A 72,089-nucleotide genomic window follows, 5' to 3' on the forward strand; every position below is an offset into this window, starting at 1 on the left:
ACACCAAGTGTTGGCATGTCCTTTGCTTGCCTGTATTCTGTGAGTTTGTATTGTTAAGCTCTTCAAGGCCCTTGGGAGTGACTCAGGTGAGCCGCTCCAAACTTTTAGTGTTGCCTAGGTTTGCCAACTGATTGTTTCCCTCTTGTTAGGAGTTTTATTCACTTTGTCAATTCCCATCAATGCATCTTGGTTCAGAGTTTAGTAACCCTTCATTGTCCTGGGGCTTCCTGACTAGAGTGCTCTGAAGCAATGAGAACTGGAAGGCCTCCCAGCTCTTCATTTGTCTCTTCTTGGGCCCCTTCTTTAGTACCTGAATGTTTCTGAGTGTCTCCCCTTGCTAACCTAGGTTGGTTGAAAGTATTTATTGTATTTTTTCTTTTCTTTTCTTTTCTTTTCTTTTCTTTTCTTTTCTTTTCTTTTCTTTTCTTTTCTTTTCAAACCCTTACCTTCTGTCTTGGAGTCAATACTGTGTATTGGTTCCAAAGCAGAAGAGTGGTAAGGGCTAGGCAATGGGGATTAAGTGACTTGCCCAGGGTCACACAGCTAGGAAGTGTCTGAGGCCAGATTTGAAACCAGGACCTCTGGTCTCTAGGCCTGGCTCTCAATCCACTGAGCTACCCAGCTGTCTCCTGTATTTTTTTTTCTTAATCATTCAGCTTGAAACTCTTTTTATTGTTTCTGGAGCCCAGTGTGGGAATGGGATGATTCTGTTCTCTCCATCATCTTAACCAGAATTATAGGATTATCTTTTTAACAAAGCTATTCTTCCTATATTAAATATTTCTGTTGATTTTATCTTTGCTTTACCAAATCAAATTACTGCTTTTGACGTTATTCTTGGAGGCAGAAAAACTAGAAAACCAGGGAAACACCTAGTGCTTTCTTTACTAACACTTCTTTCATTGGAATGAACTGGATGTAGGGCCATGTGTAAAGTGGTTCTAATTCTTTTTTGTACTTCCTGCCATAATTCGCTATATATCATTTCCAGCATTGTTTATAGAGAGAACACAGAATCAATTTTGCCCTCTAACACCACAAGATCCTATAAGGTAGATAACTCAAGCAACTTATATCTATAGTTTTCAAATTTTTACATTTATTCTTCAAATTTAGTAATTCAGAGTAGATTTCTCCAGAGTAGAAGCCCAATTTTATTGCTAATTCTACCCATGTTTCTTCCATCCAGCTAATGAATATCATTCCTAATTCCTTTTTTCTTTTCTACTTTTCTTTACTTTGTGTCCTCTGGAACTCTTGCTCAATTACCAACAAAATTCCTTCATCTTTATTTCTTCCCCCCCCCACATTCTTTCTCTTTATCCCCATTTTGAGGACTTCTTTTGCTATTTTTTTATACTTCTCAAAGATCACCCCACTAACCTTCTAGAGGTTTTAGACTTATACTTGAAACAAGTACAGTTAAGCTAAACAAATCAACATGTCTAAAACTATATGCCCTATTCTGCACTTATTGCCCATTTTGTTTCTGCCAAGGGGCAGGAAACATGTTTCACCTTTAAGTCTTCTGAATGAATGATTGGTTTTTGAACATAAGAAATCTAAAGTCTTTGAATGTTATTTTTCTTTCCATTATTGCTACACATTCTTTTCATTTTTGGAGGTTCACAGAAACCTGGCACTCTCCAGAAAATGGCATCACTGATGACCCTCTTCATTACTGATTACTTTCTCTTATGTCCCCTGATCCACTGTGGTAGGTGAAGGAATTGACATGCTCTTTGCTTCCTGTGATTACTTCCCAAATCTCTCTCTATTAATACCACTCAACAATATTTCTTCCTGAGGCTAACTTCATTCTTTTTCCTTATCACCATGTTCAAATCTTTAGTCAATTTAGAACATTATTTCTTGGTTACAAGAATCACATTATTTCCCTCCTCCCCTCCACCCACCCTTCCCGCAGCCAAAAAGCAATTTCATTGGGTATTACTTGTGTCCTTGATCAGAACCTATTTCCATGTTGTTGAGTTTACACTAGGATGTTCATTTAGAGTCTTCATCCCCAACTATATCCCTTCAATTCATGTATTCAAGCAGTTGTTTTTCTTTGGTGTTTCTACTCCCAGTGTTTCCGCTGAATGTGGATAGTGGTTTTTCTCATAGATTCCTCCAACTTGTTCAGGGTCATTGCATTGCCATTAATGGAGAAGTCCATTACATTCGATTGTACCACAGTGTATCAGTCTCTGTACAATGTTCTCCTGGTTCTGTTCCTCTCACTCTGCTTCAATTCCTGGAGGTTGTTCCAGTTCCCATGGAATTCTTCCACTTTATTATTCCTTTTAGCACAATAGTATTCCATCACCAACATATACCACAATTTGTTCAGCCATTCCCCAATTTAAGGGCATCCCCATATTTTCCAATTTTTTGCCACCACAAAGAGTGCAGCTATGAATATTCTTATACAAGTCTTTTTCCTTATTATCTCTTTGGGGTACAAACCCAGGAGTGCTATGGCTGGATCAAAGGGCAGACAATCTTTTAGCACCCTTTGGGCATAGTTCCAAATTGCCCTCCAGAATGGCTGAATCAATTCACAACTCCACCAGCAAGCATTATATTTTCTTAAGCTGGCAGTTTGTGAAACTTTTTTAGCATATATTAACTTTTAGTTTCTGCTTTAGTTTTTTTTATCTATATCTTTCTCTTATACATAAAATGAAAGGGTTAATATTACCTCTACTTACCATAATAATTGTGTCCTCCCCCCAATTTTCCTATTTTATCATTGTTATCTACTCTAAGTTCATTTCAATTAACATTTATTTTTCTTGTATCATCTTGCCTTGTAAATTTCCTGAATTATGTAAATAATATATTTGTACACATCCTTTCTGTTATAAATCTTTCTGAGCAAAAAGGATTTTCCAACGTAAACAGCTGACTCTCTCTTTTAATTTGCTGCAGTTTTTTCAGTGGATGTATAAACAGAAAAAACTTGTTCAGTAAGATAACCAGCACTGTATACACAGCCAAATGAAGTGGTGTGTTCTTTGTAAATATAAACTGGAAACTTTCACAGATTTGCAGGATACAAAATAAACCCACATAGTCATCAGCATTTCTATATATTTCCAACAAAATCCAGCTGTAAGAGTCAGAAAGAAATTTCATTTAAAATCACTCTAGACAATATAAAATACTTGGGAATTTATTTGCCAATACTAACATAGGAATTTTATGAACACAATTACAAAACTCAGAGTTTTCTCTGAGGTATTATCTCATACCTGTAAGATTGGCCAATATGACAGTAAAGAAGAGTGATAAATATTGGAGGGAATATGGCAAAATTGGGACACAAATACATTGCTGGTGGAATTGTGAACTGATCCAACCATTCTGGTGGGCAAGCTGAAACTATGTCCAAAGGGCTATAAAACAATACATACTATTTGATTCAGTAATATCACTACTAGGTCTGTGTCCTAAAGGGGAAAAAAAGGCAAAAGGACCTACTTATACAAAAATAATTATAGCTGTTCTTTTTATGGTGGCAAAAAATTGGGAGTTGAAGGAATGTCCCTCAATTGGGAATGGCTGAGTAGATTGTGGTATACGATGGTGATGGAATACTATTGTGCTATAAGAAATGATAAACATAATGATTTTGGAAAGAGCTAGAAAGACCCATATAAACTGATGCAGAGCAGAACCAGGAGAACATTGTACATAGTAACAACAATGACCAATTGTAAAAAACTTAGCTACTCTTAGCAATACAATGTTCTAGGACAATTCTGAAGGACATATGACAAAAGATGCTATTATCCATCTCCAGAGAAAGAACTGTTGCAGTAGCAATGCAAATCAAAGCATGCGATTTTTTCTACCTGTTTATTTGGGGTTTTGATTTTATATGATTATTCTCCTACAAAAAATGAACAATATGGAAATATATTTTGCATGATAATACATGTATAGCCCAGGTTGCATTCCTGGCCAGATCTGATAGAAGTGAGAGAAGGGATGGAGAGAGATAATTTGGATCATACAACTTTGGAAAACTTAGGTGGAAATTACATGTAATTGGTAAAATAAAATATCTTTATAATAAAAAAATACACCTTGATGAAGATGACAATTTCTAGTAAAATTTGATGATGGACAACAACAAACAAGAGTGACATGAGCTCTTTTTTGCCTATTTTTCAGGTTAGCTGAATGATGGCTGTGAGAGTTGAATTGACATAATAATTTGAATAAGACCCTCATGATAGGACAAATTTTTATTTCCTTTCCCCAAAAGAGGGAAATTTACAGTATTTCAGTAATGATAAGCTGGAATATTTGAGATGATTGTGTGGAAATCTCCCTTTTCCACATGTGTACACACACATACTTTAGAAGATTAACCTTTGGTTACTTCATTGGCTAATGGCTGACTAATGAGACATTCTGCTTGTTCCTTCCAGAATATTGCCTTCCAGAATAGGAATTTCACTTGCTGTGTGACCTGGGTAAGTCACTTAACCCTAATTGCTTAGTCCTTACTACTCTTCTGCCTTAGAATCAATACTTGAAATTGCTTCTAAAATAGAAGGTAAGGTTTTTGTTTGTTTTTTGTTAAGGAAGGATTTCAGGACTGAGTTTTAATTTGAAGTGGTAGAGGAAGGGAAGAGAAGAGGAGAAAAGGAGAGAGTAAGAGAGAAAATGAGTAGAGCTGCAACCATCATGGGAATTTGGAGTATTGCTCCAAGAGACTGAAATTTAGAGTTTACATAAAGTGCTTGTACTCCTTCTGCAGGCAGAAATAGCTGAAAATCTGTATACCATCTAGTTACAAAGGATAGTTAAAGGGGAATTTGCCAAAAAGGAACTTTCCATCTGCTATTTCTATAACCACTACCTCAGATGAGCTTCTCCTCTGACCAGACCCATCACCACTTCCCTGACAGCTTTCTTTCTAGTAGCCTCAAATATATTCCATTCATAGGGAACACAGTACTGCTTTTTTTCATTGTTTCTTCTGTATCAGAGCTAGAGCAGTGATGGCGAATGTATGGCAGAGGTGTCAAAGATGGCATGCAGAGCACTCTCTGTGGGCAAGTCCCCCCCCCCCCCCCCAGTTTGTTACTAGGAAGGCAGAGGGACTTAGGCAGAGCTGCTCCCCTCCCCCTCTCCACTGGGCCTGAGGAAATTTTTTCACATCACTTGCCCCTCTGCCCAGCAACCCAATGGGAGCACACAAGGGGTAAGCTGGGTAGCTCACTAGTGGCAGAGCAGGAGGAGAGTGGAGTGCTAGGGCAGCTCCTCTTCCACTCTCTATATTTGCTGAGGACATTCCTCACTTCACCTGCCCCTCCACCTAGCAGCCCAATGGGAGCACTTTTTCCCTGTGTGGGGTAAGGGGGAGTGGGTGGCATGCCTGGCACTAATATAGGGGAGAGGCACAGCACTTGGTCTCTGGTGGGGTCAGGCATGACCTTTCATCTGGAGGGTGTGGTGAGGGCAGAGCCTCATATTTAGTTTCTGAAAGGTTTGTCATCATTGTGCTAGAGTCTGTTCCCTTTTGACTTTGTGTCCATAGACAATCCCCACAGTCTTTCTTCCATTATTCATTTAATTTACTACTTGACCAAAGAGATGGTATTGCTAGTTATAAAGCTGGTATGGGTAGTTAATTTGGATGTAGCTTATAGACTCTCTATGTTTTTTTTAGGGTTTACTAGCTGGTTTGTTTGTCCTTATTATGATTGAATCAGGGGCATCCATTCTCATAAAAGGGGAAGGGAAAGGGGAAACAACATGAAGTGAAGGAAAAGAGAGGGAAGATAAGGGAGAAACTATTCTATCTCTAGTGCAGAGTGATAAGGTAGCTATTGTAGCCAATGAAAATAATATTTGGTTGAGAGTTAGGGGGATTTATGTTCAAAGAACTTTAAAATACCAAAGGATTTTAGAGGTGATTTAATCAGACTCCCACATATTATTTACTAAATGTTTAACTTTTTGTTATTCTGAACTTGACAACCAGCAATAAACATAAGCATTTTCATGTAAAAAAAAAACAGAAAAAGAGGATTGTATATGAAATCATGGATCTTATATCAAAAGAGTCTTGGTTTTTTTTAAAGTATATACTCAATTCAACATGGGATCTCCAAGATTATCTTGCTTTTTTAGCCTACACTCTGAAATGCCTTCTCATCTCTTCTGTATATTTTAAAAAATGCTTCATTGGCACTTTTCTTTTTTCCTTTTATTGGCATCACCATCATCAACCCTGGGCAGGGGTGGGAGGTTAAGTGACTTGCCCTGGGCCATACATTTAATAATTATCTGAGATCATATTTCAACCCAGGACCTCCTGACTCCAGGCCTTGCTCTCTTCCTACTGAGCTACTTAGCTTCCCCGCAGAGTTCTTTTAAAGTTGTTCTTTCTTTTACAATGTTGTTATTATTATATACATTGTTCTGATTCTACTTACCTCATTCTGCATTGGTTTGTACAAATGTTCCCAGATTTCTCTGAATCTTGTCCTTTTTGTTATTTATTATGGAACAATTATATTTTATTTTTATACATATATATTATACAGTCATATACTGTAATTTATCTTTAGTCATTCCTTAATTGATAGGCAACCTCTTATATTTCAGTTGTTTGCTTTAACAAGAAGTGCTGTGATGAATATTTTTGTACTTATAGGTCTTTCCCACTCCTTTATTTATCCTTTTGCAGTATATATTTGGTAGAGGTATTGCTAGATCACAAGTTAGCCACAATTTCCAATTTGCTTTTTTGAATGCCTGTGTCAATTCACAGTTCCAAGATGAGTGCAGTAAGTACTGTCTTCCCACAGCCCTTCCAGTGCAAGGGGGCCGACAGACCCCCTACCGGCTGACATGGTCATGGTGGGAAATCGGCAACTGCAAAGCAGCCCCCTGAAAAGGAGGTGCCCCCAGCAAACCCCCTTTCTGTGACTTCTCTCCCCAACTTCCCCCACTAATGAACTTGCTATGATTACTAATCTTTCCCTAATACAGGAGAAATAATATGAGAGCAAATACTTATAGGATCAACAAATATATACCCCACTTTAATCCCTCTAGATTAGTACCCCAAAAAGATTGCAATTATAGAATGAAAGCCCAAAGATTATTGCATAGAACCCCTCCTTTCTCAAGCACAAGACATGCTTCAAGGTTCTGCAATAAACACTGGCCAAATGCTTGAGTACCATAATAAATCTTTCTCTACAGTTATTACACTCCAATGAATTTGGTGATAAATAGAAACCAGGCAGCATTGCTAGGCACTTCAAAGTAACACAAGAAAAACAGAACTTATAAATTGAGGAAAACCCCAAAACTGGTCTGCTTTAAGTCACTTCTTAACCTCACACCTAGATATGAAGATGTTTTGTTATTCATCTCCCAAGCAATTGTGATTGATAGTACAAGCTGATCAAAAGCACAATGATCCTCTCAGCAGGCCAAGGGGCACTAAGCTACAAATGACTTTATTCACATTATTCATATCTACTACAGAGTGCTGTAGAAATGTAGTAAGTGATCATAGAACTCTTTGTTGTAGTAACATCACAAGAGTGTTGTTTAGGTGATTTGATAATATTCAATCAAAATGTAGAGTGTCATATATGTAGAAAATTGACTGTGTGTCAAAGTTGCATGTACCTGAAAAACCTATATAATAAATGAACCACAGCACCATGGCAGAGCACTGTGTGTGATGCTTGCATGTGTGGGTCTGAATAGACGATGTTTCTCATCTCCTTTATCCAACCAGGTCATCACATCTAGACAGAGATAACCCTGGATCCTCAGAAAGACTGCTGGATGGATCTCTATATTCTAGTGACTGCTATTTTCCTTTATGTCACCATTGCCAATTTAATAGGAATGAATTAAATCTTCAGAGTTGTTTTAATTTTTATTTCTCATATCCTGGTGATTTGGAGCAGTGATGGCAAATAGAAACAGGGGGAGGGTTGTGTGTGTATGTGTGCGTGTGTGCACATGTGCATGTGTTTTTTAATAATTAAAATTGGTTTTGCCAATAGATGTAAGGGTAAAAATAGGTTTGACAAATATAAGAGTTAAAAAATGAGATTGTGGTTGCCATTTATAAAATAACTAACCCTTAAGTCAAAATAGCTGTTAGTAGCTTTTAACAATTTAATATAATATAAATATAGCAAAAGAGAAATATAGGAAAGAAGTAGAAAATATTGCCTAGCTAGATACTTTATAATTGCTGTCCAAAGAAGTCTATCTTACCACCCAGCAAGGGCTCCCTCAAGTCGCAATCTCCACATGGAGTTATGGTAGTCTTTTCAGCAAGAAGTCCCAATGTTGTCTTGAACAAGGGTTCCACCAACACAAGCTTCTTCCTTCAGCTCCAGTGACTCATTCAGCAAGCCTCTCCAGTGTTGCAATCTTTAACCCAGAATGAACCTACAAGAAAGAAAGGTCTCTCAAGAAAGGTCTCTCCCTAAAAGCCCAGAAATCCATTTGCAAAAAAAGTTCTCTCCCAAAAGACCAGGAATGAATGAATCTTCTTTTGAGTCTCTTATAATCCTTTTTTCTACATCACTTCCTGTCTCTTCCCCTCTTTCTGGATCCAATCACAGCCTTTCAATGGTGCTTGTGGCTTTTAGGGTTAAGAACTGTTTCTATTAGTGATTTACTCAGTGTTTAGTAGGGGTACTTTAAGTTCTTGATTGATTAAATTAAAGGTTGCTGATTGATTACATTAAAAATAAGCAATGAGAGTTTCATTCTGTCTTCACAGTATTAGTAACCAAAGATACTCTGTAGGCTGCATATTGACTTAGAAAACCACATATTAACATTATTATGTTCTAGTTCATTTTTATTTGTTTTGATAAATATTTCCCAATTATATTGTGGTCCACACACATTTTTTTTTCTGATAGCTTCAATTTGTTCTTTTGATAATTCCTGTTCATATCTTTTGACACAGCTCTTGTTCATATATACATGCATAAATATTTAAATCAGTTCCCTATATATATCTTGGATATTAGACAGTTCTTTATCAGAGAAACTTGCTCCAAAGATTTTTTTCCCAATGAAGCATTTCCTTTCTAGTTTAACTGTAATGATTTTGTACAAAATTTTTTAAGTTTTATGTAATCAAAATTGTCTATTTTAATTCCTGTAATCTTCTCTATTCCTTGTTTGGATAATAACTCTTACACATAACATTTTTCATTTCTACTGCCCAGTACAATCCTTTATCACCGTATACCTGGATTAATGGAAATCTCTTAAATGACCTCCTCTTCCCCAGATTCTTCCCTTTGCATATCTTACATGGGTACTTGGTTGTTTCCTAATGCACAAACCTAGTCATGTTATACTTTTAATTAATGTAGTATTTTATAAAGAGTTGTGTGTTTGAGCTTAGATGACCTGGGTTTCAATCTAGGTTCTTTACTACTTTCTTGACAAAGTCATCTCACTGTTTCTCTCCACATTCTCATAAAACTACTTCTTTCTTTTTATCAGTCTGACTTCTCAGTTTCCTTTTCCTGGTCTTTGTCCATGTCATTCAGTATGGGGGGGGTCTCCCTGGGTTTTGTCCTAGGTCTTCTCTTATCCATTTATACAATTTTATTTGGTGATCTTGTCACCTCCCATGGATTTTACTATGCATTTTGGCTATTTATCCAGCCCTAACCTCTTTCTTCATCTCCAGTCTCATATCTCCAGTTGCCTATTAGGCATCTCAAACTAGATGACCCAAATAAGTCTTAAACTCAACATATCAAAAACTAAATTAACTTTCCCTCTAACTTGCTCCTTTTGTGAACTTCTCTCTTTCTTTTGAGGGCATCATCCAATACTCTTCCAATACCCAGCCTCCCAATATAGGCAATTATCCTTGACTACTTATTCTCTTTCACTCCTCATATCCAATCTGTTAAGTTCATTTTTTTTTTCTACCTTTGCAACATTTTTCATCTAAGCCCTCTATCTTCCAACATTGCCATCACCCTGGTTCAGGCCCTCATCATCTCACATCTGGAGTACTGCAGTAGCTTGGTGACTGATATTCCTATCTGAAGTTTCTTTCTGTTTCAGTCTATCCTCCATTCATGGGTCAAAATGATCTTCCTAAAGCACAGATCAGACTATGTCAGTCAAATTCATGGACTCTCTATTAACTTCAATATCAAGTATGAAAATCTATTTGACTTTTAAAGTCCTTCATAATCTGGTTCTTTCCTACCTTTCCAGGCTTTTTACATCTTACTTTCCCTTATGTAATCTAAAATCCTGTTCCTCTAAGAAGACACTCTAATTTCCAACATACTTTTTACTGAATGTGCCCCATGCCTGAAATTTTCTTATTTTTGTGTATGCCTCTTGGCTTCTTTGAAGTCTCAACTAAAATCCTACTTTTTACAAGAAGCCTTTTCCATTAACCTTTAACTCTAGTTTCTTCTCTCTGTTGATTATTTCCAATTTATCCCGGGTATGTTTTATTTGTATTTGTCTGTTTGCATATTATCTATTGTAAGCCCCTTGAAAGTAGAGACTTTTTTTGCCTCTCTTTGCAGATCTTTCCCATCTTTTGTTTATTTTCCTTCTAGTTTTATTCTTAAATGCCCTTGGAATGATTTTGCTAAGTTGGGTCTCTCACTGTTTCTTTTAGACTTGCTTTTCCTTCTACTTCTTTTTCTTAGTTTTTTTTTTAGGTGCGATAAACTGATGTAGCTCATTCATTAGTATAATCGATTGTGGTTAGACACTGCAACTAGACAGGAGTTGGACCCAGGATTTAATAGAGGGAAGAGGCAGGTGACCTGCACTAGATTTGAGAAGTTACAAAATTGTTTTAAGGACCATTAACTCTTCTGTGAAACCAATTGCCCATATTTTTTTTTTAAACCCTTACCTTCCGTCTTGGAGTCAATACTGTGTATTGGCTCCAAGGCAGAAGAGTGGTAAGGGCTAGGCAATGGGGGTTAAGTGACTTGCCCAGGGTCACACAGCTGGGAAGTGTCTGAGGCCAGATTTGAACCCAGGACCTCTAGTCTCTAGGCCTGGCTTTCAATCCACTGAGCCACCCAGCTGCCCCCTCAATTGCCTATATTTTTAATGTCAACATTATATTAGCGTTGACTATGAGTCATAGAATATCTGAAATTGAATATCACTCAAACATCAGCAGATTGTCACAAATTACAAATAGGAATTTGGAAGAAAAAATGGAGTATTATATATTAACTAACAAATTTTTGAATGGAAACATAATTCAAGATGGTGGGACAGGGAATAATCATTTCCTGTGTGATAGTGAAATCACTTTTAAAGACTGGTGTATATATATTAATTTAAGGTTGCCAAGGAATTCAGCTATGTAATTCTTAAATGAAACACTCAAGTCAGCTGCCAGCTTTTTTTTTATGATGTTTTAATTACAAACAGGAGGAAGAAAGTATTAGCGGGAGAGAGAGGGAGAGAGAGAAGGAAAGGGGAGAGAAGGAAAGAGGTTTAAATACCCACTCTGCTCAGGCTGAGCCAAAGCAGGCTTTAAGGCCCTGGATAGCCAAGGCAAGGAAAGAGATCAGTCCTTATCACTCACTTGACCAATCTGGAGAAAAACAGTCTGTGGGCTCCTCCAACTCCAAGCACCAGCCTCCTACTGCCTCTAGCCCTCCTCACAGGAAGTCACGAGAACTCCAGAGGCTGTTCTCTACCTCACTTCCTGCGTCTCACATGTGCTGATGGTGGCTCTAGCTTGACCTTGGACCGCCTAGAGGTCTGTCCTTTTTGCACATGTCTGTTGAAGGCCATATTCTCAAATAATTAAATCTTGAGTTTTGCTGCAGCCCTTCCTAATCTTGTTACCCTGAGTAGGGTGGAGATTGTAGTTTCCAAGACCTGATTCTGTTATTCCAAGTATCTCTATTGTTCTTGATCAGGAAATAGCTAAATCCCATCTTCTAAAGAATGATCTGAATAGGGTGGAATAGTTTTGAAATTCACACCTGGGAGTGACTGATAACCAATGGACAGCATGTAACATTAGTATCCTTCAGATAGCAAATGACATGGAGGAACACCCTTTGAGTAGACTCTATGATGGTGAATTTATGGTAGCATGTGGAAAATGATTGCAGAGGTTGGTAGGTAACTGATGAGATCAAAAGTTCCCAAGATCCTGAGATCCATTAACTAATTTATATATATATATATATATATTTAAACCTCTTACCTTCAGCCTTAGAATAAATACTATTTATTGGTTCTAAGACACAAGACTGGTAAGGGCTAGGCAATATATATGAAAATAACTCAAATACCCATCAGAAAAGCAGAATAGCAAAAAGATCTAAGACTGACAGAGCTACAGAAGTAGTTTATGACATTGCTAAGATTTTATTCTAAAAATAAAGATTTAATTTTCTGCAAAATATTTGTACCTATCCAAAAACATTCATTTTCTATATCTGTTTCTGATGGAAAAAATTAACAATTGAAGAATGGTAGAAAAAAAATTCATTTTATTTTTTTAAAACCCTTATCTTCCATCTTGGAATCAATACTGTGTATTGGTTCCAAGGAGAAGAGTGGTAAGGGCTAGGCAATGGGGGTCAAGTGACTTGCCCAGGGTCACACAGCTAGGAAGTGTCTGAGGTCACATTTGAACCTAGGACCTCCCATCTCTAGGCTTGGCTCTCTATCCATTGAACTACGGGTACAGCAGCTCCCCATTAATTTATTTTTCAAAATATTTTTATAACTATGCTTCAATGTGATTGATTTGATTTATAATACAATTTCATTTTGTGCATTTAACAACATTCTAGCAAGGAGGTCTATATATTCCCCAGATAGTCAAAGGGGTCCATGACTCAAAAAATTTCCTTGCAATCTCATTAAACATGAAATGTTAATAACTTCAAGGTATGTGCTAGGGCTTGGCAGAAATATAAAAAAGTAATATGACATTTTCTAATGTTTGAGAGGAATAACTCAACTTTATATAGACAATGCATTATAGTTTACAAAGCTTTTTCCTGTCCTGAGAAAGTTATTCCAAATATTCTCATTTATGAATTATAGAAACAGAGGCTCAGGACTTGCCCAGAGCCAGGGTTCCAAGCTTTTGATTCTGAATAATTGCTTTATTTTCTTCGATCTTAAGCTAATTTAAACAAAATGTTTTTTATTCTTGTCACTAACACATTTATATACAGTTTTCAATGAGAGATAGTGATGTACAATGGAAAGAACCCTGGGTCCTCCCCTGGTTCCCAATTTCCTCATCTGAAAATATGGGGGTTTAGTTAGATAATCTCTGAAGTCTCTACAGTTTCCAAAGGACTAGGAGTTCAAAGGTACAATGACTACTACTGTTAGTACTGCATCTACTACTAACTACTATTGACACTACTACTACCACTATTACTATTAATTACACCTTCCACCTTCACCACCACCACTACTCAAAGCTAATATTTACATAGCCCAAAGCGCTTTGGAAATTTTAACACATTTGTTCTCACTTCAACCCAAAAAGGAACATCCCCTTTTAACAGAGGGAAAAGAAATTGAGGTGAAACGATTTGCCACACAATTGGTAATTATATGAAGGGGCCTTTGAATTTCGAACTTGAGAGCCCCGGGCATCCTACTTGGGAGCCTCTTAGGTGAGTACTACAGGAAAGAAGGTCGTGAGAAGCCGTTGGAACACCGGCTATGTTGGATCAGGTCAGACACCGGTCCTACCTCAGGATTGGCAGGCGGAACTGAGGAGGCGGAACGGATGTTGCGGCTGCTCCAGGCGTCCGTCCGGCGGAAGGTAGCAGTTGCAACTCCGGAGAGCCGGAAGGCGCTGACAGAGCAGAGGGATCTGGGGGCGGCCATCGCGCTGTGATTGTTGGTGGTTCCCAGAGGCCGAGGCCAGGAATCGTATTCTCTGCCGTCAGGTGAGGGACCGGGCATGGCTCGCCTGGAAGGGCTGTGTGTCCGTCAACTCTGGCTCTTAGCAGTTCTGAGAGAGAGCCTGGGTCAGGGCCGATACTTAGCTCGACCCCAGCAGGGTCAGACGTGCCTCGGACCCCGAGCCTCACTGTGCTTGGGCCCTCGTGCTCTCATCAAGCCGGCGTCTGCACGTTCGTTGGGGGCAGGTGCGCCTTTCCGAGCTGCGGACAGTGTGTCCTCGGCGGTCGCTGCTTTGTTGGCGATCTCGAATCGCAGTTCGGGGCGCTGTAGTGTCCAGCAGGGTTGGGGGCGGAGGGGGCGGGTGACAGCTCCTGTCAGACAGGTAGGTAGTACTCGTAATTATGGCAAGTTACTTCACTTCTCTGGGCTGTAGTTTACGTGTTTGTAAAATGGGGATAAGATGATAATCCCTGCACTGCTTCTCTAGCAGTATTATGCTGGTAGAAGCTCTTTTTAAACATTTCTGCGCTATAGACATGTTATTTGCATATCTGCCATTTGTATAGGGTTTAAGAAGCTTCTTATTTCATTTTCTCCTTAGTAACACGGAAGTTGCTTTATCTTGATTATATTTCTTTTAGTTGCAGTGTCTAAATTTCATATCAAATGATTTTTACAGCAGGAAATTTGACCTTATTTTACAGAAAGTTAAGGTACAGAAAGATAAAATGTTTAAGGAACAGAGAGGTGCCTGAATGGATAGAGTGCCAGGGATAAGAGACAAACGGTCCTGGATTCAAAATTGGTCTCAAACACTTCCTCGCTGTGTGACTCTGAGCAGATAACTTAAACCCTAGTCCTTATCACTTTTTTGCCTTGGAACCAATATTTTGTGTTGATTCAGAGACAGAAAGTAAGGGTTAAAAAAAAAATACTTGTTTAAGATCACACAGGTGGAGATGAATAGGATTCAAACCTGCACTCATGAAGTTCTCCGCTACAACTTCCATTTTAGTCCAGCTTTTGGGTGTTTTTTGTCTTTTAGGTATTTCAGTTATTGTGAGGATTTGGAGGTGGGGGAGGGAAGGTCAGGATCAGATGTACAGATTAAGTACAAAAGATTTTGTGGCCTCCCTTGACACATTTATGAAACGCTATAAAGGTTTTAAAGCAGCAGAACTTCTCAGAGTGAGCAGTTGGGAAAGTTGTTTTGAAAAATGTGTACCCGGAACTTTGAATGTTTTAAAATTTTAAGGTAGAAAAATTATTTGAGTTGAGAATGAAGACCTTTTTGGGATGCTCCTATAGTAAGGATTTTAGTTCCTATGCTTTCTCCACCTGAGGATAGGCATATTCATTTGGGGAAAAAAAGCCATTTGGCACCACTGAAAAGTAGTAAATTAGTAAGTCTCAGTGAAAAATTGACATGGGATGATGTTATTTGACTTTAAGACTCAGTGTCTTTTTGTAGGTATTCCAGGCTATGTCTGGTAGATCAGTTCTTCATGAATTGAAGTTAGCTTATTTTGTTTTGCACAATTAAAATTTTTTAGATGAATTCATTGATTTTCCCAGTGTCTCAGAATTTTTTGGATGGAACTTCAATGATTATTTACCTGCAACCCCAAAGAATCCCTAGTTTTAGCAAATCCAGCAAATTTTCCCCATTTTGTAGTTTATAATAGCTTAATTTTAATGAAAAAGGCCTGTCTTTTTTAATTAGGAAAATAGAAGAAAACTGACATAAATAATGTTTTCTGAAATTTTATTGTTAAAAATATTACTTTAGTGTTTCTTTGTGAAGTTTTATATTGTAATAGAACTTCAAATATGAAATATGACTCCAAAAGTCAGCCATGGGAAATTCAATTCATCATTTGAAGTAGCAGTGCTGTTTTGAATCTTAATAATCAGAATTTCATAGTATGATTTGATTTTCTTCTTCTTCATCTATATATTGTTGTTCAGTGGTTTCAGTTATGTCTGACTCTTTGTGACCCCATTTGGGATTTTCTTGGCAAAGATACTGTAGTGGTTTGCCATTTCTTTCTGCAGCTCATTTTACAGGTGAGGAAACTGAGGCAAACAAGGTTAAGTGATTGCCTAAAAATCTTTTAAGATTTTCTATGTGTAGAAAAAGTCCCACAGCAAAAAGTTTTAAATAATTTTTAGAGATACTTTTTCTGATTCATCTTTTTCTCTAATATGCTTTTAGGGAAAAAGGTTTTTGACATTGCTTTGTGTAACTTTTTTCCCCTGAGTACTCAGTAACAGTAATAATGATGCTAAACTGGCATTTATGCAGGGCTTTAAAGTTCTCAAAGTTCTTTATATATGGTATTTCATTTGAGTTAGATACCAATACTATGAGGTGGTTATTATTACTTCATGTATTTATAGATAAGGAAACTGAGACAGAAAGTTCCAACTAGTCATACAGCTAGTAAGGATAAGACTCTGTAAGTGAACTGTGATCCCTCGTGACTCCCAAGTCCAACATTCTATCGGTACCACAGTACTGTTTCATAAAGATAGACAAGCAGTTTATTTTCCTTAGTACTCATTTCTGTAAACTGTGATTTGCATTTATCACAGTTTATTAAAATTAATTTATTACACCAACATTTATTGAGCACTTACTTTGTGTATATTGTTATGAACAGATGACAATGAGGACCAAAAAAAGTTTAGCTAAGATAGTCCTTCCTGGATTTTCAAGGCTAGTAAGGGGGATACACAATGTTATAGCTTAATTTGCGTTGGAAGCACAAAACTAAATACTTTTAATTCTAGGAGATAAGTACCTCAAAGAAAAAGTACTTTATATATTGTTTATATATGTAAATACTTTATATATTAGTATTAAAAGTACTTTATATATTGTAATTTATATTGTTAGATTCTTCCATTCTTTTATATGAGAAATAATCTTACTGTCATTTCTCTAAAACTTTTAAATTGTAGAATAGGTACTGATCTACTTTAGTAGATATTCTTTCTCTCTCTGTTTCAGTGAGCTGAGCCAATTTGGTTGCACTCAGTTGTCATTTCTCTTAAGAGTGGAACATAGTTGCTTATAGCAATGTTTTTGGGGCTTTTTATTTAGGAATTATATGTAGGAATTATATTAATTAGATTGAGCTCAATTTTGGAGAAATGTGAGGCAGCAGTGTCTCAAGCCATTTAAAACCCTAACAGTTTGGACATGGTAATCATGCCATTGAAATCTTCAGAATACTGGTCTACTTTACACTTTGATTATTTTTGAATTGTAGTATTTTATCATTATTGTCACATTTCAACAAGTTGTTTATAAGATATTTTTTTCTGATTAGGTCCTTTTGAATTTACTTGCATTTTAAAATGTTATTCAACTATAGTAAATACTTTTTCCTTTGAAAAATTCTATAAAAATATTGATTTATTTGAAGCTTAGAATAGGTCAAAGCCATGTCCACCTCATTAATTAACTAATAATGCATTTTATACATGTAACTTAACATGTATAAACACTTAAGTGATTTTTCCAGGTTAATTCTTGAGTGTGAAATAAGTTGCTTAAATTAGTTAGCTATTGCTTAAATTCTAGTGATATTAAGGTGGTTTTAATCACCTTTACAAAATATGAGTGGAAAACAATACTTATAGCATGCAACTGAAGCATGATTGAACTTAGTTTCATAATCTTATAATGAAATGTTTGTAGTTATACAAAATTTTGACTCTAACTTTAGGCTGAAGGGCAGTTATTCTTATATCTGTGTCTAGATACAGTGTCCCAGAAGTCTTTATGTAGTTTCAAGCTTCAATAGCTTAAGGCTATCTAGGATCTTCTTTATGATGCTTCTGACAAATAGTCATCTAGCTTTTACTCAAATACCTTGAGTAAGGGGAACACTGCTTCTGCAAGGCAACCCATTTCATTTTTGGATATCTCTTTCAGAAATTTTGCCTTAGATCAAACTTAAATCTAACTCTTCGCAACTTCTACCCATTTCTACTAGTTCTGCTATTTGAGACTAAATGGTGGGAGATTAATCCTGGCTATATGACAGCTCTTCCTAAAATTCTCCATTATTCTTCTCTTTTCCACCTTTAACCACTTTAAACCAATCATCATATAGCCTTTCACTTATACTGATTAACTTTTATTTATTATTTATTAATTAAATTATAAATTAATTAAAATCTTATTAATTTAAAAAAATTTAAATCCTTACCTTCTGTCTTAGACTCCATACTGTGTTTTGGTTGCCAGGCAGAAGAGTGATAAGGACTGGGTAGTGGGGTAGGAAGAATCTGAGGTCACATTTCAACCTAGTACCTCCCATCTCTAGACCTGGCTCTTAATCCACTGAGCCATCCCTTGGTTACTTGCTTTTGACACATGCTACCCCAGGAGTTCTTTAAGTCCCATCCCAGAGTAATATCTTAAATGCACAAAACAAAGTACTTAAGTTGACCAAAGAAATTAAATTGAAATAGTTATCAAAATAGAAAAAAAAATGTTAGAACTCCAGATTAAGAATCCTTGCCTTGCCTATCAAAGCCTTTCAGTGGTATCTAGAACTGAATACATTACCCTAGTAGAGAACAGCAGATTGTCATTTCCTGTCATTTCCTTTCTACCTAAGTTGTCTTGGCTGACATATCACATTGTGGATTTATGTTGAATTTATAGTGCACTAAAACCCCCACATATTTTTTTATGTAGTCTACTTTCCAGCCATTCTCTCTTCCCCATATCATATTTGTAAAGTTGATTATTTGAACTGAAGTTTATTTAGGGCTTTACATTTATCCCTCTTAAACTTCATCCTTATAGATTTGGTCTAATGTTCTAATCTGCCAAGATCCTTTTCAAAATTTGACTTAGCCAGATTATTGGCTATCTCTCTTAGCTTTGAATCATCTGTATATTTAGTAAGCATGCCCTCATGTTTTTATCCATATCATTATTAAAAATGTAAATTGTGCTGAGCCAACCACAGATCCCCATGGTACTACATTGAATATCTTCTGCTAAATTTACATGGAACAATTAACAAAACTTCTCTTTTAAGTTCTTTCCTTCAATTAATTTTGACTAATTGTATTAATGTCTTGTTCATGTCTCTTCACCTTCATCAAAAGAATAGTATAAATACTTTATTATATGTTTGAATAAAATCTTAAAAAACTGTATCTATAATATTCCTCTCTTCTACCAGTTTAGTAATTCTATCCAGAAAGAAAATAAAGTTCATTTTGCATGCTCTCTTCTTGCTGAAGTCATGCTGGTTCTTTGTGATTGCTGCTTTCTTTTCTAGGTGTTCATTAACCATGTATTTCATAATTTGTTCTAGAATTTTGCCAGAAAGAAAAGTCCAATTCATTGGCTAGCTTTTTGTAGAATTAATTTTCTTCTCTTTTTTGAAAATTGAAACATTTACCTACTAGTCCTGTGGCATTCCTGTTCTTTAATACTTTTAAAAGAAATTTTTGTTACTGTCTATTAATATATTTCCAAGTATTTCCAAAAATAGTTCCAAATTAAAGAATTTTAGATATTTTTGGTATCTAAATATTTTAGTTCATAAGAATATTTTGGTTTATTTTCCAAAATTATATAATTCCATTCTAGTTGAAATGATTGTATTTTCAGCCCTCCATTTTTTTCATTTAAACCTTTACTTAAAAGTTTAAAGTTGTTACAGTTAAGTTTGAAAAGCTAAAACCTGACTGATAGTTGAAAATTGTATTTTAAAATATTAAAATACTTTAAGATATCCTCCTATTAATGAAATGTTTTTAGTACTTCAGTCCTTGATTTTCCCTTTTTAAAGCAAATAGAATGTGACTTTTAATTTACTGAGGTGTTTTCTAAAACCATTAATGTTTTGACCAAGATGGTCTTTTTAACTACCTAATACAGCATCTCTCTCTAGAAGAGAGATGTCTTTTCTTATTTTCCATTTGTGCATTTTAGAATGTCTATACTTTGCTTAAAAAAATTAAAATGAAATTTCTACAAGAACTTACACAAACCTATATAGTATTAATGGGGAAATTGCCAGTTTTATGTGAGAAGTTTAAGGAAGTTATTTTCACCTTGGTAATTTGAGTTCTTTTTGCATCATACTGTTTGCATTGATTTTCATGTTACTTGAGTTGATAGATTGATTGCTTTTCTAATCTTCATAGAGACTTTCTGTGTAGCATTTTATTAATGTAGTAAATAAATTTTCTAATGTGTATGCTAACTAATTGGGGAAATTAGGTTGTACAGTGGAACAGAGTGTCAGCCAGGCTTGGAGTCTGGAAGACTCATGTTTTTAAGTTCAAATCTGGCCTCAGGTAGACATTTAACACTGTTTGCCTCAGTTTCCTCATCTGTCAAATGAGCTGGAGAGGGAAATGGCAAACCATTCCAGTATCTTTGCCAAGAAAACCCTCAATAGAATCTTTAAGAGTCAGACACAATTGCAAATGATTGAGTAATAGCAATGTTAACTTATTCTTGGCCTTTGTTTTCCAGTTTTTTTAATTATAAGAGTATTCATAATATTATCATGTATCCTGTTCATGTATCCAATTATTAATGTACCATAAAGTGTCTTATTTTGTTTTAAATTCAGTATTACTTGTAAATATTTTTATGCAGTTAATTCTGCTCATAGTAAATTCTCTGCTTGCTTGGAAGATCCCGGAAGTCTGAATTTTTATTTGGCTAAATCTTACCTGGTCCCCTTCTCCCTTTCCATTCTTATGCTTCACTCTCTTCTATGCAGTCTTTAGGCCAGCTATGTTGGCCTGCTTTTGCTTCCTTGACCAGGATGCTTCCATTTCCATAACTTTCTGTTGGTGGCTGGAATACTCTGCCTCCTTACTTCTGTAAGATTTAAATTAATATCCAACACTGAAGAATTATATTTTATAAAGATTTTATAATTTTTATAAAGGTTTTATAATCATTTGAAGTATGAGGAATAAAAGGAAATAGAAGTATAAAAAAACCCAATTACCTAACAAAATTAAGACCACGTGACTAAGTTCTCCTTGCCTGTTTAAAAGACCCACTCCACAAAGCGACAACAGGAAGAGAAAAGAAGGAGAAGTGGGGCTATATCTTATCTTTCCAAAGTTTATATCTTTCCTACTGCAGCACATAATGTGAGAAGGAGAGAGTGAGATGCTGGGAATTGTAGTTTTAGGGTACAGATCCTAATTACACAATCCCCCCTGTGATTCCCATGGGAAATAAGCATATAGAAATCTCCCAGATTTACATTCCTAGTTTCCCCATGGAATCAGTATACATAACTAACTCATCTCTAAAGATCTCCAGACAGAGATATATCTCCAGACATATAATATTGTACTTACTAAGGGGAAATTACAATAATTTGGAGACAAAAGGGAAATAAAAGAGAAAGAGAACAAAACCAATGATTGTTAGGTTCATTGACAAAAAGCCAATTAGGGGGCATTCCCCTTTGGCATCATTCAAAATAAATATTTTCAATCCCCCCAATGTTCAATTTCATTACATCCCAAAGTTCATTCTGGATCCTTTGGTGGAGTGTGAGGTTTCTGTAGGTATCTCCATGGCACCTTCTCCAAACAGTTCACTTTCTTGATTCGGGGAGGTAGCAAGTTTCTTATCCTAAAGTTATTCTCAAACAAGAAATTTTTTATAAGTGTAAAATTATATGGCAATTATACACTTCCATCTTTCAATTGTGTGAAGTAAATTATTTAGGGAATGTTGATCCTGAGTATAGTCTAACTCTGGCCTCCCCTGGCATCAGCTTCACTATCATTGTGAATGTCAATGTGCAACATTGCCACTGAGGGAGGAGCTAATGGGATTTTTAAAATGTGAGGTGGGAAAGGTAAGAGGGACCTTTTTTACTTCTCTTGCACAGACTGACTTCTTGGTCTTGTGTTCTTGGCAAATGACAGTACAGCATGGAGGTGACCATGCTGGGCTGAAATCTGTGACTTGAACTTACCTTAAGATAGAAAGACCGAGACCTCTAGCAAATTCTCTCTTTACTAATAAATGCTTATAACTCTGGTGCTGAGCCTCCAGATCAATTGTTGTGTGTTTTACAATTACTCTAACTTCCTTCAAAATGTAGCTTTCTCCCCAGCTGCTAGTGTCTTTCCCTCTTAGGTCACTTTCCATGTGCTATGTATGTATCTTTTTTGTACTTTATTGTTTACATGTTGTCTTCCCCATTACAGTAGATACTTCTGGAGGGTAAGGTCTGTTTTTTGTCTTTTGTTCTATTTCCTGCTTGCTATCGTACTTGGCAATTAGTAAACACTCACTGAATATGGTACTTATATTACTAACTGAAATTATAGCCATTTCTAGCACAGGTTTCTTCTGTATTTTAATCTATTGCTTTCAGCATAAGGTTTTCCAGTTCTGAAGTAATAATGTTAGTTCATTTCATTAGAGTATGCTATTAAGTCCAAAAGCATGGTTTGGGGCCTATTTTGAGCTGATTTTTTGATATATGAAACAAATTAGGATGCAGATTCAGACCATTAGTCACTTTGTGGATGAGTGACTTGTGTGTATGATTGTAGTTAGATTCATCACAGCTATTTAGTAAAATGTAAATCACTGATGTCGGGTTTGTAGCTTTACCTTTATATTGGTTAAATAACATAGTACTATGACACCCATTAGAATCATGACTGACCTGATTTTAAATCACTAGCCAGGGCCACTTTCATTTAGCTATAATTAAAAACCTTGGAATATATCTTTTATAACACAGAGGATTAATTTTTTAAAGTATGCTATATTTGGTATTTTTCTGATAGTTTACAACTATCATAAAGAATTGGTTATTTTGTTTATTAAAGCTAACAAAAGCATATATTTGTGAAGTGATAGATGAATTATATTCAGCCTCACATATTAATGGTTGATCTTTCAGGGTCATTTTTGCCATATGTATACATGGATGAAAGATATTTAAAGATTCTCAGAAATTTCTAAATTTAATTTGTCCAGGAAACATTTTTTAGCTTTAAAAATAGACTTTTTATAAATGTTCATTTAGGGAAATTTTGGAGCAAAATAGGAACTTTAAATTATTTTTTAATGACAAAAATGACTACATATGTTTTTATTTATAATTTCATATTTAAAATTTTAAACTATTTGAGCCTATCACTCAGAAAATTTCTCATTTACTCTTAACTATGATTTGGAACACTGTTTCAAAGACATACCACATTTGGGTGTTACCTGCATATTTTAGATATTTTTCTTTATCCAATAAACATTCAGCACTTTGTGTAGTACATAGGTTCTTGGGGAACAGATATGAATCAGAAATGATCCTTTTCTCTGAGGAATCTATAATTTAGTAGAGAAAATAAAACAACTATTAATTTAAGGCAGTTTGTGATATGCTTTAAGATTGTTGCAAATAAGAAGGGGAGGAGAGAGAGATTATATCAGGGTATTAAAAAAGGCGTCATGGAGTAGGCATTCATTTGGACTTTGAAGGATAGGATAGGTTTTCAACAAATAGGTGAATACAACAAGATTGGTTGTAATCAGAGGAACAAAGGTAGGGAAGAACAAGTTATGTACAATGTCAGGTAGACTGGTTTGACTATTGCAGTGTTAGGGAAATGGAAAGTGAAGTTGAAATGGTGTGTTGAGGCCATACTGTGAAGAACCTTGAATGTCAGACCAAAGGACCTTAGATTTTATTTTGTAGCAAATTGTTGAAGATTTAAGTGGTCATGTACAAAACACAGAGGAGGTTTTTGCAGAAGTCTTTCAAGTGTTAGTTAATGAATGGGATCCTGAGCACATAAATAAAGGGATAAATTTAAAGATAGTTCAAAGGAATAATCAACAGGCTTTGGTATGATTTAATGGTAGAGCAAGGGAGTCAAATGGCTTTGTTGACTTGTTGAGAGAGGTGGTGGGTTATAAAGAAGTGCATGAAACTTATTTTTATTCATACTTGAAACACATAAATCAAAATAAGAATCAAAATCAACTATGTTTAAGTGCCAGTCTCCTTCATTTGTTTGCTATATGGTAAGTAGTTCATCACTTTACCCTCAGGATTTCTTTTTTCCTCTTCTGAAAGAAAAAATTACTCTAGGACAGTGATGACAAATCTTTTAGAGACCAAGTACCCAAACTGCACCCTCATGTGCATGAACCTCTCTCTTACCCCAGTCAGGGGAGGGAGGAAGTGTTTCTATTAGGCTATTGGGCAGAGGGGCAGGTGAAGTAAAAAAATGTACTTGGGTGCAGTGGAGAGAGGGAGGGGAGCAGTCCCTTCTGGCACATACAAAAGAAAATTTTAAACTGTAGGTTTTGCAAATGTGAAGTATTGTTGTTATCATCATTCCAAGTAAAAATTAAAATTAGACATTTCTGATGAATTAAAGAATTTCAGAGTTAGAATGGGCAAATGTATAAGAACACTCCAACATTGAAAAAAATGGTCATTCTCAACTTTGGGCAATTTTAATAAGGAGAAACTGATTCCATTTTTTGATAGCTCTTGTTGGTTTTTTCCCCCCTTTCTTCAGAAAGTTTGTATTTATACTACATCTATTTATTAAAGATATTTTGTTTTACCAATTACATGTAATAATTATTTTCCACATAAGTTTTCGGAAGGTATAAGATCCAAATTGCCCCCCTTCCTCCCTTCTCTTCTCCATCCCAAAGATGGTAAGCAATTTAATCTGGGATATGCATGTATTATTATGCAGAAGCTATTTTCATATTATTCATTGTTGTAAGAGAATGTTCATATAAAACAAAAAAACCTCCAAATAAACTAAAGTAAAAAATCGTATGCTTTGATCTGCAGTCTGACTTCAACAGTTCTTTCTCTGGAGGTGGATAGCAAGCATTCTTTGTCATAAGTCCTTCAGAATTGTCCCAGATCATTGTATTGTTGATAATAGCTAAGTCTACCACAGTTGATCATTCTGCAGTATTGCTTTTACTTTATATAGTGTTCTTCTGGTTTTGCTTATTTCCGTCTGCATTGGTTCATGTAGGTTTTTCTAGCTCTTTCTGAAATCATCCTGTTTAGCATTCTTCATAGCACTATAGTATTCCATCACTATCATATACCACAATTTGCTGAGTCATTACCCAATTGATTGCTAAATTGATGAACATACCCTCAGTTTCCAGTTGTTTGCCACCACAAAAAAGGATGCTATAAACATTTTTGTATAGGTAGGTCCTCCCTTCCCCCCCTTTAAAAAAATCTCTTTGGGATATAGACCTAATAGTGGTATGATAAAGACTATGCTTTGTTTTATAGCCCTTTTAGCATAGTTCCAAATTGTCCTCCCATAATGGTTGGACCAATTCACAACTCTACTAACAATGCATTGATTCCCAATTTTGCCACATCTCCTCTAACATTTATCACTTTCCTTTCCTGCCCCATTGGCAAATCTGATAGGTGTAAGGTGGTACCTCAGAGTTGTTTTAGTTTGCATTTCTTTAATGAAGAAGGATTTAGAACATTTTTTCAAATGACTATTTGATTTCTTCATCTGAAAACTGCTTGCTCATATCCTTTGATCATTTGTCAATTGGGAATGGGATTGCTCTAATTGTTAAGAAAGTTTTCCTAAATAGGATTCTTTGTAACTTTTACCAAATCTAGGTTTATGGAGTGAGACATGAATGTCATTATTTTTCTCTAGACTTTGGAACATTCATAAGTTTGGACCTCTAATGTAATAAAATAGTACATAACTTTGTGACATAAATTAAAGGAAAAGATTTATGTGAATATATTATTATGAAATATAATTAAAAGCTGTCATCTCTATTCTGTGTAGATGTTCTGTTAGCATCCAGACCAGCAATGACTAAAGCTATACTTCTTTTCCTTCTCTACCCTGACTTCTCTAACTCCATTAATGGCACTTCTATCATTTTTGCTACCTATCCAGTTTTGTAACCTTAGTGAAAATAATAACAGCAAGGGTGGTAACTAACATTTATATAAGCAGTCTACAAAGACTTTATAGGAATCAAAATTCCCAGAAGCCTATGAGGAAAGTGTGGCTGTTATCTCAGTTTTACTAATGAGGACAAGGAGGCTCAGAGAGGCTAAGTGACTTGTCCTGTAGTTCTGCAACTAGTGTCAGAGGCAGGATTTGTGGGCAGGAAGCCTCTGATTCCATCCTGCCCCTACTGCTGATTATGGATTCCATTTATTTTGTAGATGAGTTAGAACAAATCACTTCAGTTCCTTGGGCCTTGATTTCCTGATCTCTAAAATGAGGAGTTGGAGTAGATGATCTATCCATAAGGGCCCTTTCCAGCTCTGAATTTATGATACTACCATTCCTCTTTGTTTTTCACCCTATATGTATACCCTATATATATCCAGTCAGTGCTTAGTTTTCTTAGTTTTCTCTATGATCTTTCTCTCACATCTGGCATCTCTTTTGTAGTCCCACTACAATCACTTCAAATCAGGTGATTCTCAGAGTATATTTCCAGTATCTCTAGAGGTCTGTGAGATTCTTTCAGGAATTCCACAAAGTCAAAACTTTTCATAATAATACTAAGATGTTTTATTTTTAATATGATAAATATGACCAGATATAACTTTTATAAACAGAATCTTTTCGGATTGCCTTTAGCAATTTTTCTTAATACAAAAGGGGTCTGGAGCCCCAAAGTTTGAGAATCACTGATCTAGAGGGATTATTTCAGTGATCCCATGCCATGCCTTACCCACCCCCCCAGACTGTGTGCCAGTGCCTGCCTCCCATTGCATGCCCAGACCCCAACTACAAGTGTCTGGACTCCCTGACTATATGCCATTCACCCCTGCATTTGGGGGTGGGGCCGAGGGAGAGGCTGGGCTTCTAGGGGAGACTCCAATGCCCCAAATCCTTCCCTTGAGTTTGGGGGTGGGTGGGGCCAGGCTATCAGCCCTGGGCCAGCTGCACCACCCCCAGGGGGCCACTGAACTCACTACTTCTACTTGGCTCCTCAGGGCACAAGGGGCGGGGCCACTGCAGCTGCTGGGCTTGGGGAGGCTAGGAGGTAGTCAGAGGGGCATGACCATGCCTGCTATGGTGGAGAGAGGCTAGAATGCCTCACCTCCTGCATCTTTTGTGTGCCCATGTGTGCCATCTTTGGCACATGTGCCATAGGTTCACAATCATGAAATTATTGTAACTGATATCCCAACTGAGCTTTCTGTTTATTTTCCTAATGTACTTCAGTGATTGTTACTCCTTAAAAATCTTTGTTCTCCATTATCTTTTCCATAAACCCCTGATTCTGGCATTAAAGACATACAATGTGGTTCTGACCAACCTTTTCTTTGTACATTCCATAGGTATAGTGACTAAAATTGTAATTTCACTGGTGTCAGGAACTCCTAAGAAACAATGTTTTATGAGTTTTAAGTCACTTATTGTTATACATCTAGGACATTATTCATTCATATGTCTTCTAATTGAATATCTTGTGATAAAATTTGTTATTAGAGATTAAGGTTAAGAATATTCATTGACTACACACTTATGGTTTTGGTCCATTCTTCATAGTTTAAACACTTTACAAAGATCTACAAAATTAGTTTATGTTATATAATGTAGTATACAGATGCACATGGATTAAAAGTAAGGTTATTCTTGTGGCATATTGGCTCTACTAGCTACCACAAGTTGAAGCTCTTACCTGGGTCTCTTATGCAGGTTGACTCTGTGCTTATTACAAGTGTAGACCAATTTCAGTGTGTGTGAGAATGCTCTATGTACTAGAGTTATTAAAATACTATTCTGGTGTGTATTGTGTATGGAACGTAACTATTTGGGAGGATTTTAGCTAATTTTTTTCTAATCTTTCACTTATTACTTGATTCAGCCATTCAGGTATTACCTATTTTATTTAGTTTAAAATCATGGTGAATACTTAGATTTCTTTTTAATATTTCTTTTTAAAAATAGTTAAAAATATTTTTAAAAACAGTTTAAAATAGTTAAAATATTTTTAAAAACAGTTTAAAATAGTTAAAAATATTTTTAAAAACAGTTAAAAATAAAAATAGTCATGTTTTTATAGTATTTTTAACTTTACAAGGAGTGTTATACATTTTCTTATTTGATGTTCAAAACAACCCTGTGAAATAGGTGTTTTCTTATCTTCATTTTACAGATGAGGAAACTGAGACTTAGAGAGGTTGTGCCCAGGATTACATGATTAGTGTCTGTTCAGGATTTGAATCTTCCTGAAATCAAATCCAGCACTGTAGCTTCTACACTATTCTTCCTTTTATTGAATTGTTCTCATGAGTTTGTGGTAGAGAGTAACATCAGAAATTTCAACACTTAGGACAACTCATTACCTTATTGACCCTATGTAGGAAAGAAAGGACATCAACAGAAAACCTTTACAAATTTTTTTAGAGTCTCTAGGTACATTTCACTTGTATGAGGTCACTTCCCTGATGCTCTAAACTTGACTCCATTTTCTACTTGGAGCTAGTTTTGTAGGTTTTTAATTATTATTTTTTTAAAGAATTAGCATTACAGAATTTCAAGTTGAAAGGGACCTCAGAGGTCATCTTATTTTACCCATGTTTGAAAAGAATCCCTTTCTCCCTTTTTTTCTTATTTAAATCTCTACTTTCTATCTTAGTAACAATTCTGAGGCAGAAGGATTTTGGCTACATAAAAAAAAGAAATAAGATATAGTAGTTGTGAGGCTAGGCATATCAAGTGAGGGTTTTATGAGATATGGACATGTTTTTAGGCAGTGGAGAAGCATCCAATAGAGGATAGATTGAAGATGGGTGATATGTTGGGGATCCTGGAGGATCAGCCTTTTTGAAAAGACAGGATAGAACAGACCACTTGAATATAGAGAGGGGGTTGCTTTGGAAGGAAGGGCCATGTCTTCATATGAGACATGAGTGGAGGAGGAGACAGTGGCAGAAGGCTGCAGTATTAGTTGGAGAAGATGGAACAAAACGGAACTCTTAGCCAGTGGCCTCCATTTTTCTAGTTGGAGTTGTTTGCCATTTCCTTCTCCAACTTATTTGATATGAGGAAACTGAGACAAATAGTGAGTTCCCTGGGATCATAGAGCTAGTATGAGGTATATGATATAAGATTCTTAGCTGAGATGGTGGGAAGAGGGGGCAGCCTTGGGAAGTTGTGAAGAGTGATGGAAAAGTTGGGAAGAACTGCTGTAGTGAGTGGGACAGTGAGTAAATTAGGGAGGTATAAAAAGATCATCTTGCCAAAGTGAGGGTACAGTTGAGGCTATTTGGAGGAGTTGTGATTTGTGATTGGTATCCGTAATGGGGAGATCACTAATCTGTCTTGAGTTGTTCTTCTTTTGTTTTCTAAATGACATCACGGGTGTATAATAATTAAAATTATGAGGCTGGTGGCAGCTTAATAAATTTATTAAATCGTAGTAGTAGTAGTAGTAGTAGTAGTAGTAGTAGTAGTAGTAGTAGTAGTAGTAGTAGTAGTAAAGAGAGGGAAAGGTAGGAGAGAGGTAGAGAGATACTTAGCTTTCTAATCTGCAAATGCCATTTGGGCCTCTAGCTAAAACTCCAACAAGGGTTCACTCCTCTCTCTGTGCTCTCGCCAGAAGACCAAGACTGACTTCTGGCTGACCTTGTAAGCTTTTTTCTATTCATACTAACTCTCACATAGCACATCTGAGGAACAAATCATAGTTTCTTAATTTGCCTGGAATGCCCATAGGGGCAGTGCCTGTGGAATCAGTTTCCTGGCTTGTTGGTTCTTTGGTTCTTTAACTTCCTTTCTCTGAAGTCTTACCTATATCTGAATTTACTCAGTGGTCTTTGACCTCCAGGTCACTGAGAGATGATGTTAAAAAGGTTATACAACAGAGGGAGAAATTTGCTTCCAGCAGGTGATATCTAGATTTGTGCAGTTGAATTTGTCTGCACAAAGTCATCAGTCTCACCTTCTCTTCTAGACTCATTAAAAGCCAGTGAAATGACAAAGGTGATGGCCTGGGATGCAGTGGATGACCTTGGTATCTTCAATGTCTGGCTAAGCTCAAAACTCCACAGCATGTGCTTCAACTGCTTTCATGGCTATTAGAACAAATTGTTTTCATTTGCCTATTCTGCCAGGGGTAGACATGCTTGGAGTAGACATCCCCCTGATTCACCTATGGGTTTGAGGCCTGTTGATTACCTTCAACCTGGGTTAGCCTGTCTGGTGAGATGGTTTCACTAGGGCCATGATGGCAAACCCATGGCACATGTGCTAAAAAGGGCATGCAGAGCCCTCTTTGTAGGCATGCCTACAGTTGCCCCCTGGAGTTCATTACTAGAAAGGCAGAGGGACTCTGGAGAGCTGTTCCCTTCTCCTTCTCCATGCCTGCCTCTCATCTCCTGCTCCTCTGCCCAGCAACCCAATGGGAGTGCTTCCTCCCTTGTCTGGGAGGGTGGGCATGGCATTGCATTCAGTCTGGGAGTGGGGTGAGGGCAGGGCCTGGCACTCTGTTTCTAAAAGGTTTGCCATCACTGTACTAGGGTGTGGCTGCTGCATATGTTACAACTTCTTGGAGCCACAGGTGAGAATTAGGTGACAAGTGGACACCAAAGGTGGATAAGTAGCTCTGAAAAGGGCTCAGCAAGCTCTCATAATAAAATGCTAGTCCTCCCTGAACACCCCACATCCTTTAAGCATTTTCCCAACTAGATAACTTAGCTGATGCACATCTTTCTTTGATTCTATAAATGATAGTTTTCATGACTGTCAAATTCCATATGCTTAAAATTACTTGTTTTTTAAAAATTGATTTTTTTTCCTCCAATTTCATGTAGATACAATTTCTTACAATTTTTTTCTGACATTTTGTGATTCAAATTCTCTCCTTTCTCTCCCCATTACCTGAGGTGGTAAATAGTTGATATGCATTTATCAGTGCTTTCATGTATATTTCCATATTCTTCATGTCGTGACTGAAGATACATATCACGTATATAATAAAAAACTCATGTAGGAAATAAAATGAAGGCTTTGATCTGCAGTGAGTTTTTTTTTTTTTTTAAAATAAAAACCCTTACCTTCTGTCTTGGAGTCAATACTGTGTATTGGTTCCAAAGCAGAAGAGTGGTAAGGGCTAGGCAATGGGGGTTAAGTGACTTGCCCAGGGTCACACAACTGGGAAATGTCTGAGGCCAGATTTGAAACCAGGACCTCTGGTCTCTAGGCCTGGCTCTCAATACACTGAGCTACCTAGCTGCCCCCCTGCAGTAAGATTCTGATAGTTCCTTCCATCCTTTGGATGTGGTTGGTGTTTTTTGTTTTGTTTTGTTTTTATATCATGAGTCCCTTGGGGTTATCTTGGAACCTTGGTCATCCTACAATATTTCTGTTATTGTATACACTATTCTCATTCTGCTCATTTTACTTTGCATTAGTTCATATATAAGTCTTTTCAGGCTTTCTGTTCATCATTTGTTATGGCACAATACTTTTTTATTACAACCATATACCATAACTTGTTCAGCCACTCCCCATTTGATGCACACTTCCTCAGTTTCCAATTCTTTGCCACTATAAAAAGAGTTGATAAAATATTTTTATACAAGTAGACTCTTTTCCCTTATCTCTGATCTCTTTGGGTTACAGACTCAGTAGTTGGTATTGCTGGGTAAAAGGATATGCATAGTCAGTGGTCCTTTGGACTTAGTTCCCAATTGCTCTCCAGATTGGTTGTCACAGTTCCACTAATAGTGCATTTGTGTCCCAGATTTCTTACATCCCCTCCAGCATTTATCATTTTCCTTTTTTGGTCATCTTAGCTGCTCTGATAGAGCTGTTTTAATTTGCATTTCTCTAATCAATGGTGATGAGGAACATTTTTTGAAAAGTTTATTTATTTAATTAATCAATTTAGAGTATTTTTCCATAGTTACATGAATCATGTTCTTTTCCTCTCCTCCTCCCACCCCCCTACAGTAGCTAATGAGTAATTCCACTAGGTTTTACATTGATAAGACCCATTTCCATATTATTAGTATTTGCACTAGGGTGATCGTTGGAGCATTTTTTAATATGGGTATGGATAGTTTTAATTTCTTCAGCTGAGAACTGCCTATTCATATCCTTTGACCATTTATCAATTGGAGAATGCTTTGTATTCTTAAAAATTTGACTCAGTTCCCTATGTGTCTGAGAAATGAAGCCTTTGTCAGAGACACTTGCTTTAATAACATTTTTCCCCAATTTGTTTTCCTTCTAATTTTGGTTGTATTGGTTTTGTTTGTGTTTAAAATGACTTTGAAAAGCAAAACATCAGAGACTCATGTTGTCCTTTCTCTGAGCTAATGTGAGAAGATTGTGTTCTTAAAGATTTTATTGCCCAATTTCTTTCTACTGTATTAACCTGGATATAGTAAGACAATGCCCCCCAATATGTACCTTTGAAAGTCACATTTGCTATATATTTGAGCACTTCCAGCTTAGAAACCACAAGTTGTGCATGTCAAATTTCACCTTTAATACTAAAGGTGCCAAATCAGTGTTGATTAAAACTACTGGAAATGAGAAAAAAAATGACCCTGATGCTTGCAGTCATAGCTGATGGGTGAAAACGGACTCCTTACATGTAATTTTAAGGCGTAAAACATTACCTAAGGAAAAGTTACTATCAGGAGTGATCTTTCGTGTGCAGGAAAAGGGATGAATAAATGAAGAACTTGTGTTAGATTGGTTAAATATAGTCTGGGGTAGGCGTTTGGGTATGTTACTGCATCAGAGAGGAATACTCAAAGAGTTCAAAGGTCACCTGACTGAAATTGTGAAGAAGAGAATTGCTGAAATGCACATAGACCTACATAGTTGTTATCCTTAGAAGAATGACATCGCAATAACAAGTGTTAGATGTAGTAATTTATAAGGCCTTTAAAGATCATTTGAGGAAAGGACATAAGGAATGGATGTTGCCTGGAAACCATGAATTTACTCCAAATTGGGAAAAATAAACTGTTGGTCACTGTATTAGGGAACTGGATCAAAACTGCTTGGGACAACATCTCCACCGAATCCATTGTTTTGATTTTTTTTAAACCCTTACCTTCCATCTTAGAATCAATACTATGTATTGGTTCAAACGCAGAAGAGTTTGGCAATGGGGGTTAAGTGACTTCCCCAGGGTCACACAGCTAAGAAGTATCTGAGGTCACATTTGAACCCAGGACCTCCTGTCTCCAGGCCTGACTCTCAATCCACTGTGCTACCCAGCTGCACCTCCACCGAGTCCATTGTGCTTGGATTTTTAAAATGTTGTGTATCAAACAGTATGAATGGTAGTGACGACGGTGTTTTGTGGGAAGAAGAGAGTGACAGTGATGACTCAATGATGTTCCACTTTGGGAGTTGAAGAAATAGAAGAGGAAGGAGAATATGATTAAATATTGGAAGGTAGTTTGTTTCTCACATCTATAAAAGTAATACACATTTAATAAATAAAAGTGTTGGCATTAAAACTTCTTTAACTTGTTTTCAGGACTGTGAAAAAACTTTGAATATAAAGAGCCTGCATTATTCACAAGTTAAGAGAAAGTCATAATTTAAAAGGATAAAATAAAATGGGTGTTTCCTCTTTCTGTTATCCTTCATACTTGGGATTATACTCTATTCGGGGTCATATATTTGGACTAATATGATACTTCCTTGTGGGAACGAATGTGAAATAATTATTGTTCACAATTTGTTATTTGAACTGTGCTATTTCTGATTTTGCTTATCACTCAATAAATGGAATCCTATCAAAAATATTTATACTCCAGGTTTTTATATCATGACATCTCGATTCATTTCAACAAATATATCAAATACAAAATTCTTAAAGATTTTCTTTTTCACTGTGAGTAGAAATTAACAAAGTATATTGCAGACTGGATATTCCTATATGAAACTTTTGTTGATGAGTGTTTATTGTCATGTATGAGATGAAAGGTGAAGTGTTTGGATATGACTCAGTCAGGTTGGACTATGACCCTTTCTTTAGCTATCTATTATTTTTCAACCAAAATCATGTCATAAAATAGAGACCTTTGTATTGTAGGGATCGAAGAGCAAGATCCTTTTTCTTTATTGGGCCTTAAGCAGTATAGAAAATCAGTATGGGGCAACTAGCTGGCTTAGTAGATAGAGCCAGACTTGGAGGGGGAGAGGTTCTGGGATCAAAAGTGGCCTCAGACACTTTTTAATTTTGTGATGCTGGGCAAGTCACTTAACCCCAGTTGCCTAGCCCTTACTGTTCTTCTGCCTTGGAACCAATATTCAGTATTGATTCCAAGATAGGAGGTAGGGTTTAAAAAGAAAAAAGAAAATCAATTTAGAATTCAATGGACCAGCTGCACCTAAGACTAATAAAAACTTGTTTTCTCAAGGCAATTCTTTCAGTGATATTCCAGAAGTTTGGTAGGTCCAAAACTTAAACATGTGCAACATATTCCTGGTACATAGTAGGTACTTAATAAATACATGTTGATTGATTGTCTCTGTATCTTTCTGGCTGTTAATCTCCCTTGCTTGAAGTGTAATCTCTTTCAACCTCCACCCATTAGAGTTTCTAGTTTCCTTCCTACCTAATACAGTGGTACCTTGACACATGAGTTTAATTAGTTCCATGGCCAAGCTCATAACTCAGTTTGCTCTTGTGTCAAATCAAATTTCTCCATTTAAATTATGGAAATGCAATTAATCCATTCCAACCCCCCCAAAAAAACACACAAATTTTTTTATATGCTTTTAAACATGAAAATGTACTTTATAAATAACAAATAAATATATTTATAGATAATAAGAAAGAATGTAAAGAAATAAACTTGCTTATGAAATGTTTTTTACCTTCAAGGTCAGGCAAAGATACTGGCAGAGAAGGTTTTTATTTTGTGTGCTGTCATTTACCATAACTCTACACGTGTAATGCTACATTTAAATGCAAAATTGACCTTACACATTACTTACAATATGTAACTTTATTGTTAAACTTAATTGCTATTTTTTTACTTAATTACCATCATTTTCTTCATTGAATTTTGACTGTTTTGCCACACTTTCCTCGATTTCACTTACAGGGCTTTTCAACAAAAAACCTTTCCATGGAAGTTTGTTTCTTCCTCCCTTTCAGAACATTTTGATAATGTGTGAAACAAGTGTTGTCATACAGCTCCAATGCAAGACCTGTTGCAATTTTTTCTGGGTGTGTTTTTTTCATTCAACTTTTTTATTTTTTCCCAAATCCTCAACATTTCCTTAATTTTGCTTGTACTGATTACCTCATCCACCTTGGGCTCCTCCCACTGGCAGAAGCTTGTTATTTGACTATCCGCTGGTGACTTAAAGCATAAAATCCCAATTGTGACTGCTCATATCTCAAATTGCTTGTAACTTAAGGTGCTTGGGTATCAAGGCACCACTGTATCTTGTATCTATTTTTTTTAAATCTGTTTCTGCATATTATATATTAATAACCTGTTAACCCTGTTGTCAATTCTTTGAGGACAGGCGTTTGTTTCACAATTGTCTTTGTACCCCTACTGTAACTTAGCATGGTGTCTGATCCATAGTAAATGTTTAATAAAATAAAAAATTGATTGGTTGAAAATAAAAGAGTGATTTAGTGACTTACCAGGTCATACACTTAGTAAGTAGTAATGATTTGCCAACAAAATTCTTTACTCTAAACTTAATACTCTTCCCTCTGTACCATGCTGATTCTGACAATGCAGAAGAGATTTTTTACTTTGTAAGATACGATTACAATCATTCAGTTTTGTCTGTCTATACACACATTTATGGTTGTGGTTATGCTTTCTCTAATATAGACTATCACTCCTTCATAACTCATTAGATGGTCTTTGGGAGTTGCTGTAGCTAAAAAAAAATCCATTGCCTCTTGACTAACCTGGTAGTGAGTCTCTCAAGAATGCAGCTAAGTAGCTCAGTGAATAGAGATCCAGGCCTGGAGACAGGAGGTCCTCTGTTCTAACCTTTACCACTTGTTGACATAGATTTTGAAACTTCAAGATTATTTCTATGAAACAACGAGGAAAGAGGGAAGGACTTTATGTATATGTGTATATATATTTATAAGTTTTTTCTAATTATGTCTATAGATCAAACACCTGTATAATGTTTCATATAGACTACTACCATTGTTGAGATATTTCTATGCACATATTTATGCACAATAATTACTTATTGGCGAGGTTTATAGTTAATTTTAGGGTAATTTAGGTATGTTATTACTCTCATTTGCTCAATCAAATCATATCCTACAAAATTCCACTACAGACCATTTAAAATTAATCTGTTACTTCCTTGAACTTTCTACTATATTAGGTATATTTGCAACAACAACTTTTAAATACTTCAAATGATTACTGTCTGCTGGTATAGAAGTTTGGATTATCCTCAATTTATTTGGCATGAAATAGTGCATCGGTGATGTTGGTATTTAAAAATACTTATATTACATACTTTAAAACTCAGCATTTATTTTTCAGACCCTTTAAAATCTGGATATGTCCTTCATATTTGACTGGATTTACAGTGGTTTCAGCAGTGTGCTACAGTTTTTAGGTAATGTTAACCTCTTTCTTTCTTGGCTACAATTATTCATGCTTTCTGATCTCTGATGAAAGTTAACTAGTAGTAATGCATAATTGTATACTTTCACAGTGTACCTTAGTTATAAAAATATGAATTATTGAGCAAGACTTGCTTACTTAGTAGTGCTGATCAGTGACACTATACCTTAAACTTTTATTCTTTTTTTTATCTTGAGCTTTGACTTTTCAGTGAAATTTAAATTCTTTTGATTTATTAAAAAAATTAATGGAGGGTATTCCTTATTTTAATATTGTAATAATTTGCATCTGAGTGTTCCTATCTCCTTTAGAGGTTCAAATTATAACCTAAATTTGGTTTTTATAATCTGTTTGTCTCATAATAAACCAGCAAAATAGAGTGGCATTTCATAGACTATACTGGTTAAAAGTTCCAGTTTATTCATAGCAGTTCTCAGAAGGATTTTAATCTTCACTGTAAATATTTTTCTTGCACATATAATACTTGAGTTAAATATTAAAATTGGGTTACAAGTCCAGAGACTGAATTAAAGTGGTAAAAATGTCAAGAGAAAAACTTTAATTATAGCATTATTTTGTTGAACTTCTATATTCTGAGATGTATAGAAACCCACAGCTTTTTGTTTTATTTTAAAATAAATGTGCATGATAAATGGCACAGTGTTATTCTATAGGTCCAATATCAAATCCTACAAAGGTAACTACAAGAAAATTTATAAAAGTTTTTTTTTTGTCTTAACTGAAATTTTGTTTTGGTAAGAGTATAAAATCCTTGAATGTTGGAACTGGAAGGAACTTCAGAAATGCACCCTTTCATTTGATAGGAGGAAACTGAGGCCAGGGAATGCGTGTGTCTTGCTTCAGGCATGCCAGAACTGAGATTTAGGATAAAGGTTTTCTGGTTGCCATCATAGGTTGTGTAATTTTAGATCTGGAATTACAAAAGAGAATCATGTAGTCATTAAAAGATTGTATTTTGAAAATTGCAGGAAGACTCTAGAATATAAAAATGGGGATAGTAATGTTAATAGCACTAATGTAGGTGATCTTTATATATGGCATTTTGTTAAAAGATCAAATATTAAAAGAAATTTAAGCTAGGATTTAGAACTGAAAGGGCTACCATTTTACAAAAAGTTAAATGAATTCCCCCAAGTTGAGCTCAGCTGCTCTGACTCCAAAGCCAATATTCTTTTAACTATACTAAGTTGCTTCTTTCAGTTCAAATCAGGATTGTGGATGTAGAAGGGATCTTTGAGAAGGAAAATGACCCATTTGCCTGGATAGTAAATAGTAGCTTGAAAATTCAAAGCCATATCCATTAATGCCAAATTCAGTACTTTTTCTATTATAGTCTGATAATCACTTCATTTAAAATTCATGTTTATGCTACCCTGTGAATAGACAGCACACGTAACAACTGAGATGTTAAGAAGTGAAGTGAGTTGTCAGTAGTCACAAGGCAAAAAAGTGACTGATGTAGGACTCATGATTACAATGACACAGAATCTGAGGTGGAAGGGGCAACAGAGGACCTAGTGCCAGCCTCACCTGATCAGACCTGAACCCCATCTGCCCTACTCTAGTAATGCAATATACTTGACATTCCCAGTGACCTCCTTGTTTTTTTCACATTCCGTTCCCATAATTCTTTTTCAAAATGTAGCTTTTTCTCAAGTTTTCCAAAGATTAACTTGATTCTATTCTGATCTACACTTTATTGAATATATTAATACAGATCATTAGTGCTGAGCTGTCTAAACTAGCCAGCCCACTGTATTGAGGGCAGATTTGATGTCTGGAATAGAAAGAAAGAGACTTAGACTTATCAGAGATCATTTAATGAGTGAACTAGTAGCAGACTGGGGACTAGATCCAGGTTTTCTAACTTTTAGTCCACATGTACCATCTCCCTCTCTTTACCTTAGCTGTATTTTTTTGAGTTAAATTTTTTTTTGCCATTTGGTTTTGTTACTGATGTAAAATATCTGGCATTATATGATATATAATAGGATAAAGAGAAAAGTTTATAATACCTTAGACCTCTAAGCCTGGAGAATGTTTCCATCTTCTCCTGAGATAGATAGTTGGGAATTTTAATTTGAAGCCTTTAATACAATAATATTAATAATAGTTAACATTGATATAACACTTTAATGTTTGCAAAACACTTTATATTGTCTCATTTGATTTTGATTCTCCAAACAACACTGTGAGGTAGGTGCTATTATTATTCCCATTTTACAGATGAGGAAACAGATTTAGGTTAAAGTGACTTGTAAAGGGTTATACAATTAGTGAGGGTTTGAGAAAGGATTCAAATTTAGGTCTTCCTGATTCCAAGTCCATTACACTAGCCACTACTAGCTGCCATTATCAAAATGAGTTTGCAGGTGTCTGGGGGAATTCTTGGACACAGTGTAATTTCTAAAAATAGTCTATGGAACAAGACCTGGAAATTGTAAATTTTGTGCAATTAGAAAATAGGGGATTCAAAAAATTGGAATTACAAGTCTTTTTGCTCAGTACTCTAGAATGTTCACTTATCTGATTATATGGTGATCAACCATATATTATTGAACTATATTTTCCACTTTGTTACATTTAGCTGAAACTTTTCAAATTAATAGCTTGATTTTTTATTTCATAATTACATGGAGTTTCATATTGAAAGAATTAATCTTACTCTTTTTTTTTTTAATTAAAAACCCTTACCTTCCATCTTGGAGTCAATACTGTGTATTGGCTCCAAGGCAGAAGAGTGGTAAGGGCTAGGCAATGGGGGTCAAGTGACTTGCCCAAGGTCACACAGCTGGGACATGTCTGAGGCCACATTTGAACCTAGGACCTCCCATCTCTAGGTCTGACTCTCAATCCACTGCACCACCCAGCTTCCCCCTTGATCATACTCTTAAGAAAATTTGACACTGCACTTCCTGACTTCTTTTCTCTAAGAATCTCAGTCCAACTTTTATTGTCCTAATTATACATTATTTTTATGACAAAACTTTTTTTTGACATTTTTTTTCTTTTTGCTTTGCTTTATTATATATGACAGAGAATAGATTTGTGTGTCTAGGTTTTAAAATGTGGTTATTTTGAGATTTTAATAGTTAAAGATTTCCTTGTAAAGAAATCACAAATGTATAGATTTTGAGCATGTAAAAAGTTTTATTGAACAGAAAAAAGTTAATTATTTCAGCTGATTTAAAAATTGCTAGCTATAAATAAGAAAAGAACAAGTTGACTCAGACATATATTTGGACTTATATCAGCATTATCAATTGTGATTTTTCTGTAGGACTGTACAAGAAATCTGGTAAATTAGTATTTCTTGGATTGGACAATGCTGGAAAAACAACACTACTACACATGTTAAAAGATGACAGACTTGGACAACATGTACCTACATTACATCCCAGTAAGTGAAGATCCTTTACTTCCTAGAATTTTAGAAATTATGTGGGTCAGTTCTGGTCACACTGTTATAACTTACTATGTGATAAATGTGTTGAGCCTGCTCATATGGGTTTGGAATGATTTTGATGGAACAGAAATCCATTCTGACAGTTAAAACCACTCTGAAACTAAAATAATGTGTTGTGATGTCTCTCAGGCCACATATGAGAATCTAAGGTACAAATGGTATAGTTGGGCTAATAAACTAAACCATAGACTATAGCAACTGGATGATTAGAGTGACATCCTTAACTATTGTCATCAAGAATTATTAACCAGTGTGTTTCTTCACTGTCACAACCCTAATGATATTGGTTTAATGGTTTGGGTTTTTTAAAACCTTCTCTCTTAGAATTAATACTAAGTATCAGTTCCAAGGTAAAAAGAGTGCTAAGGGCTAGGTAGGGGGGGGCTAAATAACTTGCCCAGGATCACAGAACTGGGAAGTGGCCAAATTTGAACCCTGGACATCTTGTATTCAGGCCTGGTGCTCAATCCACCAAATCATATAGCTGCCCCACAATAGAGTTTTTAGACAAGTAGATTTTAAATGTGATGATTATGGCATAGTGGATAAAATTCTAGACATGGTGTCAGGAAGACCTGTATTCAGATCCTGTCTTATGTACTCACTACACTAGCCTTGTAACCCCAGGCAAGTCATAATCTCCCTCATTCTCAATTTTCTCATTTTTAAATGGAGACAGTATACATGTGGTTCTTACTTAGCAAGGCTACTGAGGATCACATGAGATAATGAATGTAAAACACTTTAAAATTTTTATTTTTTGCCTATTAGATATAAAAACAATTTTCAATGTTCTTTAAGTTTTGAGTTACAAATTTTCTCTCTTCTGACTCTCCTTCCCTCACTCCCTCTTTGCCCTCCTCTCTGCCTGAGATAGTAAGCAATCTAATAGAGATTTTACATATGTAATCCTGTAAAACATTTTTCTATATTAGTTGCAAAATACTTTTCAAACCTTAAATTACCTTAAATGTAACTGTCAACTACTGTTGTTATATAATTAAAAATTGGTGAATTTATAATGCTACCTTTTTTGAAGCACTGAATATTTTCATTTATGTAATGCTATATAGCTTACAAAATAATTTTACATTTTCAAAATCATTATTATTCTGATGATAAATTTGTACCAAATTAGCAGGACAAGTATTATTTTTGCCATTTTTTTTTATGAGGTATAGTGATTTGCCTGCATACAGTTGGTGACTAGGAGAGTTGTCTGTAACTTGTACCCAGATCTCCAGATAGGAAGTCCAAGCTCGTTCTCCTCATTTGGAAATCAATTAGTGTATTCCTAATGTAGATACGGTCTTACTTTAGAATATAAAGTAACATTCAGTGATGACAACACACCAAATAGAATCTAACAAAAAGAAATTCTCTGACCTAGTGTCTTTTTTTTTTAAACCCTTACCTTCTGCCTTGGAGTCAATGGGGATTAAGTGACTTGCTCAGGGTCACACAGCTAGGAAGTATCTGAGGTCACATTTGAACCCAGGATCTCCTGTCTCTAGGCCTGGCTCTCAATACACTGAGCCACTCAGCTTCCCCCTGACCTATTATCTTTAGTGAAGGGCTCTGGACAAGAAGAGGGTACATAGTTCAAAGTAAATTGAGCCACCCATTGTGTAACCTTAAGTTTGGATATTGCTTCATTCAGTCAGTCCAATATGAAAGTGGGTAAAAGTGGAACCATATCAATAATCATATCAATGTAATTACCTATCAGTGTAATTACTTAGGTATAGTAAATGTTCATTCAACCAAGAATATTATAGGAGGAGTTTAGGAAAAGAACCACAAAATATTAAAGTGAACTGAATTCTGCCCAATTCTATCATGCTTTGGCTATTTAATCCATCTTTTTTGCTGGCTAAGTCAAATTTTCCAAAATTGTCTTTCTTTTTCCCTCCTTTCTGCTTGCTTACACATATTTTCATATATTCTCTTTTGCTGCTTTACAAACCAATTTTCACTGCTAGTGTGGAAGGAGTTGAGGAGATAATGGGGAAATAGCTGATATGATTAAGATGTCGAGTTGTTCAGTATCCTCTCTCCCCACAAACCCAGCTGGAAATAGTAAACCTCACTATCAGCAGCTACGAGTGTGAAAGGAACTTTATAAGAAGTCCAGGACACAATATAGTTGTTACCTAGGCTTTATTTTTTGTTGGAAAGCAGAGAGAATTAATTCACTAAAGCAATATATAGCCATTATTTTTTCCTTAGTGAATAACTTAACATAAAAGGTACAGAACATTTTACTGGAATGCTGTTGGTAAGGACTTTTCTTTTTTCTTTTTTTGTTTTTTCCCTTTCTTTTTTTTTTTAAATATATTTTATTTGATCATTTCCAAGCATTATTCGTTAAGGTAAGGACTTTTCTTAAATAAGTTAGTAAAGCACTTATTATATGTCATCAATTGAGATTTGGCGAATAATTGTTATTAATAGAGAACTCTGATTTGGAGCTATATTTGTTTTCCCTCTATAAGATAGTTATCAGTAGAGAAATAGATTATTTTACTAGAATCGTTTAAGATAAATTAAATAAGAAATTGGCAGGTTAGGGGGATTTATATAGCAGGAGGAAGAGAGGAGGAAAAATATTAGGGAAAAATGTACCCAATCCACAAATGAACAACTTTTCTTCTCAGTCATTTTCTACCTTGGGGACCAGCTCTTGACAAGGTAAGAGGATAAAAGCATGATTAACTAAAAACAAAGTAGATTTGTATTATTTTGTTTAGTTCTTAAATATTTAAAATTAATTACTTTAAGCATTAAATATTGAAGCATGTCATAAGTATATGGCACAATATGTTTATAAAATATTTGTTGTTTAGCATCTGAAGAATTGACCATTGCTGGTATGACTTTTACAACTTTTGATCTGGGTGGACATGCTCAAGGTAAGCCATCAGTGTCTTTATCCCTTTGTCCTATTTTTTAATGAACAAAAAGAGGCCACTCATTTCCAGTGCAAAGTGGCTCCTCATTCCATTCAAGAAAGTAGAAGAATCTGTTGTTATAATTCAGTTTATTTTCTCTCTCTCTCCCCTAACAAATCATGCTTTAAAAGTAAAAGTTTCATCCCTAAACATCCCTTTTCTACAATATTTGAGTTAGTACTGAATTTCTACTTTATTGGAAACAGCATAAATGGAGTGTATTGCAGGTTTGAGTGATGTGTGTGTATAGTTGAAATTTAGTGTAACATCTTGGGTGGTGTTTTTGATGTTGGTAGTAACTAGTATAATACTTCCATTTTAAGCATGAAATTAACTTCTATGGTATTTTTGATTAAGAAGGGACATCAAGAGTTTCTCTGAGACTTTAATAAAATACTTAAGAGGAAGCACCAAGGTGGGCTCAGTCTATTGAGAGCCAAGCCTTAGAGATGAGAGGTCTTGGGTTTAAATGTGACCTCAGACACTTCCTAGCTGTGTGGCTTCGGGGAAGTCCCTTAACCCCCACTGCCTAACCCTTACCACTTTTCTGCCTTGAAACCAATACATAGTATTAATTCTGAGATGGAAGGTAAGGATTAAAAAAAACAACCCTTAATAAATGGCTTAAGAAGAAGTTAATGTTATTTTGATTGGGTGGGGTGAAAGGAGTGTCTTTGAGGCTTTAATAATAAGTGACATAAGATTAACGTCAGAAATAATGTTATTTTTGTCTATTTTACTACCTTGAAAGCTGAAAATAAATTGGAAAAAATTCTTATTTCTCTTTTTTTTCTAGAAAGGCATTGAGATCACTTGAAAATAAATTTTAAAAGTGACATATCACACATAATGGTCATTAGATTTTTATTTTCACTTGTGACTTTCTGTTATTTACAAGGACAAAAATGTTACTGTTATTTTAATTAATTATAGAAATTCAAAGTCTGTTCAAATAAAAATCTTCTTTCTCTGCCATTTCTCTTTGCATCTGTCAGCCATGCTCAGTTCAATAAGATTGCTCTCAAGTTCCCTTTGTCCTTGTCTTCCCTTTTATTGTGCTCCTTGGAATCCTGACATGATCTCACCATCTTGGTGTAGTACTTAAACTTGGGTTTGAATCTCATTTCAAAACAGTTGCTATATGACTCTGGGCATTTGTCTCTTAGGCTCAGTTTTCTCCTCTATAAAATAAGGGTAATAATATTCTTAACATTTACCTCTAAGAATTATGAGGATTAAGCAAGATAATAAATGTAAAAATACTTTGCAAACCTTAAAGCCCAGGATATATACTCACTATTATAATTTTCATTATCTTATTGAATTTATGAAAGCCTGACTCTCTTCAGGAGATGATACATCATTCATTATCTGCCTTCAGTTCTCACTGCTTCTCTTTTCATATATATTTTCCCCATGTCACACCCTTTCCCCAGACACTGGACCAGGAGGAGGAGTCAACAGTCTTGTTACTGCCACTTCCAGATATTCTTTCTCTTGTCATCTTTTAATAACTAGTTAGGCCATTTGAAGTTTACTACATCTATTTTTATCATCTGATTCAATTCCTTATTGCTGAATCTGCTGGACTTAAGGTTATTTTTGTCTTTCTTTTTTTTTTAATTTTTAATTTTTAAAATTTTTTTCTTTTTTATTATTTTTCTTTGCTTATTTTCAAACATTATTCATTGGAAACAAAGATCATTTTCTTTTCTTCCCTCCCCCCCTCCCACCACCTCTCCCATAGCCCATGCACAATTCCACTGGGTATCACATGTGTTCTTGATGCAAACCCATTTCCATGTTGTTGGTATTTGCATTAGAGTGTTCATTTAGAGTCTCTCCTCAGTCTTATCCCCTCAAACCCTGTAGTCAAGCAGTTGCTTTTCATTGGTGTTTTTATTCCCACAGTTTATCTTCTGCTTGTGGATAGTGTTTTTTAGATCCCTGCAGATTGTTCATTGCCACTAATGGAGAAGTCCATTACCTTCGATTGTACCACAATGTATCAGTCTCTGTGTACAATGTTTTCCTGGTTCTGCTCCTTTCCCTCTGCATCACTTCCTGGAGGTTGTTCCAGTCTCCATGGAATTCCTCCAGTTCAATATTCCTTAGAGCACAGTAGTATTCCATCACCAACATATGCCACAATTTGTTCAGCCATTCCCCAATTGAAGGGCATCCCCTCATTTTCCAATTTTTGGCCACTACAAAGAGCACAGCTATGAATATTCTTGTACAAGTCTTTTTCCTTATTATCTCTTTGGGGTTATTTTTGTCTTTCTTAAGGAGTACATTACCCAGTCTTTCTTACTATCTCAGTCTTGCCTTTGTATTTGATGTCTTCATTAAAATGTTGATGGCCCTCAAACACTCTGGTTTCAAGTTCATCAGCTTCCTCAACTTCTCTTGCTATTTTAGCTGTTGGGATTATTATGTCTTTTTCTAACTATCATGGTACTGTTCGATTTTTATGATCTTGAATCATGAAAATCCCTTCTTATAATAATTGCCTTAGGGTTGTTGTGAAGATCAAATGAGATGATATTTGTAAAGCATTTAGCACAATACCTGGTATAGTGAACTTTTAATAAATACTTGTACCTTTACCCTAGGTTCATCTCTACCTCTCTTTTCTATTCCTATTCCTGTTTTGCTCAGTGCTAGTGGAGGAAGTCTCAAAATATACTATGTTCTACCTGGGTCTGCTAAAAATTCACGTTATTTAATTTCAACTGAGCACTCAGTTCTTTTTTTCTTCCTTGATTATTTCTTTTTTTTTTTAAACCCTTACCTTCCATCTTGGAGTCAATACTGTGTATTGGCTCCAAGGCAGAAGAATGGTAAGGGCTAGGCAATGGGGGTCAAGTGACTTGCCCAGGGTCACACAGCTGGGAAGTGTCTGAGGCCAGATTTGAACCTAGGACATCCCGTCTCTAGGTCTGACTCTCAATCCACTGAGCCACCCAGCTGCCCCCTTCCTTGATTATTTCTGGCACACCTACTGAATGTTGTTCTTGACTCTCCTCTCTCTTCATACTTCCTAAAATCTATTAACCTCCTTTCTCTCACAGTGATGTCCTTTACTTGACTAAGAAAATCAAGACCATCATCCTGAGTTTTCTTATCTCTTTTGTTTTATCTCTCAAAACCCTCCCATTCACTTTTAAAAAAATTTCAGTATCTGAGTAAGAGGTATCCCTTTTCCTTGATGAGGAATGCCCCCCCCCCCACTTCTAAGGAGTAGTTCATACACATGTCTAGTTCTTCTCTAGTCTTTAAAATATGTCCAAACCTTCATTTGAGTATATTTATCAATAAGAAACAATGTATTTCCCTACTATCTCCTCAATAAGACATTATTGTCTAATATATCTCCTCTCTTTAATTGCTAAACTCATAAAAGAATCCCCTACATCTATTACTTCTGCTTCATCACTACTTCATTATCTAAGCCTCTTGAAATCTGGCTACTGACCCCACTATTTAGTCAGTAAGCATTTAGTAAGTGCCAGGTACTCTTAAATACTGGGGATTCAAAGAAGGGCAAAAACAAGTCCCTGTCCTCAAGAAGCTAACTTTCTCTGTAGAAATAAGGATGGCATGTACATAGTTAAATATATATTGAATAAGTGCAAAGTAATTGATGGTGGCGAGGATGGGGAGGACATTAATAACTGGGGAGATCAGGGTAAGCCTCCTGTAGTAGGTGGTACATTAGCTATTTTATGAAAGAAGCTCATGATCTCAGAGGCAGAGATGAGGAGAAAGAACATTCCAGCTATGAGGGGCAGCCAATTTAAAGGCAAGGAAATCATAGGTGGAGTGTTTGCTATTCATAGTAACTTTGGTAGCAACATGAAGTGTACAAAGGAGAATATAAAATCAGTCTGAAAAAATAGATTGGAGCTAGATTATGAAGCTCTTTAAATTTGAAGGCCTAAGAATATATATACATATATATGCATATATATATATATATATATATATATATATTTTCCCCCCCAAACCCTTACCTTCCATCATAGAATCAATACTGTATATTGGTTCTAAGGCAGAAGAGTGGTAAGGGCTAGGCAATGAGCGTTAAGTGACTTGACCAGGGTCACACAGCTAGGAAGTGTCTGAGGCCAGATTTGAACCCAGGACCTTCTGTTGCTGGGCCTGACTCTCAATCTACTGAGCTACCCAGCTGCCCCCGAGAATTTATATTTTCTACTGGAATCATTAAGGAATTTTTATTTTATTCTAGAGCCTTTAAGGAGCCATTGAAGTTTCTCGAGTCTTTGAATGACACAGACATTCATTTTAGGAATTTCAATTTGGTTTTTCTGTGGAGAATAGGATAGGCACAAAACAGGAGGCAGAAAGATTGTGTAAGATAGTAGTTGGGAGGGAGAAGAGAGAGCACAGTACTGATTAGCACCAGTGCTAACTAGGGCTCTTCATATTCCTCAGTTTGGCCTTTATAATCTCCTCTAATCTAGTTCCAGTTTATCTTTCTGGTTTCATTTGCTCTTATTTTACTTATATTCTTTCAGTTCAATGACACCACTTCCATTTGCCTTCTACTATATTCACATAGGGACCTTGGTGCTTGGCATCCATGTTTTCTCTCCATCTCAGAGTCTCCTTTTTCTTCAAAGCTCAGCTCAGATGCTACCTCTTCTATGAAACTTTTATTTCTGTTTCTACTTAATATTCTTATTCTTAATATTCTCTCCCTTCTCAAATTACCATTTTTAAACTTTCTGTCTACCTCTTGTATTTGTAGTACAATATAAGCTTCTTTAGGACAAAGGCTGCTTTGTTTTCATTTTTTTGTTTTTGGTTTCTAGTGCCTTTATTAGGTGATTAATAAAAGTTTATTAAGTTGAATAAAGAAGATTATCTTATCTTGGTTTCTTCCTATTATTGGAGTAAAATTTTTTGTTATCAGGAGTCAACTGGTAAGTGAACATTGTAAGCTTAAATTTTTTTTAATTTAAATTAAATTATATTTGTTTAATTTAAATTAAAAATTGAAAAGTTTTCCTTCCTTAAGCTCAAATTGTTTTCACATGTGGATGGTCTCTTAGCTCTAAAATATTAAAAGTAATTTTAGTAAAAAATTATCCCACTATACATGTGGAGAAAATGTAAAAAATGAAAATGAAAGAAACAGAGAAGTTAAGACTTGCTAGTGATCTTAGTGTTTAAATGGATATTTCCTGAATCCTCATGTTTTTTTACTTTGATTACATAATCATATTTTTAATTTTCTATATATAGTAACCATGTATAATGGTAACCAGTTGACATTTATACTTAGATATATTTTTGCTAGTATTTTCCTATAGTCATATGATAAATTTAAACAGTCATATCTAACTCCTATTTGTTTTTATTAGCTCGAAGAGTATGGAAAAACTATCTGCCTGCTATAAATGGCATTGTTTTTCTGGTGGACTGTGCTGACCATGAACGACTATTAGAATCAAAAGAAGAACTTGATGTAAGTTCCTTGTTAAAACGTAAGCAAAACAAATCAGAAAACTATTGACAGTTCAGGTGTTAGTGTACATAGTTTTTTGGTACTCTGGTATGAGAACACTTAATAATTCTTGTGATTGAGAAGCTATTTTTCTCCTCCTAATACTAAGGGGAACATCAATGTTGGTAGATGACCATGATACTTTTATTTCTGAAGATGAACCATTATGAATCATCCTCAAGATTTAAAGAGTTTTTCCATTTCATGGAGTGCCATGCCAGGCTTAGAATTAAGTAATTTTGTCATTTATTGAGAAAATGCCTATAGCATGAAGAGGTACCACTTCCAAGAGAAAAAAATCAAGAGCATTTCTAGTCCTTTGTCCCAGCTGGCCATGATGTTTCAGGCTCTACTTCCACAATTAATGCAATAGACTGAGATCATTCCAGGACATGGAAGGGATCATGTAGGGTAGTTTAGTTGCAAAATTCATGTGCCCTTGCCCATGTGATCATGACTGGTATAATCATTTTTGTCTTGCATATTTTTGCAGAATTATTGGGAGGATCGAATGGGTTAACTAATATAAGGACCTTTGCAAGTTTTTAGTGTACTATATACTATCAGTTGCCACTTTGTAACCTATGAAAATCATTTCCATTCTCTGGACTTAATTTTCCCACCTATAAAACAAAGGGATTAAACTAGCTGAACTCAAGTGTCTTTCCATTTCCAACATTATGACTGAATATATTAAGAAATTCTTGGGGAGGCAGAATACGATTGAGAGGAAACCAGATGAATGAGGCAGAAGGAGAGAGTTCATTGAAAAAGCACTGATAAAGGGAATTCTTTTCACAGACTTTCACTTAACCAAGTTCAGTTCATCAAGATATGTGTATGAGTTGACTAAATAAAGATGGCTAGATTGCCTTTTTAGTGTAGAGGCTTGGCTACTTCAATCTCTTAGTAAATTCAACACTTTATGATAGCCCTATCACAAAATAAAACTTATTTCTTTACAGTCCCTTATGACAGATGAAACAATAGCTAATGTGCCTATCCTAATTCTTGGAAACAAGATCGACAGACCTGAAGCCATTAGTGAAGAGAGGTTACGAGAGATGTTTGGTCTGTATGGTCAAACAACAGGAAAGGTAATTATTTTTTTCTCACATTAACTTTGTTTTCTAATTCTGCAACATAAATATTGTCAGTATTGTTTAACTGCATAAACATACTCATTTACTTGTTTTTTGACTTACAGAGAACTTGCCACCTTTGGTAATTTAGTTTGACAAACATTTATCAAACAGCCCCCCAATTTTTTTTAACAGTACCTGTCCTCAAGAACTGAGTCTAGACTTTTAGCTTATATTCTGCCACCAAAAAAGATCATCTTTAGATCATTTTTCAACATTTTATTTTTTAATAAATAAAATTTGAAACAAATGAGAATGAACCAAAAAGTCTCCATGAAATCTGATAATTTTGGCTATTTTCTTACAGCCTTAATTTTTAATACGTTTTAGAGCTGTTTCTAGTATTATCAAGGTGCATTACTAGAATCATTGCCATTAAGAAAAATTTAATACTTGAAGAGTTAATGGAGGAAATCCCTTTTCCTACTGAGGTCTTAATAGTTTGTTTATGTGTAATATTCTTCAGGGTAAAGAGTTACCATAACATTAATATATATATTGTGTTAAATACCATATATTTTGATCCAAAAAAATTAAAGAAATTTATCTCTTTATTTATCAAGAAAAATTATCTAAATTCAACTTAAAAAATACTCATTTACCCCATTATATTCAAGATATTAAATGCTAGGTGCTATAGATAAAAAGATAAAAAAGCACAATACAGTCCATATCTGCAAGAAAATTAGTTTAGTAAGGGAGAAAAAGACTTGTAAATAATTCTAATACATGTTATAGTATGTAGGTACATATTAGAGGTCAAAAGAATATCCTGAAGATTCAGAGAGGGAGAGAGCATTTCTAAGACAATAGGGTAGTGAAATTGGAAGAAAGGTAGAAAAATTGAGGAAAGCTTCATGGATTGGCACCTATCAGCAATACAGTCTGTTTTTGTTAAAGAGCAAAGAGCTTTCTGACAATTTTTATAAGCTATACTTAAGTCAAGACAAACAAGTTTTTATTAAGTACTTAAATACTTGTTAGGTTTTGTGATAAGCACTAGGAATACAAATACAAGCAGGGAGAAAAATAGTCTTCCCTCTTAAGGAGCTTCTAATGGGGAAGATAGTACATAAAAGGAAACTGATAAGTGAGGAGAGGGTGTGTGGGAATGAAGATACCCAAAAGAGGGGGCATTGTAGAAAAAAGCCATGGAGCCAGAGAACATCCTGGAGAGGTTATGAATACATGACTAGCCCAGACTCAAGGCATCCTCTTCAAAATGGAGATTCTGAGAGGAACCAGTCTATTGGAGGGAGAATATTTCCAGTATATGTAGTCCAGGGGTTGAAAGAGCTTCCAGGATAAAGAGGTTTCTTTGACATTGTAGAAAAAATTCTGGAGACATTCAAATATGATATAATGCAATGTAATGTAATATTGAAGAGATTCTTAGAATGCCAGCAATTCCAGTTCTTGTGACTATTTGCTGTGATTTTTATTTTATTTTTATTGTTAAATTTTTTAATTAACAAAAATGTTTTTTCTTCATTTATCCCCACATCCTTTAAAAAGAAAAATAGAATCCTTATAATAAATATTCATGATCAAGCAAAACAAAGTTCTCCATTGGCCATATCCAAAAGAAATGGGTCCTCACTCTGAGTCTGTTACCTCTTTGTTAGGAGGTGGGTTTTGGTATGTTTTTTTTTTTTAAACCCTTACCTTCCATCTTGGAGTCAATACTGTGTATTGGCTCCAAGGCAGAAGAGTGGTAAGGGCTAGGCAATGGGGGTCAAGTGACTTGCCCAGGGTCACACAGCTGGGAAGTGTCTGAGGCCAGATTTGAACCTAGGACCTCTAGTCTCTAGGCCTGGTTCTCAGTCCACTGAGTTCTTGTATGACTTTGTTTTTTTTAGTTTTTTTCACTATGAAGATGTAAGAACCCATTGATTACTTTTGTCTCAATTTTTTGGGATGTATTAAAAATATTTATTTTGTTGTATAGTCTGCTATTTTGTTGAGATTGTTTCAACCTGATGTTTATTTTTCTCTTCTAGGGAAGTGTTTCAATGAAAGAGTTAAATGCCAGACCTTTAGAAGTCTTCATGTGCAGTGTACTAAAGCGACAAGGCTATGGTGAAGGCTTTCGTTGGGTGGCACAGTACATCGATTAATGCCAAATCCACATATATCTATGTCTGAATATTAAGTCTGCTCAGTTATTTGATCACTCAGCATACATAACTTGAATTCAATAGACTTTTGTTGGTTATAAAGGATAAGTTTTTTAGATCATTAATATTATATCAACTATTAATTGTGAGTTGAGTGTAAGGATTGAACTGATTTCAGGCAAGTTTGGATATCACATTGTTAGCTTTCTAATCCTATAAAATAATTTATGTTCTTTTACAATTTATAATTTGACATTTGCACCCAACACCATTTTTGGACAGAGTGACTTTCCAGTCCAATATGTTTGAATGCACTTTTTAACAGCTAAAAACTACAGATATGTGAATGGTATTTAATGCTCATCATGTTAAATTTTTTATGTACTTTTTTGGAACTGGTTTTATAAATTTAAACTATATAACCACCTGTCTTTAAGGTACAATTAATAATTAGCTTATTAATTGCATGATGCCTTACAGTTTTTAATAATATTCTTATGCAACGTCATGCAATAAAACAAAATCTAATTTTTGGCGTATTTGATCGGAAAATGTTTCATTTTAATGTGTCTTAGTGAGGATGTTCTCTGAAAATATAAGTGCGTGATATTTAATGGACCAGAGAAGATTGTTTCAGCATACTGATAGTATAAATGTTGAAATTCCAGTGGGCTTTTGAATTCATCTAGGAGGACTTTTGTGGCAGAATGCTTCTTTCACCACTTTCTTCCCTTTGAACTCTTTGCATATTCTTCAGTCATTAGTGCCAAGAGAATCCATTTTCAAGTAATAAAATAGTTCAGACTCCTGAAGGAAGAGAACTTCCTTTGCTTATCACATACTCATTCCTTAGTTTATTAGACTCATAGCTCTGTCACAGTTGTTTGATTCTGAAGTACTTTTTACTATGTTGGTGCTGATCTGAGGAACATGTCCTTATTGTAAGAAAAATGTCACCAATTTTTTATATATGACAGGATGCCCAAGTCCAGTTAGAGGCAGTCTCCTATGTGCACTTTTAGCTTGGTGGACTACTTGTTTGTCTTAGTTAAGAAAAGCAGCTTGATATTTAAGTTTTATCATCAAAACATTTTATTTAGTGTTTTTTTGCTTCTTGTCCCATACTTCATGATGTTGAAGGATGATGACTTCTTGCTATAGAAGAAACTGAGCACCTTCCTCATCTTCTTACTCTTGTTTTGAGCTTTTTTTTTTTTAAAGCACCCAAGTTTTCATCTGCATGTGTAATGTTTGTTATTCTCTAGTCACTCTACAAGCCTTAGTGATGATTACAAATAACATCTGATAAGAACTTGGTAACTTTGTTAAGATTATTTTTCCACTTTCTGGCATTCCCCTCATTAGTACAGTAAGACACAAGAGTGAATAAATAATTCTATATACTGCAAGAGAATTTTAAAGCATATGATTTTATACCTTATTATACAAAGATCTTATTTATCAGAGTTCAACTCTGGTATAATTGAAATTAAATGTTTTCTTAAACACACCTTTAATGGCATAATCCTGAGAGAAGCCTCATAGTTCTAAAGTAGATAATGTGACCTTTATTCCAGATAAACATACAACAGTGCTTGCTAGTGAAATGTTAGATAATTTTTACACTGGGGAATCTAACTTTGTGGAATCATTTGTTATGCTGAAGTTGGATTTTAGACATTTAAGAATGCCAAATTTTATATTCAGTTCCTTTCCAAGTAAAACTCAGAGGGCTGTTTCCTATGTAACTGATAACCCATCAGTAATCAGCTACATTTCTAACTTGCTAGGACATTATATTAGATATTATAGAAGGAGGTTGCCTCTAAGGTGCTAACTGAATCTGAACAAGGCATCAGTGATTAAAATTAACTTTCTTTTGCTGATGGCATCTCAGATACATTGAGGACATATCTTCATTCTTTTCTTTTGATATCAGCATAGTTTAAAAAGAAGTTAATCACTGACACTGTAAATAGGGAAAAAAGTTGTTTCTTTATGTTAAATAGTCTGTTTAAGTCTTGGAGTGCTCTTATTATAGAGCTGACACATGGTAGAAAAGAAGTAGACAGGTTCACTTTATGAAAATGTACATGTAAGCCATGTGAGCCTTTTGCCTAGTGTTGGGGGATTCTTGTGACCTAAGCCTGTGGAAATGAAGCTGGGTGAAACAATGACGACTGAAATTTCCTTTTCCTCCCAGAAAACATTAAAACCTTTTCCTGGCTGATCCATGAGGCAGCTTTGAGAGGGCCCCCTTAGTAGCTACTCGTGTTGTTATATCCATTATTATATAAGCAAATTAAGGTAGCAGAAAGGAAGAGCAGAAGAGTATGTGCGAGTATTCATGTGACATTTGGGGATAAATATTAGTGTATTGCACATATGCAAATTTTTCATGCTGTACAATGCTAGTTTAAAATGTGGCTGTGATTCTCTTGAATCCATGAAAATTGGATGCAGACTAATGAGGCAACATTCAGAAAATCTAAGCTAATATTGAAAAGTAATATGTATAAAAAATTCAAGTCTAAAAGCTGTACTTATAAAATGTTTCAGATTGACATTCTTAGCATACTCCCTCACATCTCACTGACTGCTATTAAATTTATTTTGAGATTTAAGCTGGCTAGGATGACAGACCCAGTTTCATATTTGAACTCACCTGCTTAATTTTTTTAGGTGGAATAGATTATAGAATATTAGAAATTTAGATATACAGACATTTCCTAAAACATGGAAGAATTTTCCCTTCCATCTAATCTCTATTAGTTTACTTGAAAAACCAGTATTGTCTTATGTGTGCCAAAGATTTTTTTAAGAAGTATATTTCCAAATATACCTATGTAAATCTAAGTTTTAGGGTTATTTTGCACACATGGAGGCACTGCCATTTACAAAATATACCATTGTAATTATGAGTAGGATCTCGTATTCTTATTTTTGAACTCACTTCACTGCAGGTTCCACAGTTGAATTTGCAAGTAGGTGAATAAGGTGAATTGTAATAACTTCCTTAACTTTTGCAAAATAAATTCACTGCTCATACTTAAAATTCGGCATTTTTACAATTTTAAGAATTAACTACCAGTGAAACATCTAGCAATATTTATAGAGTATTTTGATTTCAGAGTTTTAGGGTAAATGTTTACATTTTCTGAATTCTTGCTATTTGGTATATTATTGGTAGACATTTCATTCCTGTTAAGTCACGGGATTAAATTGACATGACTGTACTCCCAAGGAAATGGACAAAAGTGCATTTGGAAAGTATACTTGAAGGAAAGGAAAAACTTCACCTCTCACATGCTTTGTTTCCATTTTTATTAAGAATGTACTAATTTTACTAAGAATTTGTTCTGCCCTTTTTACTTCTGGAAGTGGTGGACATGTAAAAAGTTTAAGTGAAATTTCAAATCAGCTTCATGGTGACGAAAAAAGTTTTATAGTTAAGTATGGTACAGATACAAAATAGTTAAAAAATATTAATGGGGCATTAAATGTAACTTGGAATAAAACAAAATTAGATAGTATAAGTTTGAATTAATGAGACTTGACTATAAATCCAAGAGATTGGAATTTTAAGCCATATAGTAAGCTGAATTCTCAAAGACACATGTATGTACCCAGTTATTTACATTAATGCCTTCACTTTAGAGATGCAAATGGATGCCTTTAAGACTGAGATGGGCTCTTTGAAAAGTTGGTCATGTCATTCCTATAAAGTATTTAGGAGTTTGCTAGAAATGTTAAAATATCTTCCCTTTATCATCTACCCTTCTTTGCCCCACCTCTATCCCCTTCAAAAATGTTATGGAAAATATTAGGGTTTACACTAGAATGCAGTGCCATGATCATGGTGTTTGAATTCTAAATGTGCCCTTAGCTTCTGCTTATTATTGTCCTTTTAAATTAGTACCTTTATGTTCTAAAATATGATTGTACTGACATCTTGTTTAGTAGTACTATTTGAAACATCCTGACTATCACACGGTATCTTAAAATTATTTGGGGTGTTAGCTAATTTTTCCAAAAACAAAAAATAAAACAAAGCATTCTTCCATCTCTTCAGAAAAACCACCTACCATATTGAATTTAGAGGAGAAATAGAAAGATCTTTTAGGTGGTTTTGTCAAATGTTATTTCTAGAAAGAACATTTGAGTGGATAGACTTTTTAAGGCATGTGTTTAAAATAATTTTTTTCAACATTTGTGGATATAGCTGGGTGATATTTATACTAATTTTGAACGTAAAAGCCACTTTAAAATGAACTCTTAATTCCTAGAACTTCATACTTGGTTACTTTGCTGTAACAACTCAACCAATACACACCAGATCTATGTACATGTGGCTGAGTTTGTTTTAAGGCTAGAAAGTATTCTTGTTTAGAAATAGGACATTAACAGATACCTAGAGTGGGAAACCAATGATTTGTTAATCACTAACCTCTTTTGCACTTTTGTATACCACTGCTTGCACTAGTATCTCAGTGTGGAATTTTAACGCTATCATTTTGGAATGTGAATAAATGTTTTAAACATAATTTATATAAAGAATTTATTTCTTTGTTTACTTTTATGTATTTTGCAGAAGTGTAGCAAACAGATGGTCAAATGTTTTTGAACTTTGTTGTGTTATTTTGATTATTCTGTTCTGTTATCTCATTGCACACTATGAATTTGAGTGCCAGGAATAGCAAAATAAAACTCTAACCTGGACAATGAAGAATTCTAGTGAAGAGTTCCATTTTTCATTAGGTTGTATAAATTAATATTCTTTAATAGAAGTGAATGAAAATTTCTTGGACTTTGGAACCAGTATTATGAAGGAATATCTTTTTTCTTAGCTAATATCTCTGATTTGGCCTTTGAATCTGGTGCCTACTGACATTTACTTAAACACAGATTCCCAGCTTACTTTAAAAAGCTAAGAGCGTACTGTGGCTGAAGCCATATCGTGTTAAGTGGCAATTTGGAAAAGTAAGACTACCAGTTGGTTTTGTCTGTGCTATACAGAACGAGTAATGACTTATTTTCCTGCTTTGCTAAATGGACCATTCATTCAAAATAATCAGACTAATGGTATATATTGATATACATTCCTTAAGTTAAGAGCTCAAAAGAAGAGGAAATTTTTTTTTTTAAAAAGCAGAGGGTTAATGCTAACCTTACATTTTTTGCCCACTTTTCTTTAACTTAGATTTTAACCACTAGGACTCAGGTTGATCCAACGAGGGAACTTTTGTGGTGGTTTTTGTAATTGACACTTTTGCTGGGGTCAGTGAAAAATATATAAACTTAGAGGAGTCAGACAGTAGAAATTCTCTTAGTTTCCTAAATTTAAAGTCTCCAGGTTTGGACCTGTTCTCTTAAAAATAATTATTGAGTTGAAATTAGGGCTTTTGTTTTCTTGTTTACATGTAATTTCCAAGTAGCAGGCACATCAAAATAACAATATCTAGAGTTGGGCTTATTTAAAACACTTTATATAGCTAGTTCCCAATTGAATAATCATATTGCACAAACCTAAACTAAAACAGTGCAAATATTACAGTCCTGTGGAAAAATGGAAATACTTTGGATGTTATTTAGTGAGTAAATGAAATGCCTTGCTTTGCAGTTTAATTGAGAGCATTATCTGTTGTTAGCTATTTAATAAAGTAATTATAGGCTATTTTATTAATCCTTCCTTTTCCTCCTATTGACAGCTCTATTAAGTAAATTCTCAGTACTATAATAACCTGGAACTATAAACAAACTAGCAGATTTTTTTCCCTTCAATTGTTTGAAAGGTCCTTCTACTTTAAAATTTTGATTAAAAGGATAAATCTTCTGTTATATCCCTTCTATTACATTCTTTCCTAGGAAACATCTGGAAACACCTGCTAACCTAGCATCATGGGGATAATATTTCTGGATTGGAATGAAGGCCTTCTCTTCTGTTTTCTTGTCAAGAAAATTGTGTATTGATTGAAAGGCAGTAACAGCACACCTTTTAGGGCTTCACTAACCTTTCTCTTATTCCAAGAAGTTAATTTTACCAAACAGAGAAATAAAGAAGTTAAAAAAAAGTAAATCGTCTCCCATAAGTCTGAATATAGATTTATACACTTCAAAATAGTGGTCAGCTGAAGTCATTAATAAGTGTGTTTATTACATGTTCGCACAGATCCTGTTAACACTTGCTCCACTTAAAAAAAGAATGACTTTTTTCTTGTGTTATGTTAAAGGTTAAATATCAGATCATTCTGACTTCATCGAGGGTATAGCAAGGGTTTTCCACTCATCCATCTGGGTTTAAGACATTGCTTTTTTAGGATATTTTACTTTAAAAACTCCAACAAATGAGAATTTATGTGAAAGTAGTTACCAACATGGTATAATGAAAAGAGTATTGGTTTTCACAGAATTTCACAGAATCCAGCTTTCTTGAAAAGACTTTAAGGAAAGGGAAAGCCACTATTTCCCAAGGCATTTCATTCCATTTTGGGACAGCTCTGATTGCTAAGGATTGTTACCTTACATAGAAGTGATATCTGCCCCAATAATTTTTGCTCATCTTTTCTCGTTCTTCACTTTGGAACCTAGCAGAACAAGTTCCTGTTCAATATTAAAATCCTTGAAGTACTGAAGACACCTAGCATGTTCCCCAATAATTCTTATTGGCTAACCATCCTCATTGTTTTCAATTGATCTTTGTATGGAATGGTTTCAAAACTCCTTACTATCCTGGTCATTGAAGTCTTTCTAGTTGATCAAAGTCATTCTGAAATTTGGCTCCTAGAATTGAATACAATATTCAAAGATGGAGTCTTGACTAGGGCAAAGTATAGTAGCAGAATTTCTTCACCCCACCTCTCAATCTTATAGATAGTATACTACCTTTTAATTAAACCTAATAAGATTGAATTAATTTCTTTGGCTACGGTTATTGACTCCTGTCATTTTGAGGCACTTTTTTTTTTAACCCTTACCTTCCATCTTGGAATCAATACTGTGTTTTGGTTCCAAGGCAGAAGAGTGGTAAGGGCTAGGCAATGGGGGTCAAGTGACTTGCCCAGGGTCACACAGCTGGGAAGTGTCTGAGGTCAGATTTGAACCTAGGACCTCCCATCTCTAGGCCTGGCTCTCAATCCATTGAGCTACCCAGCTGCCCCCTGAGACACTTTTTAAAGATTGGTTTGGAAGGATTGTCAGCAATTTTAGCTTCACTGCTACTAAGCCACCATCTTGTCTCCTCCCTCCCTTAAAATGTATTTTATTTTATTTTTTCAGAAAGTATTATTAAGTATGAAGTATGTGCAAAGCACTGCTAACTAAAAGGACTTGTAGCCCATTAAAATGACTAAAACTTTGAGTATTCTGCCATCTAACCCTGCCTCTCTCCCATCTTGTACTGATATAGTTGGAGGGATATTTTTTCCATTTTGTTTTGTTTTTTGAAGCTCAGTGCATATATATTTGGCTTTTTAAAATTTCGTCTTAGTAGATTTTGTTGTTCTAGTTAACCCTTTCAAGATTTAAGAGAAAGATTGGATAAATCCATGGCCTCATCTAAGTTGTTCATAAGTTTTAGTTCGACAGTATCGAGGACAGATCCTTGAGGTATTTTGAAAGCGAGTTTTCTCCCAAGTTAACATAGAGACACAAATTACTGCTCTCTGCACATTCGCTCAACTAATTCTAAATTAACTAATTTTACTGTTGACTAGCTCACATCTCTTATCTTCTCCACAAGATGAGCATGAGAGATAAGACATTTAAACTCTGTCTTCAGCATTCCTCAACATACCAGTCTACTAACTGTCTGAAAAGGAAATGAGATTAATCTTACATGATTTACTCTTGATCATTGATTAAAGGCATCCCTTTAATACTGTATGCCAGTGTTTTGTTAAGAATAGAGGGCCATCTCCCTGGCCTGTAGTTTTGCTTTCTTTTTTTGAAAAGTGAGACAGTCTGTTTCGAAGATCACTGATAGTGGGAAGGGAATTTAGTGCCTACTATATGCTAGGTACTGTGCTAAGCACTTTTTACGAATATCTCATTTGATCTTCATAACAACCCTGGGAGGTAGGTGCTGTTGTTATTCTTATTTTACAATTGAGGAAACTGAGGTAAACAGGGTAAGCAACTTCTCCAGGGTGATATAGCTAGTGTCTGAGGTCAGATTTTAGGCCTTTCTAACTCCGGGCCAAGTGCTCTATTCACTATACCATCAGGTATCTTTCCAAGATCACTAATGGTGGTGCAGTAATTTCATCAATCAAGCAACAAATGTTTATTAAGCACTAACTCAACCCTTGGCAATATAATCCCTGGGGATACAAAACAAAAATCATTTCTGCATTCAAGGAACTTGTATTCAAATAGAGAAGATAACATATACATATCTAGGTATAAACAAGATGGTTTGAAGGGGATAGAGGTGGAGCAAATGGTATGTATATAAGGTTCCCTTATGGGGAAAGGCACTAGTGGTTGGGGATACTGAGAAAGACCTGCAGAAGGTAATGATTGCTGTCAGATCTTGAAGGAGGTCAGAGATTTCTAAATAGTGAAGGTGAGGAGGGGGAGCATCCAGGGAATGGAGTATGCAATGGAAGATGTGAGGAACAAATAGCAAGTGGAACAGTATGTAGTACTGAAAAGATAGGAAGGGCCAAGGTTGTGAAGAATTTTAAATGCCAAACAAGAGTTTCTACTAAATGCTGGAGGTTTTTTTAGTAAGTTGATATGGTGAGATTTGTAGTTTAGGAAAATTTTGGCAGCTGTATGATAGATTGACATGGGGAAGAAACTTGAGGCAGGTAGACCAATTAAAGGCTATTAAAGTAGTCTAGGTGAGAGGTGATAGGAGCTGAACTAGGGTTGTGGCTATAGGAGAAGAAATGAGGGTGTGATGTATGAGAGCTGTAGATACAGAAGTGACAAGATTTACCACTGATTGAAATTGGAGTGACTGGATGAGGAGTTGAGGATTGAACTGAGATTGCAAACATGGATGATAATGGAGAGTTTATAGAGTGGTGGGTTTGAATGTAAAAAAAATTCTGTTTTAGATTGTTGATTTGAGAGACTTATGGAATATTTAAAAATATTCAGCAGCATTTGGGACTGAAGCTTAGGTAGATCTTGGGATAATTTACATAAAGATAATACTTGAACCTATGAGATCTGATGAGTTCAAAAGAAGTATACAGAGAAAAGAGAAGAGGACCTATGGCAGTACCTTGGGTATATCAATTATTAGGTGTAACACGAAGGTCCATCAAAGGAGACTGAGGAGTAGACAGCAGAGCCAAGAGAATAGTCATAAAAACACAGAAAAGACAGGGTATCTAGGAGGTGATCAACAGTGATAAATATTACAGAGAAGTCAAGGATGAGTACTAAAAAGAGGTGGTTAGCTGGTTAGCTACTAACTATGGAGAGATCAGTTTCAGTTGAATGGTGAGGTTGGACATCAGATTGCAAAGGTCATAGAAGAGTGAGAAAAGGAAATGGAAGCACCAAATGAAGATGGCTTTTTAAAAGTAGGTTAGGCGAAGGCAAATAGTGGGAATGGGAAGATCTAGTAAGGACTTTTTAAGGATGAGGAAGATGAGCTTGTTTGTAGGAAAGGCAGTAGATTGAAAATTATAAGTAGGAAGGGAATTATAGTAGGAGCAAATTGTTGGAAAAGATAGGAAGGGATAGGATCAAAGGTACACAAAGAGGGATTGGCCTTGATGAGGGTAAGGGCTACCTTCTCAAAGTCTTAGAGTAAAAGGAGATTAGTGGGGGATATCAGGGAAATGTGAGGTGAAAAGAGGGAACTTGTGAATGGCCTCCATTTTTTGGGAGGAAAAGTATGTCTTCATTTGAGACAGTATGCTGTGGTAAGTTTAAAGACAGAAGAGAAGATTAATGAGTGCCTTGTTGAGATAATGATAAGTTTATAGTGGATATGGATACAGTCAACACTTAATGGAACACACTTTTCCCATTTCCTTTCAATTGTGTGTGAAGAGGAGCAGAGGAAAGAGATGATGAGTATCGTCAAGGGTTGGAGCAAGCATGGGTGGTGATAGGACAGAGGATGAAGAGAGGAATTTGAGAGTATTTAAACCAGTTCATCAAGATGTCTGGATTGGGATGGGATGGGAAGAGAATATAGTCAAAACAATAGTGATGAGCTAGAAATTACTGAAGGATGCATAGTTTGGAGATCATTAACAGGATGAAGAATAGTTTGGGAGCTTTAAGAGAATGTGAAAAGCAAAGTGAGAAATGGAATGATAAAGTATTCTGTACAAATGAAAAGAATTTTAGAAATCCTCACAGAAATGGATCACTTTTGAGTGAGGGAAAGAACAAGAATCTTAACCATTTGCAAGTGAAGACAAGTTGAAATGGAGGATAGATAATGGAAGCTGAGTAGACTGAAGAATTAAGACGGAGTACTTGAGGTGTGATGCCAATGTGATATGGAAATCCTTTAGTAAAGAGGGCAAGGTTTGAGATGTTACTTGTCTGAACCTGGTGACTTGAATTCACGGAGGGCGTCTAGATCCTCTAATTATCTCAGTGTTAACCATTTTTGTTCCATCATTTCCAGGACAAGGATTATTCTCCTTGACAGAAAAGAGAGGCAAAATAAAAGTGTGGTACTTTTATCTTTTCATCCTGTTATCATTGTCTAATCTATTTTTCTTTGGTCCTCCTATCCCCTAGGAGAGCTTAAAATATTTACTTTTTGGTTGTTTTTAAGCATTATTAGCCTCAGAACTTTTTGAACTATAGCACTATTTTAAAAAATAAATACAAAATTAACTAATTTTTTGAGATATATTTTGTTTTGACACATTTGAACATCCTTTCAAACCAACAGTCAGGCTTTCAAAAGTACATTTCCACAAAATAGTTAAGTAAAAACTATATGATTTCATAATATACATCACTTTCCACTTTTGAATTTACCAGTTGCTAACCGAAATGATATGTTCTTTATGGGTTTAACGAACATCTCATCTGTGTCTTCATCTAAATTGCTGATAAAAATGTGTCAAGGAGTATGGTACCAACATTATCTTCTACAAATTGACCTGAATTTTGTTGCCTTTTTGTGTTGTTTGCATTTACATTATTTTAGTCATTTAAATCTTTCTTCATTGTGCATTGTTGCATGCAATTCATCCATGTCTGTCTGAATTCTTTGTGTTTATCTTTACTTAACAGTGTTTTTGCTGTTTAATCATTTCAGTTGTATTGACTCTTCATGGTCCCATTTGAGATTTTCTTGGCAAATGATGCTGGAGTCACTTGCCATTTCCTTCTCTAGCTTATTTTACAGATGAGTAAATTGAGTCAAAGAAGGTTAAGCAATTTTCTCAGGGTCACAAAGCTACCAAGTGTCTGAGGCCAGAATTTGAATTCAGGCAACCTTCCTGACTCCAAGCCCAATACTATTCACTGTACCATTTAACTGCACATCTTTCTTTGGCTAATCTCCCTTGTAGAATTCTAGGCTATGCACTCATCCTTTTCCAGAATCTTTTAGAACCTCCCCACCCAAAATCCATTATAGAAAATCCAGCTTTCCTCTCCTTTATTATGATTCTAAGGTGAAATGGTCACTTTCCTAAAAGGTTACCTTTGTTTCAACATTAATAAATAGTTCTTCCCTTGTTGGTAAGAATCAGAATCAGAATTGTAGTTTTCCTTGTCTTTGGCTTTATCTTTTGAAGGATGAAATTATTAAGTCAAATTGCTCTTGTCAGAGAGTTCCAGATTTTCAGGAAACTGAAGTTTTCCATCAAATAATATAACATACTTTCATGCCAGGCTTATGATTTGCTTTCCAAACTCACCTTTTTTCTCATCTTGTCTAGGTGGTCTATAGTATGCTTAAGTGAAAAGATTGTTTCTGTTTCTCCCTCTGTTTATTTTTATTCAGGTCTTCTCCACCATACTTCCTTTCTAATGTCTCTGGATTTCCTCACATGAATATATATATACATATATATATATATATATTATATATAAAGTCCTTTTTATCTTAGAATCAAGACTCCATATTGGTTCCAAGGGAGAGAGGAGTGGTAAGGGCTAGGTAATGGGGGTTAAATGACTTAACCTAAGGTCATACAGCTATGAAGTATTTGAGGCCAGATCTGAACCTAGGACTTTCTGTCTCTAAGCTTAGCTCTCAATCCACTGAGCTACCTAGATGCCTCCAATATATCTTTTTTTTTTTTAATTTTATTTGGTCAATTTCAAACATTATTCCTTGGTTACAAAAATCATATTCTATTCCTCCCTCCCCTCTCCTCGCTCTTCCTGTAGCCGACACACAATTTCACTAGGTATTACATGTGCCCTTGATCAGAACCTATTTCCATGTTGTTGATGTTTGCACTAGGATGTTCATTTAGGGTCTATATCCCCAATCATATTCCCTTCAACCCATGTAATCAAACAGTTGTTTTTCTTCAGTGTTTTTACCCCCACAGTTTTTCCTCTGAATGTGGATAGTGGTTTATCTCATAGATTCCTTCGGGTTGTTCATGATCACTGCAAGAAGTCCATTATATTTGATTGTACACAGTCTCTGTGTACAATGTTCTCCTGGTTCTGTTCCTCTCACTCTGCATCACTTCCTGGAAGTTTTTCCAGTCTCCATGGAATTCCTCCACTTTATTATTTCTTTGAGCACAATAGTATTACATCACCAACATATACCACAATTTGTTCAGTCATTCTCCAATTGAAGGACATCCCCACATTTTCCAATTTTTTGCAACCACAAAGAGCACAGCTATGAATATTCTTGTACATGTATTTTTCCTTATTATCTCTTTGGGGTACAAACCCAGCAGTGCTATGACTGGATCAAAGGGTAGATATTCTTTTGTCGCCCTTTGGGCATAGTTCCAAATTGCCCTCCAGAATGGTTGGATCAATTCACAACTTCACCAGCAATGCATTAATGTCCTGACTTAGCCACATCCCCTCCAGCATTCATTACTTTCCTTTGCTGTCATGTTAGCCCATCAGCTAGGTGTGAGGTGGTACCTCAGAGTTGTTTTGATTTGCATCTCTCTGATTATAAGAGATTTAGAACACTTTTTCATGTGCTTATTAATAGTTTTGATTTCTTTAACTGAAAATTGCCTATTAATTGGAGAATGGCTTGATTTTTTGTACAATTGATTTAGCTCTTTATAAATTTGAGTAATTAGACCTTTGTCAGAGGTTTTTGTTATGAAGATTGTTTCCCAATTTGTTGCTTCCCTTCTAATTTTGGTTACATTGGTTTTGTTTGTACAAAATCTTTTTAATTTGATGTAATCGAGGTTGTTTATTTTACATTTTGTGACTCTTTCTATGTCTTGCTTGGTTTTAAAGTCTTTCCCTTCCCACAGACCCACAGATCTGACATGTATACTATTCTGTGTTCACCTAAGTTTACTTATAGTTTCCTTCGTTATGTTCAAGTCATTCACCCATTCTGAGTTTATCTTGGTGTAGGGTGTGAGGTGTTGATCCAAACCTAATCTCTCCCACATTGTCTTGCAATTTTCCCAGCAGTTTTTTTTTTAATCAAGTAGTGGATTTTGGTCCAAAAACCTGGGATCTTTGGGCTTGTCATAGACTATCTTGCTGAGGTCACTTAGGCCAAGTCTATTCCAGTGATCTTCCTTTCTGTCTCTTAGCCAGTACCATATTGTTTTGATGACCATTGCTTTATAGTATACTTTGACATCTGGTATTGCAAGGCCACCTTCCTTCGCATTTTTTATTTTCATTTTTCCCTGGATATTCTTGATCCTTTGTTCTTCCAAATGAACTTTGTTATGGTTTTTTCTAATTCAGTAAAAAAGTTTTTTGGTAGTTCAATTGGTTTTGGCACTAAATAAATAAATAAGTTTGGGTAGGTTGGTCATTTTTATTATGTTTGTTTGTCCTACCCATGAGCAGCTAATGTTTTTCCAATTGTTTAGATCTAGTTTTAATTATGTGGAAAGTGTCTTGTAGTTGTGTTCATATAGTTCCTGTGTTTGTTTCTGCAGATAGATTCCTAAGTATTTTATATTGTCTAGGGTGATTTTAAATGGAATTTCTCTTTCTAATTATTGCTGCTGAGATGTGTTGGAGATATTTAGAAATGCTGATGACTTATGTGGGTTTATTTTGTATGCTGCAACTTTGCTAAAATTGTTTATTATTTCCACTAGCTTTTTGGTTGATTCTCTAGGATTCTTTAAATAGACCATCATATCATCCGCAAAGAGTGATAGCTTGGTGTCCTTATTGCCAATTTTATTACCTTCAATTTCTTTTTCTTCTCTAATTGCTACTGCTAGTGTTTCTAGTACAATGTTAAAGAATAGTGGTGATAACGGGCATCCTTGTTTCACTCCTGAACTTACTGGGAGTGCATCTAGTTTATCCCCATTGCAGATGATGTTTGCTGATAGTTTAAATAAATACTGTTTATTATTTTTAGGAAAGACCCTTCTGTTCCTATACTTTCTAGTGTTTTCAATAGGAATGAGTGTTGTATTTTGTCAAAGGCTTTTTCTGTATCTATTGAGATAATCATGTTTTTTGTTGGTTTGCTTGTTGATATGGTCAATTATGTGGATGGTTTTCCTAATATTGAGCGATCCTTGCATTCCTGATATGAATCCCAACTGATAATAGTGAATAACCCTCGTGATGACTTGATGTAGTCTTTTTGCTGGTATCGTATTTTAAGATTTTTGCTTCTATGTTCATTAAGGAGATTGGTCTACAGTTTTCCTTCTCTGTTTTTGACCTGCCTGGTTTTGGAATCAGTACCATATTTGTGTCATAAAAGGAATTTGGTAGAACTCCCTCTTTGCTTATTATGTCAAATAGTTTGTATAGTATTGGGATTAGCTGTTCTTTGAATGTTTGATAGAATTCATTTGTGAATCCATCAGACCCTGGGGATTTTTTCTTAGGGAGTTCTTTGATGGCTTGTTCAATTTCTATTTCTGATATGGGATTATTTAGGAATTCTATTTCTTCTATTAATCTAGGCAATTTATATTTCTGTAAATATTGATCCATATCACCTAGACTGGCATATTTGTTGCCATATAATTGGGAAAAATAGTTTTTAATGATTGCCTTAATGTCCTCTTCATTGGAGGTGAGCTCTCCCTTTTCATCTATGCTACTGTTAATTTGGTTTTCTTCTTTCCTTTTTGTTTATTAGATTGACCAGTATTTTGTCTATTTTGTTTGTTTTTCCAAAATACCAGCTTCTAATTCATTAGTTCTTTCACTTTCAATTTTATTAATTTCTCCCTTGCTTTTTAGTATCTCTAATTTAGTTTTCTTCTGGGAATTTTTAATTTGTTCGCTTTCAAGTTTTTTGATTTGCATGTCCAATTCATTGAAATTTGTTAATATTTGAAGTCAAGGATATAAATATTCCCCTGAGTATTGCTTTGGCTTCATCTCATAGATTTTGAAAGGATGTCTCGTCATTGTCATTTTCTTCAATGACATTATTGTTTCTATGATTTGTTCTCCAACTAACAGATTTTAGAATCATATTATTTAATTTCCAATTAATTTTTGATTTGGCCCTCCAGGTACCCTTATTGATCATTATTTTTATTGTGTTATGATCTGAAAAGGTTACATTTATTATTTCTGCTTTTCTGCATTTGTTTCCCATGTTTTTATGACCTAGTACATGGTCAGTCTTGTGTGAATGTACCATTTACTGCTGAAAAGGTGTATTCCTTTTTGTCCCTATTTATTTTTCTCCATATATCTATTAACTCTAATTTTTCTAAGATTTCATTCACCTCTTTTACCTCTTATTTATTTTTTGATTTGATTTATCTAAATTTGATGGTGGTAGGTTCAGGTTTCCCACTAGTAGAGTTTTACTATCTATTTTTTCCTTAAATTCCACTAGTTTCTCCTTTAGAAATTTGGATGCTATACCATTTGGTGCATACATTTTGATTACTGATATTTCCTCATTGTCTATACTCCCTTTTATCAGGATGTATTTACCTTCCCTATCCCTTTTAATCAGATCTATTTTTACTTTGGCTTTGTCAGATATCATGATTGCAACTCCTACTTTCTTTCTGTCAGTTGAGGCCCAATAGGTTTTGCTCCAACCTTTGATTCCTTCCTTATGAGTATCTGCCCGCCTCAGGTGTGGTTCTTGTAGACAGCGTATGGTAGGATTTTGGATTCTAATCTACTCTCCTATTTGTTTTTGTTTTATGGGTGAGTTCATCCCATTCACCTTCAAAGTTATAATTGTCACTTGTGTATTCCCCAGCATTTTGATATCCTCTCCTAGTTCTGTCTTTTCTTCATTTGCTATATCCTTTTAAACCAGTGGTTTACTTCTAATCAATCCCTCTAATCCCCAACCTTGATATGCTTCCCTTTCTGGCCCCTCCCTTTTTGTTCCCTTCATTTTTTTCTAGGGTCTGTTAAATTACCTCTCCCCTCTCTTTCCCTCCTTTTTTGTACTCACTACCCCTTGCCCCTCCCCCTTAGTTTTCCCTCCTCACTTTACCTGTAGGATAAGATAGAATTCAAGACCCCAATGGATCTAGATGCTCTTTCCTCTCAGAATTGATTTCACTGAGAGTAAGGTTTAAGTATTACCTATTAGCACTCTCTTCCACTCCTTTATATAAGAGTATTCTTCCCCTCCCCTTCTCATGCATATCTTTATGTGATAAAGATTATCCTATTTATTTCATTTCTTCAAGTATCTCTTGGTGCCATATTTGATTCCCCCTCCCTTTTTCTTTTTTTTTTATATCATCTTATAGCACATAATACCCCAATCTCTTCCTGTGAATGATTCTTCTAATTACTATAATAGTGAATATAATTTTTGAGAGTTACAAATAACATTTTACCCATATATTTATATTTATATGTATACATATGTATGTATATATATAATTTGATCTAATTGTAGCCCTTAAAGAAGAAAGTTTGAATAAAAAATCATTTTCCCTTTTTCCCTCTCTTTCTTATTTACCTTTTCATGTTTCTCTTGATCTTTGTGTTTGTTTATCAAACTTTCCACTTAGTTCTGGTCTTTTCTTTACAAATATTTGGAAATCTTCTATTTTGTTGAATGCCCATACTTTCCCCTGGAAGTATATAGTTAGTTTTGATGGATAGGTGATCCTTGGTTGAAGACCCAATTATCTTGCCTTTCTGAATATCATGTTCCAAGCCTTGGGGTCCTTTAGTGTGGAAGATCCAGGTCTTGTGTGATCTTGATTGGTGCTCCTTGATATCTGAATTGTCTCTTTTTGGCTTCTTTTGGAATTTTCTCCTTAGCTTGAAAGCTCTAGAATTTGACAATTACATTTCTGGGAGTTGTCTTTGAGGATTTAGTGTAGAGGGTGTTCTATGAACTCTTTCAATGTCTATTTTGCCCCCTTGTTCAAGAACATCAAGGCAGTTTTCTTGGATGATTTCTTGTAGTATGATGTCAAGATTTCTGTTTATTTCTGGCTTTTTAGGTAGACCAATGATTCTCAAATGGTCTCATCGTGATCTGTTTTTCTGATCTGTCATCGTCAGTGAGATATTTTATGATTATATTTGGGGAATTTTGAGCACAGATTTGCCAGAATTTGTATGCCTAGAAAAAAGGGTCCATTCTAAGTGGGTACATAAGGATTCTTAGGTTTAATTTTGTGAGTAAAATCTCTTGGTAATATTCTGGGGGGACAGAGTGGGACATCTGTATTAACCCTGCAAGCATGTTGCTCTTATCTATTTTTCCTAGGTAATAATCATAGCAGTTCCAATAATAAGGGGATGTTAATAAGGAAAATCACTCAGAGGGGTTTCAGTGGGTGTTTCCATCCTTCGTAGCAGCCACTTTGTGACCTCCTGGTTTCCATGAGTGATCATGTCAAAACTTTGTGGTTTGATGGCCCCCAGCATGCAATGTTTTACTTTTTGTGGGCAATGTTCTTCTGGTTCTGCTCATTTCACTATGCATCAGTTCATTGAGGTTTTCCCAGTTCATATAGAAAGCTTCCAGATCATCAATCCTTATAGCACAGTAGTATTCCATCACTATCAGTTACCACCATTTGTTCAGCCATTCCCCAATCAAGTGATGCCCCCTCATTTTCCAATTTTTTGCCACCACAAAGTGTGACTATGAATATTTGCGTACAAGTATTTTTCTTTATTATTTCTTTGGGGTACAAACCTAACTGTTGTATGGCTGGGTTGCATGCCCTTTGGGCATAATTCCAAATTGCCTTCCAGAATGGCTGAATTAATTCACAACTCCACCTAATGCATTAGTGTCCCAATTTTGCCATATCTTCTCTAACATTTATTATTTTCCTTTACTATCATATTGGCCAATCTGCTAGATGTGAGGCAATACCTCAGAGTTGTTTTGCTTTACATTTCTCTATGAGAGATTTAGAACATTTTTTCATGTACTTATTGATAGTTTTGATTTCTTTATCTGAAAACTGCCTGTTTATATCCCTTGACCATTTGTCAATTGGGGAATGGTTTGATTTTTTTATATAACTGACTTAGCACCTTATAAATTTGAGAAATGAGACCTTTGTCAGAGGTTTTTGTTATAAAGGTTTTCCCCCAATTTGTTGCTTCCCTTCTAATTATGGTTGCATTAGTTTTATTTGTACAGAAACTTTTAAATTTAATGTAATCGTCCGACTTCCAGGTAAGCATGGCTGCAGAGTAGACCCGGCTTGCTTCATCTCCTCAGACCCAACGACACAGATGACCGCAAAAGACCCTCCCTGTATAAAAAACCATTCTCATGAGAACAGATAGACCCCACAACAAGGCAAAGCTCTGAAGGTAGTTGGGATTCTGGCACTTCCACAATATAAGGGAACAAAAAGCTGACCCACCCTCCCCTCCACCACAAAACAGCCAGAGCCAGAGCTAAAGTCAGCACTGGCCAGAATCAACAAGTGAGGGAGGAGCACCCCAGGACTTAACAACATGCAGCCCCAGGTCTGGGGACCTGAATAAGATATGGTCCTTCTCCTGAGAGTACTAACACCCAAAACCCCGGCAGGCAGGCTAGGGGAGCACAGATCTCAGGCGCCCAGAGCTAGCGCGCTGTAATCACCAAGTGAGAAAAGGGATCCCCTGACATGAGCAAGGGGTACCTACAGGTCTTGGGAGTTACCTAAGACCACCAAAGACTTTCACCTGAGAGCACTAACTCCCAAAATGCCGGCAGGCAGGGGAGGGCAACCCTTGGGCTTCCCCAAGAAGACAGCACAACTGCAGAGAACCTAGAATTAGCCTGAGACTAAAGACTTGACCAGTAGACCCTTAGGGCAAGTACTTCTCATTCAGATTTCTGACTAGAAAGGGGAGGAAGGAGGAAAAAAACCAAAACACAGAGATGGCAAACTGTACCCAAGAACCCCAACACCCCAACACCAAGAAAAGCAAGATGAAGGGGTGACTTTGGATACATTTTATGGAGGGAAAACACAAAAAACAGAGGAAATAGCAGAAGAGGAAGCACAAACAAATGCTCCAAAACCTTCCAAAAGAAATGGAAATTGTCCACAAGCTCTTGAAGAATTTAAATTGGAAGTTATCAAAAAGATGGAAGCCTTCTGGCAGGAAAAATGGGATATGATGCAAAAGGAACTCAGCAATCAGAAGCATGAAATAACACAACTACAGAAACAGCTTGAGCCTCAAATAGCAGGATAGAACAAACTGAAAGGGAAAACCAGGCTTTAAAGGTCAGAATCAGGCAACTGGAAGACAATAATCTTGCAAAAGAGCAAGAATTAATAAAGCAAAGCCAAAAGACTAAGAAATTAGAAGACAACATAAAATATCTCACTGACAAGGTGACAGACCTGGAAAATAGAGGAAGGAGAGACAATCTGAGAATCATTGGCCTACCAGAAAAGCCAGAAATAAATAGTAATCTCGACATCATAATACAAGATATCATCAAAGAAAACTGCCCAGAGATTCTAGAACAAGGGGGAAATACAGGCATTGAAAGAGTTCACAGAACACCCTCTACACTAAATCCCCAAAAGACAACTCCCAGGAATGTAATTTCCAAATTCCAAAGCTTTCAAGCAAAAGAAAAAATCTTACAAGAAGCCAGAAAAAGACAATTTAGATATAAAGGAATGCCAATCAGGGTCACACAAGATTTTGCAATTTCCACTCTGAACGACCATAAGGCATGGAACAGGATTTTCAGAAAGGCAAGAGAGCTGGGTCTTCAACCAAGAATCAGCTATCCATCAAAACTGACTAT

At 35.5% G+C, this 72,089-nt stretch overlaps 1 protein-coding gene across 1 annotated transcript; it reads left to right on the forward strand.

Moving 5' to 3' along the window:
• The first annotated feature begins 13,821 nt into the window (after positions 1-13,821).
• Positions 13,822-56,498, forward strand: SAR1B (secretion associated Ras related GTPase 1B). The gene is made up of 7 exons (XM_056811106.1): positions 13,822-13,958; positions 36,459-36,534; positions 39,844-39,963; positions 42,876-42,941; positions 48,371-48,474; positions 49,479-49,610; positions 51,656-56,498. The coding sequence occupies exons 2-7, from the start codon at positions 36,477-36,479 to the stop codon at positions 51,770-51,772; spliced, it is 597 nt and encodes a 198-aa protein (XP_056667084.1). The 5' UTR covers positions 13,822-13,958; positions 36,459-36,476; the 3' UTR covers positions 51,773-56,498.
• The last annotated feature ends 15,591 nt before the right edge of the window (positions 56,499-72,089 follow it).

Source organism: Monodelphis domestica, chromosome 1, assembly GCF_027887165.1.
Source record: "Monodelphis domestica isolate mMonDom1 chromosome 1, mMonDom1.pri, whole genome shotgun sequence".
Taxonomy (NCBI): domain Eukaryota; kingdom Metazoa; phylum Chordata; class Mammalia; order Didelphimorphia; family Didelphidae; genus Monodelphis; species Monodelphis domestica.

Coding starts and splice junctions, on each gene's coding strand:
- SAR1B (XM_056811106.1), top strand. CDS start 36,477: ATGTCCTTCATATTTGACTGGATTTACAGTGGTTTCAGCAGTGTGCTA. Junction 36,535..39,843: donor CAGTGTGCTACAGTTTTTAG/GTAATGTTAACC, acceptor ATTTTTCTGTAG/GACTGTACAAGAAATCTGGT. Junction 42,942..48,370: donor TCTGGGTGGACATGCTCAAG/GTAAGCCATCAG, acceptor TGTTTTTATTAG/CTCGAAGAGTATGGAAAAAC.